The sequence below is a fragment of the Manis javanica genome, chromosome 1, assembly GCF_040802235.1.
Source record: "Manis javanica isolate MJ-LG chromosome 1, MJ_LKY, whole genome shotgun sequence".
NCBI lineage: Eukaryota > Metazoa > Chordata > Mammalia > Pholidota > Manidae > Manis > Manis javanica.
The window spans coordinates 148541853-148613941 of record NC_133156.1 but is presented as its reverse complement, the minus strand read 5'-3'; the positions used below and the strand labels follow the sequence as shown (position 1 = coordinate 148613941).

General features: G+C 45.9%; 1 long non-coding RNA gene across 2 annotated transcripts; it reads right to left on the bottom strand.

Moving 5' to 3' along the window:
• Positions 1 to 43097: 43097 nt before the first annotated feature.
• On the bottom strand, positions 43098 to 51973 carry LOC140849148 (uncharacterized). Of its 2 annotated transcripts, XR_012130782.1 has the most exons (5): positions 51783 to 51973; positions 51077 to 51288; positions 47593 to 47702; positions 43711 to 43779; positions 43098 to 43428 (listed from the first exon to the last, which is right to left on the bottom strand). It is a non-coding gene; the product is annotated as an uncharacterized lncRNA (long non-coding RNA). The 2 variants fall into 2 exon arrangements; XR_012130781.1 differs by lacking the exon at positions 47593 to 47702.
• Between the last annotated feature and the right edge of the window lie 20116 nt (positions 51974 to 72089).

Sequence of the window (72089 nt, the reverse complement as noted above, 5' to 3'; positions counted from 1 at the left end):
TACAACCTGTTTAAATTAGACAGATACACAGTTGACCCATTCTTGGGTCCCAGTGACTCCATTTCTTAGTGACTCATTTCCAGCTCACAGTCTAAGAGCCACAATGAAAGAAGGAATCTAGAGAGTGTCCATTCCTGGATCTTGGATGAGCACTGTGTTTTCCATCAGGGAGATCTCCACCCTGGAGTTCTCCAGCACCTTTAATTTTTAAACCCCTAAAACACAAAATGTGGGATTATACTCTCTTTACCCAGACAATAGGCCCCTGGCCAATCCCAAATGGTAAGTTGCCCTGGGAGATTCCATTAAAACTCTTCTATCTGAAGGAGACCCACACAGCCTGCTGAGCCTGGCTTCTCAAGTGCTCTCCCTTGTATTTCAATGAAGTCAAGAAGAGTTTACAAGCACCACACTTAGGAGAGAAGGTAAAAGTGTACATAACTCTTAAAGTAAGGTGGGAGGATAAAGCCCCACGGATTTATATAGGGAGCTCAAGCACATTGGCAATGACCATAGGTATTGGTTAGAAATGACTGATTGCAGGATTTTGTGCAATGAAACATTCCACATGATGTAAAGAACATTTCCTAGAGCTACCCTTCTCAGGGGCATGGGCAAGGTACTGAGACAAGTAAGTCAATATAGTTACTTTTTCTTTTGCAAGGAAAAAAAAACAAGTGGATCTGGCACCAGCCAACTCTGGAGAGCCTATGTTTGTCTCTTTCCATCTTCCCAACTCTGTTATGGATGAAATGGTAGCTTGAACCTGACCAGGGGTGCAGTATGTACCTGAGAGGAGTCAGCAGATGCTAAAAATCAGGGTCCATTTTCTTCTTCACAGGGAGCAGGTCACAAAATGTTTTCTAGAACCACTGGTGTTTCCCTACACAGCAAAATGGTTCTGAGTTATTGGTCAAATGCATGAGAAAGAAGGGGTAAACACAGAGATTTGAAGAATACATCTCTTCATCAGATGTAAACACTGCAACAGTACTGAAGTTTTTATGATTAAAGGTAAAAGATCCTGTAGCACTATAATAGGATGTAAAGATAACCTAAAGATAATGGAAAATTCTGTAATTAGTTCAGTGTAAAGAAATCATGTCACAATACTATTCCCAAAAGAACACTTTTTTTTAAAGGACAGTTTCAGACACAGCAATTTATTTTTAATGCAAAATTTCTCAGCTATCTGTGAAGTTGTATAAACATTCTAAGCAGAATTTATAAATAGGAAACTGCTTTTGAAAAGTTTGTTAAAATATTTAATTACTTAGTAATGTTTTTGAGTTAATTTGCTCACATATCACTTAGAGTACATTTTAAGAAATTAAGGGTTAAATTATTAAAACCCAACAACAAAAAACACACCTGAAGTCTCCAGATTCATAAATGTATGAATATAAATGGCTAAAATAGCATGTATAATAGAAAAAAACAGGTAATTTTTCTCTGAATGTTGCAGTAATAAAGCATGTAACAGATATTAAACTTGTCTGTATTATCTCACAAACTTCACAAAATCCCCGTGGAGAAATGATGATAGCTCTACAGGTAAAACAGATTGCAAGAGAGTATAGATTTACTAAAAGCACCAGGCACCATAAGTTGGTGTAAAATTTCTCTCTTGAGGTCTCCCTCATGAAAGGAGCAAAATAATAATGGGCTCTTTGTTATGTAATTTGAAGTCAATTTCAGAATCTATTCTATGCTTGAAAGTGAATAAAATAAATCATTACTGTGATTGACAGGGCTCTCTACTTATCCAGATACAACATGATTTTCTTTTTTTTAATTTCTTTTTAAAATGAAATATTACAATACAAATACCACCTGGACTTTTTCTTCGTGGAATATTTGTTTTAGTCCAAATTCAAAGCTTTAATTAAAATTTCCTTTAGATTTAAATTTGCAAATATTACATCAAAAAATACAGTGTAAGTGTTCAACTTTATAAAATTATTTAAAAGGACATCATGCACTGAAGAATGCTATAATGCAAATCCAGTTGTATATTCATCATGCTATGGAAATGTCTTGAAGATTAAGTTATAAATAAAATCAAGAATTTACTGGCAGCACTGGGTTAAAGTGAGAAAAAGAAGACAAAAGTCTTGTTTTGTGGAAAATATCAATTACAGGGTAGCAATTTTGAAGATTCAGATTAATGAATTGATTGCTAGAAAATTTATAAACTATACATGTATAATTTTTAATAAACACAAACTTCAAAAAATTATAAAACTGGCTTACTTAAAAAGTAATATAACTATTAAACAAATTGAAGTGGGGGTTTTAAAATTCTTCCCTAACAGGCAGAAAATCAGTAAGAACATAGTTGAACTCAACAATACCATCAGTCAACTGGATATAATTGACACCTATAGACTACTTCATTCAACAACAGAAGATAACACTCCTTCTCAAGCTCATATGGAAGATTCACAAAGAGACACCACAATCTGGGCCATAAAACTCACCTTAAGTAGTGTAAAAGAATAAAAATCATTCAATGTCTGCCCTGAGAGTACAATGGAATTAAAGTAAAAATCAATAACAGAAAGATAACTGGAAAAATCCAAGATAGGTGGAGATTAAAAAACACACATATAACACATAGGTCAAAGAAGAAATATCAAGAGAAATTTAATATAGTTTGTACTCCCTAAAAATGAAAATACAGCTTATCAAAATTTTGGGGATGCAGAGAAAGCAACCACTGTAGGAAAAATCATAACATTGAATGCATATATTAGAAAGGAAACACCAAGATCAAATTAAATCCAAAGTGAGCTTAAGGAAAGAGATAATAAGAATTAACACATAAGTCAATGAAACTGAAAACAGGAAATCAATTGAGCAAATCAACTAAATTAAAAGCTGTTTCTTTAAAAAGAACTACAAAATCAATAAGTATCTAGTCAGACTAAGTAAAGAGAAAATTTTAAAAATGAGAGAGAAAGGACAGAAATTACTAGTACAAGAAATAAAAGAGAGAGCATCACCACAGATTCTATGGACACTGAAAGGATAATGAAGGGCTACTATGAAGAATCTATGCCCACAAATTTGATAACAGATGAAATGAACCAATTCCTTGAAAGACATAATTTTTCAAAAATCACACAGGAAAAATTAGACAATCTGAACAGGGTGATATTTATTAAAAATATGGAAGCAATAATTAATAACCTTCCAAAACAGAAACTACCAGGTCCAGATGGGTTCATTGATCAATTCTACCAAACATTTAAGGGAGAAATTATCTACAATCTTTTACAATGTCTTCCAGAGGACAGACACAGAAGGAATACTTCCTGATTCATTCTGTGAGGCCAAAATGACCCTTACACCAAAATCAAACACGTTACAAGAAAAGCAAACTACAAAGTAATCTCTGTCATGAATATGCATGCAAAATTCTCAAGAAGACATCAACAAATTGAATTCAAAATGTAGAAAAATAATTGTGCACCATAACCAACTGGGATTTTTCCCAGGTGTGCAAATCTGTTTCAACATTGGAACACCAATCAATGTAATCACATCAACAGGCTGACGAAAAACAATATGATCATATCAATAGGTGTAGAAAAACTTTTAACAAAATGAAAAACTCACTTATGATAAAAACTCTCAATGAACTAGAATTGGAGTGAAATTCCCACAAATTGATAAAGACTATTTTCAAAAAAATGGTAGCCAACATGATACTTAATGGAGAAAAACTCATGGTTGATTGTTTTGGTCCCCATAATCTGCCTTTTCCAGGTCACATAGTTGCATTTGTACAGTATGTAGCTTATTTCACATTGGCTTCTTTCCCTTGGAAATATGTATTTAAGGTTCTCCCATATATTTTCATGGCTTCATAGCTCATTTCATTTTAGAACTGAATAATGTTTAACTGTCTGGTTAGACTACAGTTTATTTGTCCATCACCTACTGAAGGACATCTTGGTTGCTTCCAAGTTTTGACAATTATTAATAAAGCTGATATGAACATCTGCATTCAGGTTGTTATGTGGACACACATTTTCAAGGAGTATGATGACTGGATCATGTGGTAAGAGCATGTTTAGTCACTTAAACTGTGTCCCAAAGCGGCTGTACCAGTCTGCACTTCCACCCAGTGATGATGGGAGTTCCTGTCACTCCACATCCTCACCAGCATTTAGTGTTGCCAGCATTCCAGATCTTGGTCATTCTAATAGGCATGTTAATAAGGGTTTTTAATGTGAACTGGTTCCATGTGCTCTAAATCATTTGGGATGAGAATCAACTGATCAGAGTCCAGAAATAGCTGCCCATAGTTTTAATTTGCATTTCTCTGATACATGTGATACGGAGTATATTAGGCTTATTAGGCACCTGTATATCTTCTTTGGTAAGGTGTCTGTTAACATCTTCGGCCCATTTTTTAATCAGGTTGTCTGTTTTCTTACTGTTGAATGTCAAAGATTCTTTGTCTATTTTGGATAATATTCATTTACCGGTGTATCTTACATAAATATTTTTTCCCAATCTGTGACTTGTCTTCTCATTCTCTTGACATTGTCTTTACATTTTAATGAAGTCCAGCTTACCAAGTATTTCTTAACATGGATTTTACCTTTAGTGTTGATCTAAAAAGTCATTTCCATACCCACAGGCATCTAGGTTTTATCCTATGTTATCATCTAGGAGTTTTATTAGCTTTACATTTTACAGTTAGATCTGTGATTCAATCTGAGTTACTTTTTGTCAAGGGTGTAAGTCTATGTCCAGATTCTTTTTGTTTGTTTGGTTTGGGTATGTGGATGCCAAGCTATGCAACTCATTCCCTACTGTTGAGCAGTGATAGTTTCACGTGGGCAAAATAAAATTGGGTTGGAAGAGGTGTCACCAATGAATGTACAGTGCAGCTGTCAGTGTGGAGGAGACAGGTCCATGCTTTATGTTACTTAATATTAACTTGGTCCTTCTATCCTTTCTTTTCTATAAGTAATACTCTTACTACTCCCAGCTTCTAAAAAAATCCGTTTGCAATGCACATATCTTATTTATATTCTAGTCAAAGAAATCTCTACCACATAGACTACTGGCCACCTATAATTAACACATCTTATTAACTTTTCCTGTTGTTATATTGCCTTGATTCTCTTGTCTCTATAACAGAACTGAATATTTTCAACTAATGAAGCAAGCACATAGATGGAAATTTATCAGTACAATAGAATAAGGAGTCTAGAAACAGAACTGTACATGTATAGAAACTTGGTTTATGACAGCTTGACAGATGAATGGAGGAAGAAAAAAGGGTTATTTAATAAATGGAACTGAAAAGCTGATTTTACATAAAGAAAAAATATAAATTCGGATTCCTACATCACACTACACATAAAAATTCACTTCAGATAGATTAAGAACTTAAATATAAAAAAAGGAAAGTTTAAAACTCCTCATACCAATATGGGTCAATGCTTTTTAGACCTTGATGTTAGAAAATATTCCTTAACTATGAGAGAAAACATTAATAAATTTGACCATATTAACATTGAGAGCATGTGTATATCAAAACACATCTAAACACAGTGAAAAAAATGATACACCTTTCAAGAAGGTTCTTGTAATATGTACAATGAATAAAACTTTGGAACTGAGAGTTTATAAAGTAGTCTTCCAAATTGATAAGAAAAGTACAAACAGCCCAATTAAAAATAGTCAAAATATGTGAATAAGCATTTTACAGAAGAGGAAAGCACATGGCCAGGAACCACAGGAGTTTTAACATTAATGAGAGGAAAATAGAAGCCAAGACTTTGATGAAATCACATTTAAACATTTTATTGTGGAAAATTAAAAACTCCCCAGGAAGTCTTTAAGAAAATGTACATCAAGAGAATCTCTTATATGTGACCAATAATTATGGCAATTGGTGCCCCGTCTCAGAAAAGCATTTGCCTTATCTCCTCAGGTTGGCCACGTAGGTCACCACCGGCCACTCCGGGAATGTCTCAGGGAAACTCTAGCACAGGTGAGGCATGAGCGCTGTTGCACTGACCCTTGTAATGGCACCTTCTAGAGCGGCTGAAACCGGACCCCACCAGGATGCCCACCGTCTGCAGAGCCAGCAAGCAAGTCGGGGTGCACTCATGTAATGCATATCTGAGCATAGTCATAACCAGTTTGCACAATCACACACAAGGCAGGTGAAGTTAAAACCCAACACATTCTTTGATGGTAAATGTTATGGATCAGCTTGGTGAGGATATGGTGCCCAGTTGTTTGGCCAAACACTAATCAAGAGGTTGCTGTGAAATACTTCTTAGCTGAGATGAACATTTCAAACAGCCAACTTTGAGTGATGATTAGCCTCCGCAAGCATGGGAGGGCCTCATCTAACCAGTTAAAGGCCTTAAGAGCAAAGAAAGGTTCTCTTCAAGACTGTAGCACAGAAACCCTCCCTAACTCTCCAGCAGGCTGTCCTGCAGAATTTGCACTCAAGATCGCATCACCAAGTTTCATTTAAATTGCCAGTTTGCCCACCGGCCGTACAGACTTCAGGCTAATCCTAATTCATCAAAATAAATTTTTCCCATCTCTATTTCTCTCTGTCTCATCTGTCTTTCTCTCTCTGCTTCTCTTTCTCTCTGTCTCTCTGATGTCTGGCTAATATTATCATGCAGATTCATGCAGCAAAATATTTTTGATAAGTCAAAAGTTACATATACATATATATGGCTGCGTATGTATCTTTAGGAACACATGTGGCTGTAAGAAAACTTTAAGCAAAGGAAAACCAGAGAAAAATGAACAGAAGATAAAAGCATTGCTGTAGAGGAAGGCAGAGGCTAAGCTGGTGGGAGTCTATGGTTACATGTAAGTTATTGCCAAGGTCACACTTGCTTTCTTGAGGGTGGACTCATGAGAACTACTTAGTATTATTAAAAATAACTAACTAAAGAGCTTAATAAAAGCAAGCCAGGATGGACAGCTGAGTGTGTGCCTTAAACACATATGCATAACATATCCTGTGCATCTGAGAGCCATTAAAATATAAATAAGTAGGTAAATAAGTAAATGAAACAATAAAACCAGTGATTTCCAAAGGATGGACACAGGGAGAGGCAGTGTGAAAGATACTTATGCCGAGAGAGATGCGCTTTGCAACCGTTCAGCCCATGTCACCAACTTACCTGTCAGATAGACTGAAGCAGATCACTTTTCAGAGCCTCGGCTGCACCCTCAGATCACCTGGAAACAGATGACCCTGATGCCTCAGCCCCATACATTCCAGTTTAATTGGTCTCAGATATAGCCGAGGCATCAAAATATTTTAAAAACGTCCACCTGATGGTAAGGTGCAGACAGCTTGAGATTCACTAGGAAAGAAGCTGCCTATTATTTCAGTGGCAGTTGGGCTATTCCTTCAAGTTAGTGTTAAGCAGGTAAGGCACCTGAACGGATTTGCTTTGTAGGAAGTGGACTCCAGGAACAGTCGGGATGGACAGCTAAGAACAGAGAGGGCAGGCTGGAGGTGGCTCTTCTCTGAGGGGGTGCAGAAGGGTGGGCATGAGGGGGTGGAACGGCATCTGTTGACCACGAGGCAGAGGCAGAGGGCAAGGGGAGGGGAGGCTCCCAGCAGTCCAGCAGGAGCCAGAAGCCCAGCTTGATGAGGAGATGGCATGTGGCCAGCTGGGCATGGGTGAGAGAGCCTTGTGATATGATGCCTTGGCAGGCCTAAGAATGGTTCCTCGAAGAATCGTGTTGGCTGCAGAAAAAGACTTGGGTGCCCCGGGAGTGGCTGGAGACTTGCTTCCAGAGGGAGAGGAGTGAGGAAAAAGTGGTTCTGGTATTTGTATTTCCTAAAAGGCTCATGTGCTCTGTTCGGGAAGTTTTGCTTCTTAGTCCCCGAGTTCTCTGTGCCGTGTCGGCTGGTGTGTTCCGGGGGCAGGTCTCATGGCTGCAGTCCTGGGACCCACCAGACCCTGCTGATCCCTGGTCCTTGGGGCCAGGTGGGCCCTTCTCTGCCTCCCATTGTCCACGATGCTTAGTGTGGTACCAGAAACAACATCTGCTCTGCTGTCTTGTTTGTTTTTGTTTTGCTTTGTTTTAATAAAAGTTGATGATCCATTAAGTTTACAGCTAAAATCATTAGCAAATGATCTTGGTTTTTCTATGTCTGTGAGGCCATAGCAATCCAATTTAAAGGTTATTAGTGATTAGATTAATATAATATTAATATATTAATGATTAAAGAGCAAATAAAAATATTTGTTTCATTCATTCATGACTTATTTATTGAAAGCCTAGTCCCAATTATTTCTACAATACGAGTGACTTATGTTTTTGTAGTTTATCACTGTTTTTCTTGAAAGAAATGGAAGAGGGAAATCAACATAAGAAGTTGTTTATATCACTGACCCCACGTCCAGTTCTAGAAGCTCAGGATACTTGAAATGCTTTTCTTTATTCTCCTCTGGTTCCTTATTATGGACAATTTCCATTTAATCATAATCAGGCGATGATTTATGTGGATTGTTAATATAAAGGAGTCAAAAGCCTGTTAGAGATCCAGGCTTATTTTACTAATTACCCAAGCCCCTGGAGCATAAGGTTTGACTGCACAATGGGCCTTCCCCAGGGCCTGCAAGGAGAAAGCTTGGCAAGCACAGCCCTTCCCACCTTGTGGGTCTGACCCTAAGGCATGCAACTGTAGGTGGAAGTGTTTGTCAAACTCACCTAGAAAACCCGTCAGTACTTTTGGAGAGAATTAGGAACAAGCAACAGTGTCTGTAGTTTGTGAAAATATGCAAAGGATGTGAGCAGGCCTGCGGCCTGGCCCTGGCTTCTGTCAGGGCCCCTGAGCCTTGAAGAATGCAAAGCAAAGGTCTCAGAGCAGAGAAGGTCAGAGCCAAGGCCGAGGGTGGCCTGCGTCTGGGCCCTGCAGTCACTGTGCTCCCTTAGCCTGCACCTCCTGGTCCCTTGTCCTGTGCCTTCTGACAGCCCTGAATGGCAACTGCTCCAAGAGCTTGGCCCTCAAGGGGAGCAGGGGATGGGGGCCACAGGGCCTAGAAGGCAGGACCGCTTCAGCAGGCGGTGCCGAGCGCCAGGGCCCAGCAGGCTTCTGGGGCCTCTTGCAGAAAGATTCCAGCAGGAATTGTCTACACAATCTCTCCTATAAGAGGAGCAGCACACAATTGTACTTGGGACCATGAGCATATGATTATCTAATACACAAAAGGAAAAATCCACGCTAATTGCGAAGAAGCCTTCTCCTTCATTTTCGTGGCTGTATTGTGTGAAGTCGGCATTTACCTCCAGGAAGAAGAGACACCATCCTGTGATAGACGCTGACCGTCCACAACTGGAGAAAGGACACCACGTGCTTAGCCTTTCTCTACTGCACAGTAAGAAGTTTGGAGGTTGTTCAGTGCCTCACCCCTGGGCTGGGAAACGTGCGTGACTTAGAAGTCTGCTCTCTTTGATTCTGAACATGAACATAAAATATTCGGATTATGGAGTGGCTGTAACAGTACACGTCTGGAATGCAGAAGGGCATTTATGATAATTAGAAATAATCAAATCCAGACCACGGAAATAGGTGCAAGAGAATATTAAGTAATTTGTAGCCAAATGACTTTAGGACCTTAAGGTAAAATTTCCAGGTGGTGCTTATAGGATCCATAAACACTTGATTTAAAGGGGCAATTTTAACAGAGAGGTTTATGATCAGAGCATTGAAATTAAATTGATTGTGTCTGCTCTGGCTCTAAAAATAAAAATGGAGTAATAATTCAGCGACCTAAGTTACAAGGCTTAAAGCTATGACTTGAACAGCAGAGCATCACCTGACATCAGGGGGGCTCAGGGACAGAGCCCAGAAAAGCCCCGCCTGGGTTTCAGGGCCCAGAGGTCCTGTGCTGTTCCTCTGGCCCCTCCTGGGACACAGCCTACACACAGCCTGTGAGGAGGTGGCAGGGTCAGCGACTGGGGAGAATGTGCCAAGGAGCCTTGCACCTGAGCGTGCAGACAGCAAACTGCTGTGGGAGGTGACAGAAGGACAGAGAGGGCTGGTCCCAGACAAGATACCCTTGGGGAGGCAGGGAGTCCTGCGCACTCCCGGACCCCTCTACCTGAAGCAAGGGTATCACCGAGTCACACTGACTCAGACACCACCCAGGAAGTGGAGGGAATAGCAAAAATTCTTGTCCTACTAGAGACTTGCTGGGAGAGTCACCTGAGGAAGCATACTGAGATGGTTCTGCAGATCACAAACTGTAGTGCAGATGCAAGCCCGTGTCTAACATATGCGAGGGGGCTGATAATTCTTTGTTGAGGAAACAAAGACAATACATGCATGATAGTACGGGAAATGCGAATATCATTCACAGGAATTTGAACACATGGCTTTTTCTCCCTCCTAAGGGATTTCCTGGCCATTTTAGGGTCAGCCCGCACAGCAAATACGAGAATACCAACCCTGGAACCAAGACTTGGCTCCGAATGCAGCTTGCTGCTTTTCTGAGCCTCGGTTCCCTCATTTGCCAGATGAGGTGGTAATAATCCTGCTCAGCTCAAGAGTGGCCATCAGGATTAAAGGGCTTGTCCACGTCAAACACTCCATGAAGTGAAAGGATCAGCGGAAAGATAAGCTGGAAACAGACGCCTAGAGTTACTGGTAAACTGGTATTGCAGGCACGAGACTGGGTAGGGTCCCAGGGAACTGTCCCAGTGGACCCAGTCCACAGGTCCACCGGTCTTCAGAGGTTGGGAAAATAAATTACAGTATCAGAGAAGTTACTTGGCCCTCTGAGAAGGAGCAGCCAGTGAGGTAGAAGAAAACGGGGAGAGTGTAGTGACCCAGGACCCCGGGAGTTGAAAGCGTCTAAGGAGGAGGAGGCGAGCAACTGCAGGAAATGCTGCTCGAGAGTGAGACAGATCAGGGCTGAGGACTGGCTGTTGGAATTCACAGCGTGACGTCACTGCTGACGTTAACCACAGCACTGTCAGTGGCGGGGTGGGGACCAGGCTTCACAGAAGAAGGTTCTAGGTAGGACTGGAAGAGAAAATTCAGAGACCGTGAGAATAGACTTCTATTGAGAGCTGAGCTGTAGTAGCTGGAGGGGTGGGACAGGTCAGAAGTGATCTTGACAGGTCAGATGAGAGAGTGAAGAGCCCATTAGGATGCATGTGAGGCCTCGGCCACCCTGAATCCTCAAGCCAGGCTCACAGAGGCCCTGTGTCCTGTGTCTGCAAATCTCAGCTCAGTCCTCCAGCTTGGGGATGCTCCAGCGCATCTGCTCCAGCTGAGTGGACTAGCGAGACACCAGAGACCAAGTGCCAGTGGAGGACCATGTGATGGGAGAGAGTTGAGGACCTCATGAAGTCCGTGCCATCACAGTGGGACAGGAAAAGGGGCCATGGAGGGAACAGAGCTGAGCCTCACCTTGCAGGCCAGCCAGACAAAGCGGGTATAGCTTGAAGTTTCCACAGTGGGTCTTCTGACACCAGTTCTCTGTGTTTTCATAGTCTGAGCATTTCAACATCACTGCATATTTATTTCTGTCCTTGCACAGAAAGGATTTTACTTTACAGGTGCTCATTAATACACATGATGCACAAAAAGACTTTGCAGTCCAGTGGGAGCTGAACGCTGGGTCTGCTGCTCGCAATGCCTTAGGACACAGGTTCTTTCCCTAGGCATCCCTTATTTGGTCTCCAGAACTGCCCTGAGAAGGGGCTGCCACCACCCCTTTGCTTTGGCTCAATGAGGCACCTGATGGGTGGCCCGGCTGGCACTGGCTCCCAGACCGTCTCCCTCCCTATGCAGGGTTGCTCCCAGTGCCACACATGCTCCTCTGACTCTGTGCCGCGTGGCCACAAGATCAGTGGTGAAATCAGGTGTCTCATCCATACCTTCAAAAAGAAAAGGAGCATGTATGCAAAGGTACATTTTTTAAAAAAATATGTGCATTACAGAAGCCAAAGAAATTTTCATGGGTTAATGAGGATTTATTTACATTAGGCTCTGAGATATGAATAAAGGCCACGTAACTGCATTCCTGCTCAACTGTGAGCTCATTGAAAGAGGAGACTTCATTTGGTTCCCAGTCCCCAGAAAAGTGGTCAGCCCATCACTCACACTGAATGAATTCTGTTGATGAAAACGGGTGAATGAACCCCTGCAAAAAGGAAACAAGTAGCAGTGGAAGGTAAAAGATGTCTAAACAACAGCAGTTTATAGATTTATTTGGGCATTTGGAAAAAAATGCTCTAAATTTGATCTGTGAGATACAGAATCCTCTCTATTGCTGCAAGTTAACAGAGAAGGAACTCACTTAGCTATTGGCATTGTCCAAATGAAGGTTCCCATGTCACTGTGTGTGCCAGTAAGGTTTCTTCAGGCCTTTTTTCCTCAGTTAAGCTGTGATGGCACGGATCTGCCTGTGACTGGTGAGCTTCTAGAAAGGACAAGTTTAGACCCAGTTGTGAACTCAGAGAGAAGTCATGTGGACCTGAAGGCAGAGGCAGGATGATGCTTCTAGAAGCCAAGGAATACCCAAGAGTGCCAGCAAGCCCCCAGAAGGCAGTGGACGGGCCCGGAGCAGCTGCTCCTCCCAGCCTGGAAGGGACAGCCCTGCCCACCCCTTACCTTGGACTTCGGGCCTTGAGACTGTGAGACAGCAGATCCTGTTGTTTAAGCCCCAGGCATGGTACTTTGCTGGGACGGCCCTGGGAATGAACAGGTCCCATGATGGTCACGCATCTGCCCACCCTCAAAAAAGGGGCATTTTACAGAGCCCCCTGGCACTTTGGCATTCTTCCTGGCACATTGTCCCAAATCCGTGCTGTATTTGTGTCTCCCCTCCAGAGGTGCCCTTGAGGCTTTGAAAAGGCCACCTGGGGACCCCCAGTGAACCCACACCATTACAGGTGCTCTACCCAGTATGTAGCACCCTTGGCCCCAGTTTTCTCATCTGTGAATTAGACAGTGGAGGTAAATGATTCCTAAAGTTCTTTATTTTCTGAAATCCCATGGCTGATTCCTGACAGAGTTACGAGCAAGAACTTGCCGCTCTGAGGCCAGTGTTACCCCTCGCGGTTTTGTAGCTGTGCTCAGGGTAATGGCTTGCCAACATTTGGATTATTGGATAAACAAGACATTACCTCATTTGGTTTTATGGGATGGGGTGTATAATTAACCCTTTTAATAAGAATATAGACAGACTAGCTTATCTTATGAGCATCGCTGAATGAACTCCCCCCGTAGATTGGATCTTTGATTCTGACCTGTCTTGGTAGAGAGAAAAACATGTAATTAATTGGAATTTTTTTTAGGGCCAGTGTCACTTCAAGCCCATAATTTTACCACCTCCTTTTAATCCAGTTCATAAAGTATGTCTCACACATTTTCTTATTTTTAGGGATTCTTTTCCATACTAAAAAAAAGGTTCTTACTGTGTCTACAATATAGTTTCAGTGTATTGGGGAAATATTACTGTTTTTGATGGTAAGTAAATTCAAATGGGTGTGCTTTAGAAGAATTAAATCACCTCTTTAAATAGTTAAAAAGCAAAAACAAAAACAATTTCCCCATCCAAGCATTCTATGTACTATCATGTTTCTAGACATACTTGATTACAAATCTTAGAACCCAGTAGATAAATGGGAAAATCCAAATTAGGAACAGAAAAACACATCAATCATTCAATTTTTATTTGTTCAAATGCCTTGTGAATAGAATCCATGTATCACTTTCGAAGAAAAAGGTAACTCTTATGGGGACAGGGTTTAAAACAATACCATCGTTTGAAGGATAAAATGTCACTTTGCATAAAGAGTTATCAGGCGGCAACTAATCTCAGGAAAATGTTTCCTCATCTTTTTTCAATTTTAAAGCACCAATACCAGAATCATTTAAAAACCTCTTCTTAAAGCAAGGCTCCTCTTCTAACAGCTCACTCTGGGGTGTATTCCATTCCAAGTACAGCTTCCAGAAGACTTACTGCAGCATTTTAAATTAATATAAAATCTGATGAAGTTGTGTTAGGCAGAGGGGCATGACATTGCTTCTCCTGCGTAGGAGTATTTTTTTTCTGGGTCACCTGAACTTGGAATTTCTCTTTAAAATGCCCATTAATTCCTATTAGGGACCTACTAGTAAAGAAAATTGCATGTTAGCTTTTATCAATCTGTATGAATAAATGTTAACCCTTCTCAGTTCAAAGCCCTCCTTTTGGCTCCCCTCACGTGAAAGCAGCCAGAGAGCGCGCACACCAGCAAATCGTTCAGAAGATGAATGCCCGCAAGCCGCACAAAGACGCCGAGATGTGTTATTAGCATTATAGATTTTAATTTGAAATGATGTCAGTCTTTTGGGTCTGCATGGTAGAGCGCAAGCTGCCATCTGCTTGTAATAATGAGTCTGACAATCCACGTAAATGTGATTTGCTGCCTCTTTTCCCAACATAATGGCCGGGATATTGATCCTAATGGTGGAGCAGTTGCAGGCATTTCATTCAATAGAAAGAGGATGGGCCTGAGGGCTGAGGTTTTGGGGACTCAGGTGGAATGGCAGTTCAGGACAAAAGGGGGTTTCCCCCTCTGGTGGCAGTGCCGGGCCCTCCACAGTGGTCACCGCCTCCTGCCTTTCTCATGGCCTCCGTGCAGCTCAAAGGGCAATCAACCAAATTAATGGGACAGCAGACCTGGCCTAAAGATGCTAGGTTCCCACCCACCCCTTTCTCTTCCTCCTCGAAACAGCTGAGATGAGCGTTAGTGACTCAGAGCAGCTCCGCGGACAGACTGTCATCCACTGCGGTGACCACTTCTCACATACGGCCCATCACATTTACATTAACGGAAATTAAGTGAAATTTAAAAATTAGTTCCTCAGAACTCAAAAAGATATCTGTACACTCACGTTCATAGAAGCATTTTTCACAACAGCCAAAGCGGGGGAGTGACTCAGTACCCACCCTCCGATGGGTGAATGAACAAAGGGGTGGACACACAGTGGAGTACCATCCAGCCTTGGGAAGCAAGAAGAGTCTTACACAGGCCATAACATGGATGGACCTTGAAGACATGATGCTGAGTGAAGTCAGCCAGCCACAAAGGGTATCATTATATAATAATCCCATTTACAGGATGTACCTAGACTCATTGTTTAATAAGCACAGAGGTTTAGTTTTATAAGATGGACACATTTCTGGACATGGATGGTGGTGATGGTAGCGCAAGAATGATAATGTACTTAATGACATTGAACGGTACACTTAAAAATGGTGTATTTTAGATTATGTATATTTTACCACCGTTAAAAAAAAAATAGTTCTTCATTTCCCAACAGCCACATGTGATTGGTGGCTACTGTACTGCACGGCACAGAGACAGACAATCTGCATCCCTGGGTATGTTCTCACGGACATCATCTTAGAGAAGCTGCCGCAGTGCCGACCGGAAAAGGAGCCCATGGGCCGGGGACGCGGAGCTGTTCCAGAGCGCTGCGCCCAGCGCCCAAGGCGCACAGGAATGTGGTGGGACTGCCGCCGACCGGCGCCCCGCGATAGGGGCGTGACTCACAGAATGGAGCTTTACTGGCTTGGACTCAATTGCCTCTGTGTTTTCTGTGATGCATTTTGCATTTTCAGAACAATTAACCAGGAGCCTGCAAGGCGGTTCTCCATTCAGTCACGTGGCTCCTCCCATCTTCTCAAACGCCTGCTTTTGAAAGGCTCTGAGAGGTGAACCTTGGATATTAGTGTATATGTGAACCAGAGTGGCCCGTGTCATTTCAGTAATAGAAGCTACTCCTGAATGCAAATTCACCAACAGAGGAAGCCAACCAATTAATCGTAGGATGTGAGTAAATAAGTAAGACGTATAAATCAGAGAGGGCATGGGCATCAATTTCTGCTGGTCCACAGGCCATTTGTTCCTATCCTGCTCTGGTCCCGTAACATCCAGCCATCTGCCAGCATGCTTACGGTGTTCTAAACATCTCCAGGGAGGGGATTCTTTCCTAGTTTGCACTAAAGAAAGGTGTGTTCAAATATAAAGCATTATGGAACTGCAACCAATTATTTGCTGAAATGTTGAGTAAACCTGATGGCGCAGACCTCACGTTACACGTCCTGCAGTTACGGTGACCAGGAATCAGCTCTCAAATGTGTCATTTTCCTTTTCTATAGAGGCAGTAGTATCTGCCTCAGGAGCTGGCTGTGGGAATATAAGAATAAAGGCAGGTAAATTAAAAGGAAACTAGTCACTGTTGTTTTGCTGTCATGTATGATTGTGATGATGATGGTTTTATGTCTGTCAACTGTTAATATGTTCTATTGAGCAAACTGGAATTGCTTGACTTCATCACATGAAAAGGCCTGTTCAGGAATATGGGGCGCTGGCACCAAAGCTGGCTCTTCACCTCTGTTTCACATGCAGTTCCCGCTTGTCAGATGTGAGACATGCCTGCCATTTTTATAGATCTGAGAACCAAGGTTCAGAGATGAAAAGTTCTTTCCCAAGGTCATGGATATTGGCCAGGCATGCTCCCTGGAAGCTGGACTCAGGCTGCCTGAATTTGCCCTGATCCCACACTTCCCTTCCTGTGACCTTGGGCTAGACCTACTATGTCTGGCCTGAATTTTGCAGGCCTTACATGGTGGCACAGTTGTTGTCCACAGGTGTTGGAAGAAATGAGTGGAGGGCTTGAAGGTAAGCGCTGGAGGGCCACAGGGACTGCTGTGCGGTGCCAGCTGAATGAAATTTCAAGTCTATCTGACCCCAGAGTTTGACTATTCCATAAGGTAATTCTGAAGGTGTTATCATTTATTTATGATTCCTTCATTTATTTCACCAGGAATGTAAGGGTAGCAATACACTGTGTGGTCCTTCCATCCACAGCACCTAAATTAGGCCTGGCACTGAGGAGCTGTCCCATTAGGGCAGAAGCCATCCCCAGGCCCCACTGGGAGATTTCAGGGCTGCGGCCTCTGCGCGAGCTGGGGTCCTGGGCCTTCTGTCATCAGGCAGGCGAGTGTCTGGTGTCCTTCAAAACGCCTCTCAGAAATAGCTCATAATAAGAAGTAAAGGATGTATTCTCATCCTTCCGTGGTATGACTTTGAGGCTAATTCTGTGCCTTGGGTTACAGGGTAACTTCCTCATTCCTTTTGCCAATTGCATTTTTAAATGTAATAGCCATTTTTCAGTGACAGTAAGTACAGTATATAAAACTGCATAGCTTGTATACATGCCAGGATGTGGTCTGTTCTCTCATTAATGGATCTTCTGAAATGCACACATGCTATCACACCAAGAGATGTGCTGTGCTGTGTGTGTGCCCAGGTTGCCTGATGCCACCAGGGAAGTCAGCTTTGCTTGAGACTCGGCCTGCGAGATGGTGACACATTGAACCCTTTTGGACTCATTAGCCATTTCAAGCTTAATTTGACTTCTGTTTTGACAACTCCAAACAGTCATACCACTTGGCCAATTTCTTTATTTTGAAATAAAGAATGATTTCACTGTACTCACAAATCACTCACCGCCTTGGGGACTGGAGGTGGGGGCACATCTCCAACGCCCGAGTTCAGTGCTTGCGATCTCTTAAACCCAAAGGCCCTGCAGATGGCGTGTTCTGCAATGGAGTGTTTGCGGTTGGTTCCACCGCAGTGAAAACAAAACACAAAATGAAAATTCGAGCCCCTAAGTTCAAAGAGTTAAGTTGCTATTGCATTTAGTTCTGTTAACTCTGAAATTCATCTAAAACAGCCACAAAAACAAGCTGTTAGTGTATGTAGTAAACAAAAGGCTGGGTTTTCAGTGGGTTGATGGGAAACCAGATAACACCAGTCTGACTCTCAGATGCATGAACTCAATGCCAAGGGCCCCGAAATGGGAAAACGCTGCTTTTAGTGTATCTGCTGAGCAGCTCTGGCTGTGAGGACGTCACCAAATACTGATGGAAAAGGAATCGAACACAGTTCTGGATGTTAGATTTTACTCTTCTTTAAGCTCATTCTAAATACAGAGCTCAAAATACTTGCAATATTCTGAACAGTGGAATTAGAAGGAAAAGATGAGCTTGCCATTGTAATTTTAAAAAAAGCATATGATAAAATGTACTTTTATTTTTAAAAATTGGGTACAATAAAATTGACCTAATTGTGTGCTTTTTTCATTGAGAAAAAGAAAAAGAAAACAAGACAACAATTGGGTGTGTGGCATTTGAATCCATCACTGGCTGAACCCGAGAATGAAGAAGTCTGGAGAGAGTGAAGATTTCCAGCTTAAAACGAGAATTTCCTTAGCAGCCTCAGTGTCTGCCTCTGCGGAGTTCTGAATGGGCTGTAGGTGTGTTGATAATCACATTATTCAAAACTCTAAAACAAATTATCCTTCAGGTTGCAGTCAGTGTCACACTTCGGAGACATTATTTCTCCTGTGAAAGTGTCATATTGTGGTATGATCCCAGAACCAACCTTTCTGTAAATCCTTAGAAATCACTGATTGTTCAATGAGAAACCACCATGGGCTGGACATTCACGGAAGGCAGCGGGGACCCTTCTTCCTTGAGCCTGGGGGTGGACAGCAGTGGAGAAACAGACAAAATATCAGAATGCTACAATAATAGGCCAGGTGCTCAGACACGTGCAAGATTGAGGAGGCCCCTCCCAAGAGCTGCCCATGTGTACACTGAGTGACCACATGGCCCAAGACCACATGCTCTCCAGACAGAGCAGTCTGGGAGAAGGAACAGGGAGTGTGCCTTGTCCTTCCCATGATCTCACCCAGCACCTTGCACAGAATACTCTCCCACTGAATGCAGGTCACAGAATCAGTTCTGTGATCTGTGGTGGAAGCCAGGCTAGCTTTGAGTGGGCATGCACATCTTGGGAAAGCTCTCGATGCAGAATCAAGTCACCGCCAGTCATCTCTCTGCTCTCCATCTTGCAGCTGGAGACTGGGTAGTCGGCCCCTCTCTGAGTGTGAGGACAAACTCTGCCCACTTGTAATCTATTGTCCAACAACCATGTGTCCACATAGCCCCCTCCTTTGGGCTGTACACTAGGTATATGGCATGTTGATGGCCTGGAGGTGGCCAAACCCAGGCCCATCTTATTAATGGGAACATCTTGTTGGCAGGTTTTGTTCTCTGGCCAAGGTTTTGTTCCTTGGGGAGCTGCTTGCACCCCTTCTACCAGAGCATGTAGTTTAGTCATGAATCACGTATTCTCTTCAGTCTCTGTCCCCTTGCCACTGGCATGCACGCCATCTCTGTCGCCTTGTCCCATACAAGCATTTCCCTCTGTCCATGATAGTTGCTCACAGCCTCATCCAGCCCACCGCTCCTGGACTCCCTGTATGAAGTACTAATACAGCCTTATGTTTCATGCCCCGTCTCCAGGTCTATTCTTTGTTTCTCTAGCCCTTTCCCATTGTGACCCTCCCAGCTGGACCTGCCATCGGACCTGTCACCACATGCTGGAGCTCCATCTCTTCACAGAGGAAGTGAGATATCTGTACCATAATCACCAAGGTTCCCCCCGGACCCTGCAATTCCCTGGTTGACAGCATGCTAAACACAAGGAGTTTTCGATCCTGTCATCTTTTTGCCTTGAGTGTTTTAGACACACGTTATAAAGGAGAAGTTTGTTTTTTGTTTGTTTACCTCAAGAGACTGTTGTAATTCCCCACCCCCCAAAAAAGACTCTACCCAATAAATGTTAAAGTAGAATGCTTTGTATTTTAAAACTTTGTAATGAGTCTGAATCAAGTTTTACTATCCAATAGTCCCAGCCAGTCGTTTTTTACAAGACCATTCTCATTACCTAAATTTTATTGTCAAGAAATGAAAAAACAAAATGAAAACCCTAAAAACAGGAGTTATTGATATTTAGGAAAAAAAATCTACTTTTAATAGTGTCACATTCTTTTTAGAATTGAGATGTCAGAATTTGTCATCAAATCTTATAATAAGAGGGCCAGATAAAATCTCTACAGACCCAGTTATGGCTGATGCCTATTTTCAACTCTGAATATTCCTGTGGATTATTTTCACCCCCTTGAAAGACTTTTGAGACATTAGCTCACCACAGCATTCAACCACCTGCCAGGCATTTTATTAGTCTCTCTAACTACCCCCAAATACTGCTCGGGGCTCCTTTGGAATAAAATTCCGGGCAATGAATGATAGAAAATAACATTAAGTTGCTAGAAGAAAAATATTCCAGGTACAGCTATGGAAAAACAGACTGGCTGAGCCCTGGAGAAGACAGGAAAAAGCAAGCAGGCTGCTCGCTGGACACAGCCCTGGGGTTTCCCTTCATTGAATTAATGCTCCACACACCCTGGTGGGTAGTGACCACTGAGCACTTGGCCTGTGAAGGCACTAAGATTTGAGGGATTCTAACCCGCGGTACACAGCCTTGAGGCTAGTGCCCAGGATGACCTGGGCTCCACTCTTATTTGTGCTGTTTACTACAGCCTGGCTCTGCTTTAAAAAATCCGAGTCACCTTTTCTAGGAGCAAGCCCGCAGAGGCAAGCGTGCTCAGGGGGCTGAGGGCTGCCGCAGCAAAATCTAAGCACTTTAAAAATCTAAGCATCGACATTCTCACCCTCCCTTCCAGCTTTCTTCAAATACATTGGAAATGGATATACTCTGGTTTCTCCCATTATTCGGAATTAGAAACCCTAAAAATAAGTCTTCCTCTATGGCAAGCAATATACCACGCATTGCTGACCTGTTCAAATAAAGGAACTTAATTCAGTCTTCATGGATCTTGGTATGATTTGTAAAGATGGCAAAAGAATGACCATTCTTGATTTTGGAATCTTTATTTTTCCTCTACATCTAACTGCTCAAAGCCTGAGGAGCTCACAGTCCTACCCAAAAGCGATCTCAGGTCTAGCTTAACAGGAGAGCAGTTCTTTTTTGATTTGGGTTTCATATAAAACCTTGACTCAACAGCCAAAGTGATTACAGTGTAAGCAGCACTGAACAAGTCCTTGCTCCTGATTCGGGAATCATTTCTTACATGGACCTCCCTTCAAGGCCTTTAATTTTACTCTGGTGGTTGGCCGGATGGTCACGAATTCCACTCAGAGCCTAGCAGATGATCCAGCTGTACTGAATTAGTCTGCATTTAGGTAAGATATTAGCCAAAACTTCCTCACAATACATTTTGATACACCACACACAGAGAGCTATCCTAAGAAGTTCAGAAAATATTGAAAACTAAGATGGATAGCCATTTATTTGAGTTTTAAGGTGAAATTCTACTTAAACTAAGTTTGTGTTATTTCCATGTTTTATCAAAATTGTTTTTTTCTCAGTACAGCAAGTATAAATGAAGACAGACAAAAGCCAAATCTTAGCAAATAACATTAATAAGTCACTGCTTATTTGTACCCACCCTGGCTCTAAGCAGGGTGCTTTGATGAACAAACTTAATAATAAGGTCCCAGCCAAGTGCCTGAAACACAATAAGCAAAGAAAACAACCAATAACATCTGCAAAGGAGAGTGAGACGCAGGGGAAGTGAGCAGAGCGCCGCGCACTGAGCAGGTAGGGGCTGGACGAGATTTGAGCCCGGATTGCCTGACTCTAATTTTAAACCTCTGTCTACTTCAAGGAGAATATTCATATTAACATGACTTTGTTGATATTAGCAGAGTTTTGAATAATAATCTTACCTGTGATTATATTAAATCGTAGTCGTATTGGGCTTTTAACACACTGCTCAGTCAGTGTTTGTAAACCTGCTGAACTAAAATATCATGAAACAACATGTATCCTGCCATTCTGATTTTCTTGACCTGAGCCACCCCTGACAGTTCTAAGGCAGTTGCTCCAGTCCAAAGTTACCAGCAGGGTGCCTCTTTCCTTTATTTCTCTTACTCGAAAAGGAGGAGCAGACCTTTTCGGGCTCTTGCTCCAGCGGGGGATGGGCTCTAGCCCTAGGCCTGGAATCCCGTCCAACTAGCCTCCCCTCCCCCGTCGAGGTCATTCCCCTGCCGAGAGGCCCCTAAAGGGCCTGTGCTTCCGTTCAGTTTAGAGCCGCTCCTCTAGGGGTCTGAAACTCAGAAAGGGCCCCTTCTTTGCACCTTACACTGATCTTAATCCTGGTAAACGAACCTCATCTCATGACAAATGAACAGGAATGCCTACCCTCTCTGTCCTACCCCCAGAATCCACTGTAGCATTGAATCCACCACAGAAACCTGAGAACAGGTGCACAGATTAAATGCCAAATTGCAGCCTGAATTTGTTTAAAAACCCAATGATTTCTGAAATTCATTTTACTGCTCTAACACCAGTGACGATCCAGCTATGCTAGTAGTTCTGATTAAAATAACTCGTTTTCTTTTATGCGAGGGATTTTTATTTTTTAGTTAAAAGACCTTTAATCTTATCAGCTTTACCATATTTGCATGTATATACAAACTAGTTAAAAACTGCCTTCGTAATGGACACCTGTGCCCACATCCCAGACACACAGCCCTGCTTCCGGTACTGTCTAGTTGAGGGACATATTTCAGAAAGGTGAGGAATTAAGCAGGACATTACAAACTTCTTCGGCCATTGTTTCCAGTATTTGCTTTAATATTTATCCTGTGTTTGGATTAGTAAGCCTAGTACATAGTCTTTTATTTTAAGGGACTTTTTATTTGTTCAGGCCCTTGAGATAAACTTCTTACGTGGTCCATCTGAAGACTCAACACCTGACACCCCGGGGCTGAGTACCTCTGTCGCGTGGGCTGACTAGCACCGCAGCACCTTTCTCCTCTGGACGCTGGGCGCATCTCTGATCAGCAGGTAAGGAATATAGGCCCTTCCCTTTGTGTCTTTGAATTCAGTATTTGCTGTTGCAATTCAGAGGACAAATGGAGGTCACTGAGAGTCCACTCTAGACGGCCCTGTGCTTACAGTATAGGAAGAGGCTGCAACTTAGGTCTAACTGGTACCCTGTCTTGAACTATTAAATATTATATTGAGTTTTGTTCTTTATTGGGATAGAAAACTATCTGAATGGGGACTCGTGCACTCCGTCTGCTGGGAGGTGACAAATCCTGCAAGGACGAAAAGTGTCCTCCACTCCAGCCCCGCTCCATGCCAATCTCATGCTTCCCTGGTGACTAACAAAATTTTCAGGAAATTATTCTGGCTTCCATTTATGTTTAAAATGTTTTATGGTAGTCATGCTATGGGAAGTGGGGCATGTTTGGAATAGAGAATTCTCCATGTCTTTTTCCTTTGCTTTCTCAGGGGTGCAGATTCACTTTTACGAGTAGAGGAAGTGATGTCACCTGTCTGGTGGTTATGTGTCGAGCAATCCTTAGAGCACCTTGGATTGAACCCCCCCCCCAACTCAGGAGGAGACTGTCTCCCACTGGCAGGGGTGGGACAAAGCCAGTGACAATGTCAGAGGGTGTTCTCTCAGGTCAGGGAAGCCCCCTCTCCACTGGGGGGAGCTGGTGTGGACTGGGGCCTCACTGGCTTCCATTGCCTGCATCCCAAGTCAGTGGCCTGGCTGGCAGGGGCTGCCTTCTCCAGAGGGCTTTTAGGGTTCTCCTCAGAGGAACGTAAGGTGAGGTTGCAGACTGCAGCAGCTTCTCTGGCACTGCTCATGACACATTCATGATACAGGAGTTAAGCCTACTGTGTTGACGTTTCAAACAATATCTTTCTGCTACACATACACACACATACACACACACACACACACTCACATCTACAAAGTTACATCTGCACCCTGGCCTACAGACATATCTGTGATTTTAGGCTCACCTTTGCTGCCCAAATGTCTGCTTCTTCATAGGAACTAGTAGAAAATCAGGTAAATAAACAAGTTCCCCTTTTTTCTGAATTTGCAGGAAGGGCCAGCTATCAGGCAGTGGGGTGCAGGCTCCAAGGAGCTGCGGAGTGGCCCTCTGTCGCTCTGCAGCTGAGTTGGAAGTTACTGGGCAGGTAGTGACGTGTCTCTCCGTTTATCCCCTGTCTCTCCGTTTATCCCCTGTAATGAGGACACAGGCAGCTGGGACAGTTAATAATCATAAAGATAAGGGTCTTGTTTCACATCTACACTCTTTCACTGTGTGTGTGTGTGTGTGTGTGTGTTTCTGAGACAGAGAAAGAAGAAATGTAAGAATGGACTTTTGGTGAAAATGAGACCTACCTGGAACAAATCTGATGTCTGAGCTGGTTAGCATTAATGAAAGCAGATTTGGTTCCATATCTCCTGAAATCACCAGGTGGAAACACACTCCAGAGAACCCCAAGCCGAAGTCTGCAGGCACGTGACTGGGCAGGCCCCTGATCCCTCTCCCCACAACTGACAACCCCCGGGGCCAAGGCACCCACTGGCGGGAGGCTGAGCACCCATGGCTGTGGCTGTAAAGGAACAAACAGCCCAGGGAGGAGAAAGAAGAAACCCCACATCATATTCCCTACATTATTTGTCTGAACTTTGCCTTTTCATACCCACTCTTGTTCAGCACAGGGAAGACCCACCCTTGTGAGCACAGAGGCCTGTCATGCCATAGGGGTTCTTCACCCTGGTTTTCATTGTGTTTTCCACAGTGGAGCTCTTGAAGGAAAACACAAGGCATCTGGCGGCTGACCCAGGCAGCCAGCTTCCTCTGCTGTCAGTCTCAGCCTGAAACTCTGTAATTCACCTCCAGCTTTTGCTCCTTCCTGGTCTTTCTGTCCCCCAGGGGTGAAGCTTCGTCTGCCACCAGGCACCTGCTTTACCTGAGCAGCGCAAGCCAGTCCTGGGAATGCGATTTCTCTGCTCCTGAGGAAATTATCCTCGTCTGGGAATGGTTAGCCGGCAAGCAGTGCCCCCTATACTTTGGAAGGGAGGGGCTAATGGGGTTGGAGGAGGGACAGAAAGGGCAGGAAGGCTTGTTCCGCTTCATTTCTTTGAAACAATGACCTGCGCCCACATTGTCTACTCAGGGTGGAAGATGGGCCGTCAAGGAAAACAAGACAAATGCGATGTCCTGACTGATGATTCCCCACACGCAAAGCCAAGGAGCTCATTATCACCGCAATTACATTACTAATGTCAACAGATGCTATGTGCAGACAACGAGTTAACAATTAAGTGGGCCCTTTCCCCAGAAAGCGGGCCCCTTCCCCAGAAAGCCCTGCGCAAACTCCTCCCTTCAGAAAGCTCAGATGTGTGCCTGGACACTTCGGGGCCTGAGAATGAACAAGGGCGCCCTGGCAGCGGGTGGCTGACTGCCAGCGTCCTCTGCTGACACTTTCGTGGCCTGCTTCTCTCCCATCGAGATCAGTTTACTGACATCTGTAAATGAATGTGGCTTGAGAAATAATGAGAGAGTGCAGCTACACAGGCCTGCTGATTATTCTTCCCTTCTGAAAAAGTTACATTGTAATGACAATTTGCATTTCTGAGTATAGATGGTGTCTCTTCCTTTTTATTTGTTTCCAGAAGTCACCATACAAAGAGAAACTCCCCAGCAACAGAGAATGAGCTTTCCTACTAGTAAGTGTTCTGGATGAAATGGAGTCGTGTGCCTGAACGGCTTTGCCCTTCTCTGTCCCCAGTGGTTCTGACCTTTGCTCGCAGAGCGTCCTGCCCCCAGTTCTCAGGGCCCTGCATGGACTCAGATGCTCCTCCCTTCCAAGCTCCCAGCTCACTGGCCCCACCCTGACAGGCTGTACTTGGTTGTAAAGAATAGAGCACATCCTTCTCCCTTTGAGGGCCACCCCCTCCAAACAAAAAGGGTGCTGCAGGAGGTATGGGAGGGTGGACATCAAGAGGACTGGAGTCTAGGCTTTCAGACACAGACACTTAGTCGTAAGAATTCACTTCAAATATTTTAAAAAGTAAAATGAGAAGACGCTCGCACTGTTGCCCAGAGGCACACCAAGGGACACGACTCTCAGAGGCAGGGTGCTCAAGGCCTCCTAGGTCGCTAATTAGACACCTGCACAGGGAAGACAATGCAGACACAGGATTTCTTTATGAATGTCTGTTAGATTCACTGCAACCACTTTGAAACATGTAAATTATGAGTCCCCAGCAGCCTGACAACTGCTGATGATGGTCCGGGCACAGGAGCCAAAGGAACCAAAAAGATGATGTTGCCGTGCTGACCCGATGAGCACCTCCCCTCGGGCCGCAGCCATGGCACGGACGGTCCAGGGGTGATCCATGATAGTGGTGCCGGTCCCATTCTTCAGGACGGCTTTTACTCCAGAAAACAACAGCTCAACCACACAGATGAGCATTCCAACATTTTTTTCTCTTCCTCTCTAACTATACCAGGGTCAGGGAAAATGATCTCTAATGCATATTTTAAGATATGTATTTTGAGTGATTTTGCTGATGAGTCAGATAAAATGAAGACAATGATAACAATGAGGAATAAGAAAGAAGAACTTATTTTTGTTCTGTAGACACATATATAGATTCATATGGATAGCTGACAGTCACCACTAAAGTTGGTTTAAGGTGTCAGACACCATGTCATGCTGGCTCCAAAGGACAGCAGTCCAGCTAGAGTTAATATTTCCAGATTTCTGTTATGATTCAATTATAAAAACAAGCAAACAGACAAATAAGGCAAAGGACAGGTCCCGTTTCTCCTTTTAATTAAATTTACATCAGACCATCTAATGAAAGTAAATACACCATAGGTCATCAGCTGGGGAGCCCTAAGTCTTCTCACCATGGGGACACACATTATTTCTGAACTCTCATGCCATTTCTGCATAATTTTAATCGGAATTTTTTCTATATTAATACAGAATTTAAAGGACTCCAGCTTATCAATACTTTCTGAACCTTATTTTAGAAATTGTAGACTCTAAAGATCGCTTTAACTGCATGGGCAGTAAGTCTGAAACATCTGAGGTGCAAGTATTTACTCTAATGGGGAAAAAGTGACTCTGAAAAGATGGCTATTAGAGTGTTAGGCATCAGAGGAAGGTGCAGATTAAAACAGACACCAGCCATAAGTGAGAGAGCTTAAGTCCGTGTGAGGTGCCAGCTCAGTGTGGTACAGACTTTGGCATTCGTCTCCGCTTTCGTTGGTTCCACAATTAAATAGTCATTCAAGGAATAGTGACTCATGTGTGCTGTTCTTGGTCACGTTGCTGGCGATGATTCTGCCCACCGGCTGTGGTGGGGTGGTGGCTCTACTGGTATCAGGCCTTTGGCTCTTGGGGGCAGGAGCCGGGCCCCTCCAGGCCCTGGGGTGGGAGGAGGATGTCACTGGTGCCTGCCTATGTCCCCCACCTTCCTGTGAGGGAGGCCAGGGCAGGAACTGGGCCCAAGGAAACAGCACAGCTGTCTGCACTGTGACAGCACAAAACCATGCAGTCCCGTGTCCCCTAGCCTCAAGGCAAGCAGATGGCCAAGGCTTGGGAGTCCCTGTCCTCTGCCCTGGGAGGTCTGGAGGGCTGTGGTGGCTGAGGGAGGCAGTAAGAGGGAAGTAAGCAGTGGCCATGGCCAACGAGTCCTTGCTGCACGGTCACCAGGCAAGGCCAACCTAGACCCCTGTAGGACATGTGCAGGAGGCAAGAAAGATGGCTTCTCTCAAGGTAATACCTGGGCCACAGACTCCGGGGTGCACTGGGCCTGGCCCCTCAGGTGCAGGAGAGCCAGTGACCCCATGGCCAGGGACCTACCAGCCTACTGCTGACCAGGAGCAGCCTGAGTCAGGAAGGGAGTGTTTACACCAGAGAAATCAGTGGGAACAGCAAGTCAGACACCCCACCCCCACCCCCACGCACAGGAGAACTAACTGGTCACAAGCTTCCATGGCCCAGGGGTAAAATAATACTAATGTCTGACTGAGAAGAACACCTACTTGCACATAAAATTATTTGGGTTCGGTTTTCTCTTCGTTCTGGAATTTTCTACCCTCGCCATCCATTCGATGTTTAAAGGCAGCAGACAGAGAAGGAATGGGATGTCAGTGGGGAGATCAGTGGATCGGTGGTGGAGGACCCTGCAGGACTCCTGCTGGGAGTGGAGGACCGTGGGACCTGCTGCTCCGTGAGCAGGAGAACCAGGTGCCTTCCTCTGCAGAAAGCAGTGAAAGTGCAGCCCCATCCTCAGCGGGCCCGGCTGGGTGGCCTCTGCACTGGACATGGAAGCCTGCTGGCACCCCCGTGCCCAGGAAAGGCTCCCTGGAGCTCCCTTCTGTGGGGTTTTCTAAACTCCCCTGATGTTGTCTGAACTGAGGTGTTTCTGAGTTCCTTGTGAAGACAAAGCCCAGCCCAGTCTCAGAGGCGACCAGGCCTTGCAGGGCAGAAGCCTACACAATGTGCCAGGGGTCTAGATGATGTGGGCTAACTTGTTGAATATGCAGCCACTTCTGGCTGCCTCCCTGGGCCTGGGAAGGGGCTATGGAGGGAACTCTGTTGGCTTCCTGTTGAGCCTTCCTAGGTCGGGTCCTCTGGATTTCACCTGTACAGGACGGGGCGCTCTTGGGAGCTGTCAGTGGCCCCCGTCCCCACCCTCTGAGAGCTCTGTCTCGCCAGGGATGTTCGGGCTTGGGAACAAGTGGTGTTGACATCAGAGGGCCGAGAATGAGCTCACTGTGCTCTCTGCTCAGAAAGGGCCTGAGGCCTGAGTTCTACAGGGAGCAACGGCAGAAGCTCACTGCCTGGGCAGGGCCAGGGAGGCAGCCTCTGTGGTCTTAGGAATAGACGATACAGGAGCAAAACCGGCATGAGATGGAGTTTCTTCTGCAGGCTCAGAAGGCTGGGGGACTGCTTGGCACTTCCCAGCCAGCCAGCGGGTAACAACTTGAACCAAGAAAGAAGTGTTTACAGCAGAGAAACCGGTGGATACTGCAAATCAGACACCCCTACCCCACACCAGCACCTGCCTTATCCTTGCTGATGCCAACCTGGAGAATCTCCATCAAGGACGGAGGATTGAATCAGATTCCAGCAAGGCATGCCGTCAAGGCCACAGTGAAGAGAAGTTGGACTGAAGGTGGCAGCAGGTGCCCAGCGTCCCATCTGCCCAGGCCTCCCGCCCTGTCCACCCTGGGAGAGCTGCATGGAGGGGATGCCCTCAGCATGCTGGAGAGGTGCCAGCCTAAGGGAGGCAAGAAGTTCAAGGCCGTATCCCAGAGGCGCTGAAGAAGGGACTCCCCGGGTGCGTCTGCAGGCGGAGGGCAAAGCGCTGGGCACCACGGGTGGCTTTCCGGGTCCTCCTGACTGTGACTTTGCAGTGGCTGTTTGTACTACATTGAGGACACCTTCCTGCCATTGCAAATCCCCTAATTTGGCACTACCTTTCCTTTAAAGCAACGTTTGATTGTTTGTTTGCGGGTCATTGCTCTACGCTAGAAAGAATGAGGTTGGATGTGGAATGCTTGGGAAGGGATTTGGGGGAGGGCAGCAGAAGCACTGTCTTGCTGGCTGTGGGATCATCAGTCCCCCTTTCCTGCTCCATTGATGAACATATTTAGGGAAACTTCTTCCAAATATCATCCCTCAGCTGTTCCCAGCCCTCAGCAAAGGCACTCTTTATCAGAGCATAACAGACCTCAATACAAAGCATCGAGTTATTGAGTTAAGAAATGGGCTAACTACCTGACTGGTAATTAACTATTAAAATACCTGTTAGTAAGAAGATCAACAGTGAAGAGAATTTGATTTGGGTTTTCAACCATAAATTATTCCTAATTTTGAAGTATCCAATTTGTGTTCTCCATCTGTCTTTTAATAACATGGATAGGTTAAGCCAACATTTAAGTTTCTTGTTTTTGTCTTTCTTTAGTAGGTCCATGAAGCCACGCCCGACCACCTGGGGAGTCCTTAATCAGAGCCTTTTGCTCTCGCTATGGCTACCGATTTGTGACAGTGGGACCTCTGAGTTTCCTGCTGTGTGCACGCTCCGTACTCACCTTCAGAGAGCCTGTCTAGATGTGCTCTTCACGGCTCACGTGCTGAAAATGTGCCGGTGTCGGAGTGTTGGCAAGTTTGCCAAGGGAGTCCCAGCCCCCGGTAAGCTGAACAAGCTTGTGCTTGTTGCAGGACAGACACCTGCCCACCAATTGATCTCCACATCACTCATGATGTTCCTTGAGACGGCGGGAGATACGGCCCCTCACTCCTTTGCTCATTTGTTTTACAATGTTCCAAGCAAGACGATACAGACATATTGGCACAGATGATACAGACATATTGGCACAGACCCGAAACCAGAACTCATGAAAAATTCCACCCCCAATCTTGGTTTTAGTTCTCCTGTGGACCTCAAGTCCCCAGATAGAGTCAGGGTGGCCTACACTCCACTCGGCTGCTACCAGGAGTCCTTTGTCTCCGCCCGCAGCAGCGCTGGGGCCATGGGGAGTGCTGTACTCTCAGCCTCAGTGGGAAGGGCCATCCCCAGCTGATCTTGGTCCCATGCTGGCTCAGTGGCTCCAAGAAGCAGTGGGTTTCATGCTTTCCTTTTCAATCCCCTTTCAGAGAGACAGCTGGATAAAAACCCTGTTTAAAGGAACAATTCTGCAGCTGAAACCATAGAATGGAAGTCCCCATCCATCCCTCACCACTGGAGGCACGGTTGTGATTCCGTTTCTTTATATTGAGAACAACTAAATTAATTCCCATCTCAGAAAAAAAAAAAAAAGCAGGGTCCTGTATAGTATGTGCTGGGTACCTCCCTCACAAGTCCCTATCAGGCCAGACAGTCACCATGTTCCTAGGCTAAGAAACACAGCACTTTTTATAACGACAACTCTTTAATGGCATCACTTTTAGCTGCTGCCCTCCATTGAAGCCCAAGGGTTTGCAGCCCATCATGCTTCATGTTCTCATGGGCGAGCATGAAATCACTTAATTATTACACATTTCTGCAAAAGAGTAGGGAGATTGTAAATATTCAGAAATCCTTCAGGGGATTCACACTCCATGCTTTCTGCTGCACTTTCTCTGTTACTGGATTTTCTGAGCTACGCCAAGTGAACCCCAGCTCCCGATGTCTACCAGCTGAAGGCAAGAGCAGCACATTTCAAACAGATTTCATAAACAAATGGTTGTGACTCCGTGTCAGGCAGGACAATGTGAAATTTGGTTTTCTCCACCAAAGTTGGCTCCCAGCTGTGATGTGTCAAGTCAAACAGGAGCAAGTGATTGTGCTCAACCCTAACATCGGGCTCCCAGCTGACATTTTGTATTAACAGTATCAGAAAACAGGTCTGTTAAACGTCTTTTAAAATAGTTACTACTTGGTAGCTTTGAATTCCAGCCTTGCACAAAGGCATTCTACTCTCAGATGCGTGCATATAGGCAACATGAGGAGGGCAGCCCGACTGGCCTCTAAGACCCCATTGGACACTGCGGGCGAGTCACAGCCCAGATTTTCCACCTGGAAAGAAGGTATAGTGGGAGAAGGCAAAGTGGGCTTTAGATCCATTACCCTAAGGAATGATTTTTCATTTCCTTTTCGAAAAATGCTCAAAGTTAAGTGATGATGAATAATCAGTAATAGTCCCCAAATAACTCTCCTGTTTTTAGTCCTGCTGTCTATTTTCTGGGTTTGGCGTAAGAATATCCTTCACAGCTTCGTGAGCAATGGAGCAACAGTCATTAAGTTTGTCCACAAATATTTTGGAGGCTTGGGTGAGCTGGGTTCTGAAATATGAGATGTCCCTCTCTGATTCTCTGAGTCTGTCTTAGAGAGGGATGCGGGTGTCCCAGTGAGTGAGTGGCAGGACAAGGCAGCTCAGAAAAGAACAGGACAGGGACCCAGAGGCTGGCCTGCTTGAGGGTGGCACACACAGCCTGGCCAGTAGGGAGCTCGCCCTGTCTCGAGGCCAGCATGAGTGGCCCGCTGAGAGGAGAAGACGGAGGGCAGGCCGCCTTTCTAAACGGGTGTCCCATGGATAGCAGCATATGGCACCACAGAAGCTGCTGGCTTGCAGGGCACAAAATCGGAGGCCTTTCCTGGCTCGGCTGTTCTGTAAGGGGGCTGGACAGACTGTGGTACCATTCTGGTAAAATCAAACCTGTGCACAATCATACTGCAGTATTTTAACCACAAACATATCCCGACTTGACCAATGTGTTATCTAGTGCCCAATTTGCCCTTCATCACTTTCAACTGTGTCTGTGGACATTAAGCCACATCACATTCTGCTTTCATGGCCATTTTAAAAAAAGAAGAATAGTTGAACACGTAAAATTTAAAAATGTCGACTTGGAAACAACAACATTGGAAGAACATGATTATGCAAAATACACTGTTAACAAAATTTACACATAAATGAGAACATTTTTTCCCATCAGAGTTCTTATTATAATGAAACCCCAAGAAGTAAATTATGTGTAGAAGAGTACAGTCTAAAAATGTATTAAAAGCTGTAAGAACTAAATTGAAATGTCAAGCATAGTTATTTATATTAACACCCAACCCACCTAAACAAAACAGGTGATGTGTCCTTCATAAACCATCTGTTGCAACCGGCAGATTCAGTGTGCTCTGGGCAACTCATACCTCATGGCCTTCACAGTGAGTTCCTTCAGAGTTGCTCCTAATTCTTGAAGCCCAGCAAGTGATTTCCTTTTAGCTAGTGATTTTGGAGGTCTGAATTCCAGGGCCAGCATTTTTAACAACTTCAACCAAGTTTCCAGACGAATTTCATCTTACACATGTTGACTGCTGCCCGAATCCGAAGAAAGCCCATGAAACGGCTCCAGCAGTAGCCAGTGCCCCCTGCCCCCTGCCCCCCTTCCTGTCCTTTCGCTTGTCCACTTTGGGGCTCCAGCCACGCCCCCAGGGCCATGACATCTGCCCCCAAACAATGGAGCCCAGAAGCACAAAGCGTGTCGCTGTGACGGAGGGCCGGCCCACCGGAGCTTTTCAAGTAGACGGGAAGTGGGGACACTTGAGCAGGACATGGCTGGCTTGCTGGGTCTTGACAACGAGCTGCATGCTCCGCTCCATGGTGCGTCCGGCATCACGGAGCCTTTGTGAGTCCCACCATCCTCCCTGGCCCGCCTGGGTAGCCACAGCTGGGCAGCTGCTTTGGGAAAGCTAACTGAGCAGAAAGGGCTCCCGGCCGGCCTCTGATTTCTCACATTTAATTACCTGATTTCCCTTTCCCGCAGTCATGGAGAAAATGGAATTACAGCACGCACCATGTAGCTCTGGAAAAGCATTGAGTGTTTCTAATAGAGCCGCTGGTGACAGGCTCAATGGGCCTGCCCCTTGTTGCACATAGGATATTACCCCTCCAGACAAGAGTGGGCTTTCCTGCTCTGAGGGTCTTCAATAGGAGACAAGGGGAGCAGGTTTCTGTGTGTCACTCCAGCACCTCACAGAAAGAAAAACTTCATTTAGCCTCCCTGGGCTGGCCAGGCCTCCTCCGGGTCTCAGGACATCCGGCAGGACTTTGAGAGCCTCTGCCTTTCAGCTGTAAACACAGATTTTGTTTACATGGGAGATCCCCCTCCCCCAAACTGCCATATGTCACCTTAGTCCCTTTAGATACATCTCATTCCAAAGTTTCCTCACCTGCAAATTTGCTTTTCAGCCCATTCTTGCCACCTTCTGGGACTCCAAGACAAAAATGTCCTCCCAGATGCTCGTGGAGCCCCAAGAACACAGCGCTTCTCCACACTGAGGCAGGGGAGAGGGCACCCTGACTGTGTCTGCAGGTGCCATGCCACCCACCCCCCACCCCCCCCCACCGGGGCTGATTGATGGGCCTTCCCTCACAGTGTGAGTAGTGTGGCAGGGCCTGGGAGCACTCAACTCCAGCCTGGGGTTAAGTCATTTAGAGAGCAAGCACATCAGCTATTAGGACGCTGTTTCAAAATCCCTCTTACTTCAAAGATGAAGACTGTGTTCAATTTCTAAGAATTAGGTGGAGGTTGGGGGGAAGAAGACACACATCAGACACAAAGGGTGGACAGGATCCCTGCTGCCTGGGCCATGACCGCGTGTCTGTGGGCAGAAGGCAGCCCAGAAGGAGACTAGCCCCTGAGCTCTCAGGGTGAGGAGCGGAGGCAGGGGAAGCCGGTCTGGACAAGTTAATCTGGCAAATGGTGTTCAGGATATTTTCAGTCCAGGGTACAGGCTTGTTATCTGGGTTTAGATTTCCAAGCATGTGGTTAAAATTTTAAGACTGGGTTTTGAGAGGAAGCCTGTCACCGTTATAGAGCCTGGAGCTCCCTGGGGAGCCTGTGGACTTAGGAGGGCAGCCATGGGCAGCTAAAGGCCAGGACCTCTGCAGTGGCTCCGTTTAGTTTGAAGAGGTCATAAACAACAGGTCAAAGTAGTGGACCCGGGGCTGGCAGCAGCCAGAACTGTGGGCCGGGCAGAACAGGGGGCCGAGAGGCTTGGGGTGAGGCCATGGGGCTCTGCCATTAGAGAACTGCCAGTGGCCCTGTGAAGACAGTTCCAGAATCGCTCCTGACATTGTTCAGAATTAGAGAGTGGGCGGAAGAGGTGTCAAGGCAGGTGGTGTGGACTGACGGGTCTCCTGACATGCTAGACAGGGCCAGAAAAGAGGAAGATTGCTTAAACACCTTCAGGAATATCAGAGGGAAGAGAATGCTTCATTCCCTGCCTTGTTCACTAAGGGATTAGCTATGAAATGTTAGGAGTGCCTGCCTAACACTGGGAATATGGCTGAAACAAGACAGACAAAGCCTGTGGTTTATCGGAACTTCTATCATCTGAAAAGCAGATAAGGAAGGGGCAGGTGGTGAAGCAGAGTGTGACCGGAGTGCCGGCTGAGGCCGGGCCGCCAAGGAGCACCGGAGGGTGATGAGTGAGCCGGGAACTGCGGTGACCTGATGTCATCCCACAGGGAGGGTGCAGGGGGGTGGGGTGGGGGGTGTGCACTCACCATCGAAGTCAGAGCACAGGAACAAGGATGGACAGGAAAGGTGCCCCAGGCCCACAGGGGATGGGAGAGGGTCTCTGCTGGAACCGAGTTTGGAGACAGGGCCTGACGGGCCTGCATGATTTTCATCTAAGAGTAGGAGGAGCCATTAGAATGTTTCTGGGGAAAAAGGTGCCCTTATTTGCATATGTAACATTTCTCCCAGCTGCTCAGGAAAGGCTCAGTCTTGGGGTTCAAACCTGGAAGCTGGGGGCTGTGCAGTCCGTGCAGCCCTGTGGGAGACCATGTGGCCCAGAGTGTATAATGACTCCGTTTGGGAATAAATACACTTGGGACGGTGAGTAGATACTAGAGAAGAGATGGAACCAGCAGGAGACACCGGGAGCGGGGAGGAGGAGAATCTGGGGAGGGAGGCACCTGAGAAGTCAGGGCGACCAGTGTTCCCTGAGGACAGGAGTGCTGGGCCGCGTCCGTGGCCGGGGAGGGCGAGCGACCCAGGACAGGCATGTTGTCCCCTGACCCGGGCAGCATGACACCGAGCAGGGTGCTGTGGAGGGAGCATGACGGCCATGTGTGGGGAGCTGGTGAAGCCCCGATGGCAGGCTGAGAAGCTAGCCGGCAGCTGGCAGAACACAGCACAGCCTTTCCTGGTAACGCTGAGGCACGTGCGCAAGGGAACGGGGATTGTCCTGCAGGTTTAATGCTGCCGGTGACAAGATGGTACCCGAAAGACAGCTAAGATGATCAGTCTCGGATGTGAGAGCTTTGTCCCTAGGAACATTTTTTTTTTAACATTTAATATATATTTTAAATTTAGAGCACTTCTAGAGTTAGGGAGAGTTGGAAGAGTCCCCTAGAGAGCTCCTGTTTCCCGATGGCTGACATCACCACCACGTGTTCAGCACAGTGAGGAGCCAGCCCCGGTTCACTCTCGGGACCTCACACCTTGCACTCTGACCCACCTCAGCCTTCCTGGGGACCTTGCCCCTCAGCAGCATCCCATCCAGAGTGCGGCACTGCATGCCGCTGGGTCCGGGCTGCCCTGAGCTGTGCTGGCTCCAGGACTTGCCTCGGCTCAGACGGCCTTGGCAGTTTTGAGGACCTCTGTTCAAGTAATTTGTGGCCTGTTCCTCAGCTGGAATTTGTCTGCTTTTCTATTCAGGATCTTGCCCATGCCTGGGGTTAGGAGTTCTCGGATGGAAGACCCAGAGGTAAAGTGCCACTGCCACCACCTTGTACCCAGGGCCCATGCATGGACATGGCTTATCACTGGGAGTGTTGACCTTGGCCACTGGCTGAGGTCATGTGCGTCAGGCTTCTCCGCCATAAAATGACACCCCTTCCCCCTTCCCCTACTACACACTCTGGGAAGAAGTCCCTGTGAAGTCCGCAATCAGGAAGGAAGAGTCTACTCCAAACTAGGGGAGGCGGAAGTGTGCACAGACCTCTCAGAATTCCTCCACAGGAGATGTTCCCTCTCTTGAATGGGAGAATTCAAAGGGGAAAGAAACAAGCTGAGGGCATATCGCCACACAGTCTACCCGTCGGTTTGGGGTGGGCTCGCCAGCAGGCCTGGGCAGCTGTGGAGTGGGGACGGCCTGGACAGCTGGAGACTGGGACCCGGCGATCCGCCACCAGCTCCACATGGGCTGAGTTCTCTGAGTTTTGCCAAGTAATAGCAAGGTTTGACTTACATCCCTGGAACCAGAATCATTTCAGATAAGTGAAAAAGTTGTGCTAGTTTGTAACGAAATGACTGACTCCCCATCATTTTCCCTGTAAGATAGGATAGGAAACATCTCATCTTGGATACCTGTATTACTTCATGAGCTGGAACGTTCCAGGGTAAAACTGGGTGAAAAGAGTTATCTGCTACTGTAACTTTTTCTTAAGATGCATTCTTCCCTGTTGATGTTTCAAAAATCAAAGGGAATTTACTCAAATATCTCAGGTCCTGTGTTTTATAGATAATGTATTTGTATGTTTACCTAGAAAATGTCCATACAGATATTACACTTGGAAAACAGGAAAAAACTCATTCACTTTTTGTTTTGTTTTGTTTTTACAGGTGAGTTTGATCCAGTACTTTTTCATGGGCCTCAAGCAGCTTCTCTTTCTTTCCAAAGCCCACCTGAGTGTTGGCATCAGTGACATTTCTAAGGCTACAGGGACCCCTCGGCCTGCCCTCCCAGGAACTGCGGGCGCTCTCTCCTCCATGGCCATGTGCTTCTTCCTCAAGTCACTAAAGAGTCCGGAGAGGTGGTTTCTCTCATGCCAGTCTCAGTCCCCTTCTATGTCACTCTCTGCATTTAGAGATGACTGCCAGCTGCCCCCACTCCAAGGCCGCCCTCTAATGTGCTGTCAGGACGTTAGGAGCCCAGAGTCTGCCCAAGTCCCCCAGGGCCCCACTTCTCATTGCAGCTTTAGGAAACTGGAGTGGGGACAGCAGGGCCTTGACCCCTGGAAGAGCTCTGTGCTTGGAGGCAGTGAATGCTCCCCTTCAGGAACGATCCTCTGAAACGCCAGGTGGGGTAACAGCAATGAAAAAGCAGCCACAGGCAGATATGATCTGGAAAAGCTGAGAGACACTTGTCTCAAGTGAGTGAAAAATGGCCCTAATGCTCTGATAGAATGAATGTCTATCAGCAGCCACCAGGTAATAGAAGAAGATCCATCCATGCAGCGCCCACGTCCTCTGCTCGTGGCCATGAGCACGGCCCCATCGTGGGCACCCGGCTGCCTCTGGAGGTGCCACACCTTCACTGTGGCCAGGATGCACTGCTTTAAGGACAGCCCCTCTTTGCTTGGAGACACCTGGTGAGTACAGGTTCCTGCTGGGGAGGAGTGGGAGGTGCCAGCAGGTGCGTGCTCCCCAAGCCCATCTCCCACTGGACATTCTGGGAGGGCTTGACCTTATGGAGCTCACCTTTTACAGCAGATTCACACTGGCCACACGTATTCCAACAACTTCATGGGGGATCATAAGGATTTTAAAAGCCACAGCGGCATGGTAGACTTCCTCCCCAGGATGGCCTGCACCTTGGGTTCCATCCCCACTGATGCCATGTGAACTGCCCCCTCTGAAGACACACAGCAGGGAGATGGGCAACCTGGAGGGCCGTCCAGGATTTACATTTAGAATCCTGAGGTCCTCAGCCAAGGAGTTCTCTGTTACTTTTCAGTCTGCATTCTTCATGTCTGGCTTTTTATAACCCTCACAGAGGGGGTTTATTTGGGGAAGGGTAAAGGAAACAATTATAAAATCTTTAAAAACAGAACTGAACTATCAGAGACGTACAAATGAAGACAGTGGGAAGAGACCTGAGCCCCCGGAGCTAGGAAGAGGTTTGTGTACTCATGCCCCCTGTAAGCCTGAGGTTTCAAAGAGAAGATTGAAATAGAAGTCACTCCACATTTCCTGCTGAATGGGTTTATTTTGGTTTTCCTTTCCCAGTATTTTATCTCCAGAATCATGACGTCCAAGGGGCACTCTTCTCTTGGAATCCGCACTTAAGCACTTGGAGCCAGTGGAGAGCGGCCGGCCCGGTGGGCTCTCATCCCACTTGCTGGCGGTCTGCTCATCAGGCGATCAAGTCATCAAAGGGATCTGCACCTTGAAAAGCTGCTGCTCAGCCCTTCTGAGAAGGATCTGACTGCACTCCAGCTTGCTTCTACCAGTCCCCCTTTATACTGGAAAGGGGATTCATCCAGTTAACTCAGCCAAGGCTTTTTGTTTCTGATTTTTTAAGAAAAGGAGAAACAAAGCCAGGATGCAGTTTGGGAACAGTCTTTGAAGGAGGCAGAATAGCCAGGGCCCTTCTGGGGCACACCTCATGGGCTAAAGGCCGAAAGGACTTCCCTAAGTGGCCTAGGGCAGGAACACACGGGGACTTGGACTTAGGGATTTGCCTGTCAGATCACTGGCCTGATCAGTGACCCACTACCTCTTGATGTGGGCTTCTTAAGTGCACCTGTTGTCTTTGCTAAAGGATGAGGTGGCATCTTGTGCTGTGTTCTCTCCCAGGTGACCCCTCTGCCACACCAGAGACATGGTGCAAAGCCCTGGCCCAGAGATGCTTCCTGCTTCATCTCCCTGACACAGCAAATCCAGTTTCTCACTTCATCTTTGGAAAGGAGCCTCTGTCAGAAGAAGGGAGAGAGGAGGAAACGGTGGGATTTTTAAAGAAGTAAGTTATTTTATGAGAATGAAAAATGGACCATGTCAATGAATCATGCTGTTTGAAAGGTCATCAGTCTGAATGAGCTCACAATGACCAGCATTTAAATATTTATGACTGCACTAATGTCCTTGGACATGAGGTGACATGTCACACAGTATGCAAGCAATGCCTGAAAATATGCCTCACACTGCTCAATGCCCTTTAGGGCTCAGACCCCCTAGCCCAGCCCCTCAAAACCCTCCTTCTCGAGTGGACACTCATCTGCCACACAAGCAGGTGCTAAGATGAAAAAGTGCCAGTCAGAGCTTTTCTTGAGTCTGACCTGCATTCTGATGAGTGCACTGTCCTTCAGATGTGCCTGCTCTCATAAGGGCAGACAGGAGCCAAGGACAGGGCAGAGCAGCCAGTCCAGCAGGCACCAGCCTGGAGCTCCTGGGTGAAACACCCCTGCAGACCACAGATGTGAATTCAGAAAAGAAAGCGATCATCTCTCCTGCAGAACATTTGACTCCATTCACAGCTCTTCCTTTTAACATGGGTTCCGTGTTTACACACAACTGCCAGCCCCTCTCCTGGGCTGAATTCATCATATGAATCACATGCTCGATATTGACATATGGTGCTTAAGTAGCTTTGTTGTAAGTGTGACAGGTGGTATGGGGTGGTCTGCCCAACGTGAACCCCAAGCCCTTCAAAGCGTCATGTGTACATGTGCACGCAGTGCGCGACCCTGGGGTGAAGAGTCCACGGCCACGAGGTCCTTTCAGCCCTGTCGGGTTAAGTTCCCCACCCTTGGGGACAATGTAAATGCCCGCACTGCCTCCAAGGAGCCAGCACTGGCAGGCGCTGCCCAGAGGCCGCTGCAGCTCACAGTGCCCTCGCGCCACTTCATTTAAGTAGATCTTTCAGTTTTGCCTCTGGAAACAGGAGACACAGAAGTTCCCAGAGGCAGAAATCATCTCTACGTGCATCAGGAAGGAAATGACAGGAGAAAGTCTCCCCAAGAAGCAGGCATTCTGGAGAAAAGCTCCCCAAGAAGCAGGCGTGGACTCCACTTGTGTGAGATGCTCCACAGATGCCCCCCCGACAAGAAGCCATTCCGCGGGGGTGCCCGTACACCCCTCCTGAAAGGTGGCTGCTCAGCATGGCTATCAACTGCTGTCCCACCCTTCCCTTACATTTTCCTATTTCTGCTCTCCCTCTTTCCCTTCCTCCCTTCCTCCCTCTTTGCTTTATTAATTAATTTTATCTTACTAATTTATTATTTTCTCCACTTGTCTTTTTGTCTGTGTCGTGCAAGTTGCTGTTTAACTAAATTCGACGAGTCAAAGCTCGGCCAGGTAGAAGCACACACTTGGTCTTGAAGGTGCTCATGTGGTGGGCGACATGCACCCCCACACCTAAGGGGATCAGCCGTTTGCACTTTCTCCATGCGGTGTCTCCCACCTCTCCCGTGGGAACCCCTCCCATGACCTCCTTCACTTGGTGCCTGGTGCTATCATTTGATAGCATTAGTGATTTCAAAAGCTAGATGTAATTAACTCCCACAGTTAATTAGTTAATTCTGCGGAAGATTTATCCAGCAACATGTGTCATTTCATCGAGGCTCTGTTTTGTGGTGACTATGGAATGAGGAGCTCATGTTGAAGCTGTTGTTACAATCCAGCAATAAAAGATCATGGAGCAGCTCAAGCTTGCCTTTCAGCCAAGCATGTTACCAGGAGGCCTTCATCCTGGAGACTGGATGCCAGGAAGCCACATTGACTTATTATTCTAACAGAGTCCTGAGTTGGGAGTTTGGAACTTTTAGTCTTTCTCTCTCTCTTTTTATTTCATTCTATTAAACTGACCTGCGGCCTGTTTTGTAAATAAAGTTTTATTGGGACACAGTCAGGCCCATTTGCTTGTGAATTTCCTGAGGCTGCTTTTGTGCTAAAGAGATGGCAGAACTGAGTAGCTGTGACAGAGGACACACACTCTGATGAAGCCAAAAATAATTATACCCTAGCCCTCCACAAAAAAGTTTGCAGACTCCTGTTTTATTTTGTAAATTATGCAGTTTAGTTCTAAAGTTGTCAAATACCTATTTCTAACCTTATCTTATTTTAGAGCTTTATATAAATAAAGTACGTGGTATGGATTCTTTTCATCTGACTGTGCTCACTCAATTTCTATTTTGAGATTCCTGCATGCCGATGCACACAGCTGCACTTGGTCTGTTTTTACTACTGTAAGGAATTGCACAAATGGTTGCCCCCAGCCCATTTAGTCATTCTACTGTTTATGAATATCGGTGCCATTTACAGTTTGGGACACTATAAATGATGCTGCCTTGAACATTCCTTCACAGGACTTACAGTGGCCATAGGTACACGTTTCTGTGGGTACCGTATTGATTAGCTATATAACCAGGTATTCCCAAACCTGGCAACTCAAAACAACAAGCATGTTTTATTAAAGTTTTTGAGGGTCCGGAGGCTGGGGGGATAGATTTAGCTGGATAATTCTCGCTCAGGGTCTCTCATGAGGTTGTGGTGAAGGTCGAATGCTCTCTGAGGCTGCTGCTCAGTCACACAGCTGTTCACAGGCTTCAGATCGTCTTGGGCTCGGGTTGGATACCTGAGCTCCAGACCACAGGGATCCCTTTGTAGGCTTCCTGAGTACCCTTGACATGGCAGCTGGCTTCTGCTAGAGCAAGTGACTGGGAAGAAACAGACAGGGTGAACCAGTGATAGAAAAAGAGGCAGAGAGACAGAGAGAGACACGGAGAGAGAGTCAGGATAACAGAAACAGCCAAAATGTATGCAGCCCCAGTCTTTTTAACCCTGGGAGTGGCCCCCCTGACTAATGGTGCATCCCATTCATTAGAAGTGAGTGTTAGTCCAGTCCATGCTTGAGAGGGTAGAGATTAAGCTCTGCCTCCAAAAAAGTGTGTCAAAAATCTGTGGACATGTCTTAGACCAGTACACATACATCCATTTGAGTGGGACTCACTGCTTCCAGCAAATTCATAGGTTCTATTTGATTTATCAGGGGCTACACGTGAGGTTTCCAAGGTGGCCGCTGTGACGCCTGCCTCTACCAGCTCCATGAGAGTTCAGGAAGTGCTACACTGACCTTATTTGCTAAGACCAGTCTTTTCACTTCAGCCATGCTGGTGCCTGGTGGAGTTTTTAAAAACCTGACAATGAGAAGGAAGAGATAACTAACATGTATGAACTTCTGTTAAATGTCAAGCTGGCAGCCAGATGACACACACCCGTAATTACTCCAGGCGGTGGCTATGCTGGGATGTGTCCTGTCCCTGACTTGTGGGTGAGCCATGCATCACGTGGCCATCCAGGGCCTCAAGGCTAAGCAGAGCTGGACCTAGCCCAAGCCCTGAAAGGTTCATGCTCAGACCTCTGTCCTACACCGGCCAGCATAGCTCTGAACTTGCATGCCACATGCAGAAGCTGGCCACTGGCCTCAGCCCCATGAGCCTGGGGTGACACCACCCCGTGTGGGCCATCTTCTCATGGGAAAGCCCCTCTAAACAGCCACATTTTAGAAACAGGTCCCTGCTTCCTCACCTGTCCCAGTTTTGAGTGGAAAGACTTTGAGGAAAAGCCTTAGTAGGCTCACAATTAGTTGCTGGCTACACCATTTGGAATCGGGGAACCACCTGACTTTTGTCTGCAGGACTTCTGGGAGAAGGAGGACTACCCAGCTGCTTTAAGCCAAGGGGCCCTCGGTGGGAGGGCCATCCCCCACCTGAAGTGGCAGGTGTGCACACAGGACAGAGGCAAGGTTGCTGTGGGAAGAAAACCCAGAGGACAGGAGTGGTCCTAGCCTGGGCATCAGCAAGAAGTCACTCTGGGGACCAAAGGGTGGGCATGGCAGGCAACAAGGCACTGTGGGAGAGGGGATAGCATTTTGTTAACACTTTTGCAACCCCAGCAGTTAAGCTGGACACAACTACAATAGCAGTAAAGGCTTTGGGCATTAAATACAAACCCACATTTATACTTAGCTGCACAGAACATTTCCGGCTCCAGTGTTTATCTGACAATTATACTCACAAGGGGATGCTTTGGGGGCGACATTCCTAAGTCCTCAAGAACGTGAAGCACTAAGTTGAATTCCAGTGACTGTCATGAATGCAACTAGTATTGATTTGAAACATGACATAAACGTGGTACAGAAATACATGTACACTTACTGATCGTTCACAATTAGCCAGCCATCACCTCCTCCAAGCCCATATATATATACTAGCCTCATTCCCACGTTGGTAGGAAGCACAGCAGAAGCATTGGCGTGTCCAGAGGATCAGTGAGATAGCTGTAGGATTGCTCCTTAAATCCATTCCTCAGCTGCAGATAATTCCTTCAAGACAATACAAGATTTCCATGGGGAATATTCTTCTTCTGTTAAGTGAAATTAAGGCAATTCAAACTGTTAGAAAATTTGGCACAGTAGTCTTTTTTGTATCCTGATTAGGTCATCTATCTTCAAACATTGAAAATATACTATTGGCATTTGCTTTGCATTACTGTTTGTTGTATTGCAACAGATAAATCATGTATTTTATATTCTGATAAACTATGACATACATGTCTAATGAGTATTCTGGTATAAGGCTGTGATTACAATGACTATAGTACATGTATTTATGTATACATATTTTGTGTGCTTAATTAGATACTTACATGGATGAGCTTTTGTTTTCTTTGCACTGAGCTCTTTGACAGAATTTCACATCTCTCACATTTTTTTCACTGTTGAGGGAACAGAACATGTTCTTTGGTAATTAATTAGAGGAGGAGCATATAGGTCGGTGCTGTTTACCTTAAAGGTTCTCATTAAGCCTGCATTAGTATTGATTAAGTGGAACTTGCATTTCCCTGCTGCCATGTGCTCTGCCCCATGCCTGTGTGCACTGGCTGGCCTGGTGCACACCATTCTCTTTCTGTGGGCTCTGCCCTTGTGCACATGTTCAGCTGTCCAGTTAATTCAGCTCCAACGTCTCTGATGCCCAGGTCTTCCCCCAGAATTTATTATCCTCTTTTCTTTATCTTTTCCAGAGAATCCTGGCAGTTTTAACGGTGGATCATTTTTCATGAAAGCAGAGAGCTTTATTTGAATGAGCTTCCATTTTATTAGTCTGTCTAGGAGGGTTTTTAAGGGTACTCGTTTACACTGCTGGAAATTTACCATAAATTTTCATGAGAGGAGACTTTGGGTTGCAAAGCAGAAGCTGCCAACCGCTGGCAGTCAGCCTCAGCCCTCACCTCCACAGCGCTGCTGCGGCTCACGGGACCTCCCCTGCCTCCAGAAGTTGGGATTTTGTTTTATTTTGAAAGGAAACTGCTTCACTGCGACCTTGCTGACAATATAATCGCCTGCAAGGAGATCAGCAACCCAGACGTGATCCACACAAAGTAAATCTACGAGAGTGACTGCAGTTGGGGAGAATTCCCGTGAACAAAGTGGCCGCAGGGAGAAAGGGAGCTGGCGCTGCGGAGAAGCCGAGTCAACAGTGGGGTGCTGCTGGGTGCCGCCCTCCCCACCTGGCTCTGGGATCTTGGTGACCAGTTTGGGCAAAGCTTGGAACACTCAGGGGTTGGAGAGCTGCCACTTTGGTCCAGCTGCTCAGAGCTGGGCCCTGGGGACACAGCTGAAGCTGATATATCAGGTTGGCCTGCCAGTCATTCCAAGCTGCCCACATGCAGGATTTAGTCCCACGCACCCACTCGAAGGAGCTGAGTTGATTTGCATAATAAGAATGGATTAATTACAGTAATGCTGCTCTGAAACGACGCCTCTCAGGAGAAGGCACAGGTGATGGATAAGCCCTGAGACGAGGTTTATGGGAAGCTGCGAGACAGCGAGAGGCTCAGACAGGTGAGAGCGCAAGGTGAAGGGACCTTCAGGCCCACGTACACCAGGGAGCCACTCCATCCTCACGGCCCCAGCGCAGGCTGGCTGTGAGAAGACACACGGAGTGGAAATATTTTTTAAGCCCATTTTACAGGAGGGCTGGGCAGCAGGTATTTTTGCAGACATCAAATAGCTCAGCCTAATGTGGAAAAACCTATAACTTTTCACCCCATGGGGCATCACATCTGGCCCTACGCTCCCCTCCAGGCTCAAGACAGGGCAAAGGGTCAGGACAATGTCATTCTGGGGACTGCACAGCGATTTCCCTGAAGGGTGCAATTTCAGAGGTTGCCCAACTCCCGTGATGAGCTCCTCAAACTCCCAACTAATCCTCAGCGGCACAGGCTGCCCTTGGGGACCAAGGCCCGGGGCTTCGACCACCACTCAGCTAAGTGACTCCTCCCCTTCTGACATTATGGGTCTTGTGCTCCTTTCCTGCCAGCAAACACACACCTTCTTTCATCAAAGCCAAGGAGAGAGGCAAAGCCGGGCCACCTTCTGCCCTTGGACTTCCCCACCATGCTAAACCAAAGTGATTTAATTCCCCCCAACCTCAAAACCAAGCACACAGGATACTGTTTTTCTGAATGTAAAAAATAATTCATGCTTGTTATAGATATTTTGCAAATCAAAAAATTTGAATAAATAAAAAGTAAAAATATATTTACGTATCGAAATCTTGCTTTGGCCACTGAAAACTGTTTGCTCTTCTACCATTTAAAACATTAGTTATCAAACTCTCTGAGAGGCAATTCTAGACTCACCTCAGAGGTCAAACGTTTGTTTACGTGGAGAGGGGCATCTCACACCAAGGAGAAAGGACATAGCAGGCCTTTTGGAATAAGCTCTAGCTACTAAAACTCACCCCAACAGCGTCTAAGGAAAAAGGGAGCTGCCTCCGGCCCCACCTGGTGTGTCCCGCAGCATGTCTGTGACTTCACGAGGCGCTTAGAAGCCGCTGGCCAGTGGAGAACCTGCCGGAGGCTTTGCAAAGCCACCAAAAACAACCCAGAGAGCCCATGGTAGATGGGAAAATCTGTAATTTTCCACTTACCTCAAATAGTGTATTAGGGAACAGTTCCTCCACAGAGGATTTGAATTCACCTTGTGGAAGGATGCTTAAAAATGGAGACATTTAGTAAATGGTATATTTATGTATTTATTTTTGTTGTTACAAGCTTTGTGCTCTTTTCAGGAGTCTCAATCTAGGATCCACATGGGAAATTAATAGTTGCATGCAAAGAGGCTGTCCTCCCCACATACCAATGGTCACCAGGACTGAGGGAAGCTGCTCACTCTGTAACACCTTTTCTGGCCTCAGTGATTTCGCAGCCAAGAGCTGCTCTGCTTTTCAGAGACTCAGAGCCCTTCACTTCCAACTCACACTTACATGGTTTGCTAATTGCCTCCACATAAGGAAAGGTGAACGTGTAATTTCCTGTCACTGTAACTTGAAATCCACAATTACGGGCTCTCTTCATCCATGGGGAGCTGCAAGCTTTGGCAAGCTCCTCGTGGAGGTGTGTAACGCTGGCACAATGTTCCACTCTGTACTCAAAACAATTTTTGCTGTCTTTGGCATTTTGAGTTAATGAAAGACTAATAATTCCAGAAATTCAAATTTAAGCACTGTTCTTTTATTTTTAACCACCGGGAGTAACAACAATCACTAGCTCCCCTTTAAAAAAAACGTAGAATTCGACTAAATTGAGTTCACAGACTTTTTCTTGGACTTATTTTAATTTGGCTTTAATGTTATAAGTCTAAATCTTAAAACATTTATACCTTTGGTTTCAGTTAAACTAATAAAGTATTACTATATTAATAATTGCTACCCATTTTATTAAGGAGTATAGACATCAAATCCTTTTATTCAAGAAGAGTAACCCTTGGGCTCTAAATACTTGGCAAGTAAGTCCCTAAGATATAATTGAGTATAACTTAAGTTCTGATTTAAAACATGAATTAAAATTTAGGACACCACTTCTATTTGTGAATCATTGAAGGGCTATCTTAGAAGATAATTCCTGTGATGACATTAAAGAGGGACTCATAGGAAAGGGCTCCTGTTTGAGGAGAGCTTCAAGATTTTTTGTGCAGATGGCCAGGACCTTCACTATTGCTGAGCCGTTTAATGTAAACCTCCAAGATCCACAAATCTAGAAGCATGAAGGAAATGACACACTCAATTAAAACAATTCATGAGCCACCTTGAGAGAAAGAATAATTCAGGGGAAAACGCCCCATATGAGATGCTTTGGGATCCCGGGTGAGCAGCTGCCTTCTCATCCAGCAGTGCCCAAACTGCGATCAGTCCCTCCGTGGGAACCTACCAAGGGCAGGGGCAACACAGACTTGGAAGGCTCGGGGCCTGGGTCCCTTCTGAGCCCCACCCACGAGCTGGCAGGACTCAGAAGAGCCTGGCTGAGCTGAACAGTGACCGCTCCTGCTACATGCTAGGTGACATATGTGCAATGGAGGTGCAGCTGCTGTCTTCCAGGAAAGAAAGTTAGACCCAAGCTTCAATAGCTGTAACGCAAGGCAGACTGTGGCAGCTGACCAAAGTAACCTGTAAGCAAAAGGCTGTGCTTGTGAATCCTCTGCTTAGGGAAGAAGCATTTAAAACATGCAAATACCAATAGTGTACTTACCCATGCATACAGCACTTTCATCTCATGCTTTCTCAGCCCATATTACATTTAGATAGGTGATTAAAAACATTTCTTCTTTTTAATCTCATAGTCTCTTTTGCCATTTTCCACTGTGAAAGTTGATTTTAACAAAATTATAGACTAGGAAACAAATCTTGATGCACTCCAGCCCTCCAAGACAGCATATCATCTTGGAGACGCTGGACAGACTGCGCAGGGCTTTTCAGCCTTCAAAGTAAACACACACAGAAGTGCTGGGTCATATCTGGGCACAGAAGCTAAGTCAGGACTGGATCTCTAACCTCACTTCCTCTCCTCTTCCCATTTATTTCTCTATGTCTCTCCTATGGGTATCCATCTCATCATTTTCCACCACAAAAGCTTGTTGAGTGTAGCCAGAAAGGAAGATTGTCCTCTTGTCCATCCTGGTGGATGGAGAGGCCATTTCTCTGAGCCTCCCCCGACTAGTCCTAATGGTGATGGCCTCAGACAGACCAGGCTGGATGCCATGAAATGTCCTTGGCACAAGCGTGATTGCCATAGTGATTGGGTATTGCTGTGTCCAAGGCTTTCACAGGGGTGACAACGGGTGGAGCTTTGCACTGAGGCTCATGCAGCCATGGGGGACAGGGAAGGGCAGGATCCCCAAGAAGGGCATGTGGTATGGACAAACATCCCCATGCCCACCCCCAAGGTGCTTAGGTAGAGGCTGAGATGACAGTAACTGCTTCTAAACCCGCTGCTCTGTCTAGCCACTTTGAGACATGAGCAGCTCAGGCAGGCAGTGGATGCCCTGCTAATGAAAGCAAACCAGTCAGAACCCTACAGCCAAGAAGAACCTGAGACCATCAGCATCCCCATGGAACTAGACTGCTTCTAGCATTCCATGCCATATTATTGCATCAAATGTCAGATATGCAATGAAAAGTCATTTGCTCAGGAGAACACTGAGCGATGGCTAAGCCTTGTCTTGCCCTCCGCCTGTGTCTGTCATTGTCTGAGACCTGCTGTCCAATCGTCCATCTCTGAATCCTTCCTTTCTCTCACCCCAGCCAGAGGTAGAAAAGTGGTGACAGGGCTTTCCCCCCAAAATTTTAGGGTTTAAAAACCAGACACTTTTAAAACTTGAGCAGAAAATGCATGTTATTGTTTTTCCTGGCAGGCAGACAGCCACCATGGGTCTCGGCTCTATGGATTTGTACATGCAGAAGGGGCCTCTGAGCTTAGGTAGGAATCTAATGCAACACGTGGACAATTTTAAGAATACACTGTCTGTGATTCTTACAGGCATCTATGCCTACTTGTCTTTGTTGTTCCCATTTCATGTGCCCAAACATTCAGAAGGCTGGGAGGGGTAGCCAGTGTGCCCACTGTGAACAAGGGAAGTGTGCATGCCCAGCAGCTGTGCCCTGCACGCGGCTCCTCTCCAGGTAGTTGGGATCAGCAGGCCAGCTGGGATTTTACTGCATGTGCATATGGGGACGGCTGTGGAGGGGGCCGGGGAAGGACGGAAGCCCACAGGTGTGGCATGTTAAGGAACCCTGAGCCCTCCAGCCTACAGTGTCATGTGGCTGGCCTGGGCGTTTCCCTTGCGAGGAGCAGCACCTGACTTTTTCCAGATCTGACTCAGTCAGGAGCAGGCTGCAGTTCAGAGGGATCACCTCTTCCAGGCCTGTTCCTGGGGTTTGCTCCGTTCTTCCCTCTCTATCAGTGAGCGGTGCTGCTGACATGCTGGTTCCACATTACCCATGTGGGTGGGGAAATGCAATGGGGTAAGTCAATCCTGAAGATCACATGGCTTAAAGGACTTTCTAGTTCAGAATGCTGAGTTACCCCGGCCTCTGAGCCTTGAGAAGACACCTCCACACTCAACCAGACTGTGCATTCCCAAAGGCAAGATATGTGACTACAAGGTCTCATACTAACGATGCTGGCTCAGAGCACAGTGCACTACAAGGAGAAAAACAGATACATGAATGACCGAGTGAGAAACACCCAGGGACTTGGTCAGGGTGGGCTCGTCGGGACTTCCCCAGCATCCAGGCTCTGCCTTCCCTTGCTCTCTGTCCAATCTTCTCAGAGCGGGACCTGGGACAGCTTGGGATCCTGGGCCTGTCATGGTGCAGGCGTGCTGGCTGTAAACGCCCTCATGACCTCTAGCCCGCTGAGACCCACTGAGGGTGTGATCTTGGGAAAGGATGGAGCACAGGACCCAATCTTCCCAGGAGCCACATGAACAGTCACCTATACCCTGCTCTGTAGCCAAGAGGGGACATAGAATGCCCAGTACACCCAGGCTGACTTTCTGTGAGTCCACCTTCAGGACTCTCCCAATCCCCCGAGTAAAGGCGGGATGTGCTCATTGTGCTTTGGGAAAGATGAGCTCATGGTGGCAGGCACTTAGCAGAGTGTCTGGCTCATGGTGGGAGTTCAATAAATGCCAGATGTTATTTCCCACCATAAATCAGACCACGGTTATAGGTGCATGCTGAGTACTCTGTCTCCACACTCAGCGTTCAAGGAAACTTCATGGAAAGGACACTCACCTGGAGGTAGTATCGAGACCTAGGATACTGAGATGATATCCGTATCACACTCAAACCACTGGGACACATTTATTTCCGAGTAACTTCCCATAACCACTTGTAAATGTGCCACTGTCATTAGCAGCCTAATGCCTGTCTCACACACACACCAGTAGATGGATGAACAGGCCTTGGAACAGAGCCTCAATGAGCCCACTGTGGTCAAATAGCCCAGAACAAAGGCTGGCACCAAGCACATCTGCAGAGAGCTGGGTTATAATCCTGCTCTCATATTGTCTAAGCCTGTGAGCCCTCGACACAGGCCACCTGCAGGGAGAGTGACTAGGTGTCGGTTCCTTTCAGAGATGGCAGGCAAGGCAGAGGGCCAGGAGAGCTCCTGGACCCAGGGGACACGTCCCTCCCAGAGCCGGGGTTGCTCTGGCGAAGGAAGCTGTGAGCCCCGTGTTCATGGAGACCTGCTGTTCTCACACAGAGGCCCGCGATCTGCATCAGTGCCAGGCAGTGAGGACCCCCACCAGGCCTTCCATGTCAGAGAGCGGCTTCCTGCACTTTTCACAAGGTATGAGCCCCGGAGCTCACCTGGGCACTGCATTTGGAAGCAAGAAACAGCAGTTGTGGCTGAGAGGGGTGCACAGAGGTGCATGGGGGCACAGGGAGGACCAGAAGCAAGCAGCTACCCCTCCAGCTGGCAGTTCCTGGTGCAGGGTGAGGGCTGAGGAGTGAGGCAGGGGCTGGGCTGGCTCTGCACAGTCCTCTGGCCTGTCCCTGGGGACATGGTGGTCCTCTGTGCAGACACGGGGATATCCCTGGAAGGCACACCGCTGGCCGTGGTTCGGAACTGCACCCGCGTACCTGGGTCACCTGCCCTCCCAGCCCCCGGTGCTTCCCTGCTCCCACTCTCCTGCACTCTGTCCTTCCAGAGCCGGCGACTCAGATACCTGTGCCAGTCAGCTCTCCTCTGCGGTGTCACCTGCTCCGAGTTCCTCCCATGGCCCTCCTCGGTCCCATGCAGAGCTGACAGGATGCTCCCCTCTTTGCACAGTTAGGTCCCGAGAATAATGAACTCAGGTAACTGCAGTCCCCAGTGACTTAAAGCAAAAGGTTAATGCTTTCTGACCTTCCATGGCACTGGCTGCGTTCACAGGAACAGCTGAAAAGTGTGGAAAGAAACAGCTTGATAGAGCAATTAGAAAAATGCTCCTCGACTTCCGGCTCCCAGACCCTTCCCCACGCCAGGGCAGCTGCCACCTCCCTACAGAGGAGGAGCCTGGGGTCCTGGCAGGCCTGGCTGCCTGCCCAGCAGCGAGGAGCGGGCCAGGCAGGGCAGCAGACCCAAGGCTCCCGGTGTCCAGGGCTGTTGGACCACCGGGCCACGCCGTGCCCTCTGTACACACCCCTTGGTCCGCACTCTGAATTCTGCCTCGAGAAACCTAACCCAACTGGCAGGAGGGTTACAAGGTTGACCCTCATTTTCATTTTTTAAAATGGCCCTTTGGAAGCGCCCCGCTCCCTGGACAGGAGCCTGCAATCACCCTGGGTATTTGCACACTCGGCCGCATATCTTGGGACCCTCAGGGCCGCAGGGATCGCCCCGCACCCAGCACCCACGGAGGCAGAGGCAGCTTGCAGGTTCTGTTCACAGACCATTAATGAAGTGACTGCCTCCTTTCACCGGCCCCCACTTTGAACTGCGCAGAGTGACACAATCCTAAATGCAGACAACAAGAGCAGAGGGAAGCCACAACAGCCTTATTATGGAGGCCACACAAACACGGGGCGGCGGGCACATGAAGCCGGTCCACGGCGGAGGCCCGGGGGCCGCCGGCGGGCCCGGGAGGCGCGGCCCAGTTGCTAGGCGCGCCCGGCTGCCTTGGAAATGTCCCCGCGCTGCACCGGAGCTTTCTTGCCGCACAATGAGAGGCCCTTTCAGAGCCCGGGGTGGGGAACGGCGCAAGACGTGGAAGTCACTGCACTCTCTGAATGAAATAAATGTCTCTTTTTAATTCCTATAAAGTTTGTGTAAATTCTCCCCAGAGCAGCGCCATTAGGATTCCGCAGGAAAGACGCATACATTAGGCGACACTGCGTCCTTTCTGTGCTCTGAACATCAACTCCCTCCCTCCCCTGGTAGAGTTTAAAAGCCTGAACAAAGTGGGGGGCCCCTGCTGGGGGAACAAGCCGCCCCGGCCCACTGAAGCCACCTTTGTGTCCCGGCTCCTCATTTGAATAAGCAGCATGCTGTCACCGGTGAGGGCAGATGGCTGAGCTTCCATTCCAGCAGAAAGAGAGAGAGAAACAGAGAATTTCATTCATGTTGTTCTTTCGTTACACTACAACATTTCTTGGACTACCGGATTTCCCAACTGCGCACAAATACAGCCTGGGGGAGATGCCGAGATGTCTGTGCTGCTCAGACGTGCCACGGCTCCGCATGACATTACTGCGCTTCATCCCGAGATGGGTCCTCCCTTCCCGCACTCGCTGTCTCAGCTCCGAGGGGACTGTGCAGGGAGCCGCATCTAACCGCGTCTTCACAAACTCCAGAGGAAATCGCCGAGGGACACGGGGGGGCCTTGAATTGGATTCCGGCTGTTTTCTGTTGTATTTTCAGCTGCGACAAGACTTAAACACCACGTCATGGGTTGAACAAGTGGTCAGGGAGATTTAGCACTGTACATAAATTGTCCAGCTTAAAAGCTTTATTTCAGGTCGTATTATTTCTGTCTCTCAGGTCAACAGAAATTATTTCTCCTGATGTTAGGAAGGTTTGCATCTTCTCCCTGGAGTCACAAAGAAATTTCAAGTATAAGTGGGGCTCCTTTGATTCGGGGAGACAGGAGAGAGAGGGCGCCCTACCTCTGAACATTCATGTAATTCTTGATTTACAGGAAGTTGTCCAGGCCGCTGTGGGGATGGATGGAGTGCAGGTCTCTTTGCTTGGGCCTCCCGCTGCCCTGCTCCTGCTTGGGTGAAACTGCTCCCACAACATCTCAGAAGCTGGAAAGAGAAAACTCATGAATTAACCGATATTCTCTTCCTCGGGGTGTAGTCAAGTAAGTTAGCATGTAAAACATATAAGGGCTTCTGGCAATCAAAAATGTTAGGCAGAACATGGTTAAATGAATGCATTGTACACGAGAAAAAGTTTCCCTGGCAAATTCTTAGAGCCAAATTTGCATTCCTTTTTAATATAGGAGAAGTATTTCTTTTGAGCTACAAATTTTAAAGACTTTACTTTCAGGGTTTGGATGAGGAATTGGAGCTCATTTTAGAAAATGCATTCTCAGAATGCTCCTTGCCAAAGAAGATTGAAGACAGTTCTTGGGAAAAAAAGATTAAACTGTACTGAACCCACTTCATGATCATGCAGATGGTGCATTAACTGTATACATGAGAAGACAACATTCTGTCCCTACAAATGCACATTTGTTTTGCAAATAAGTGTAAAAATAACTTTAACATAAAATATGTAAGTCTAGGTAATCAGGAAAAACACACCAGAAAGCCAGCATTCTGCACTCTATTAAAAGTGTTTACACATACAGCTTATACATGTAGATCAAGACATAAGCAATTAAATGCCACATCTGTGGAATTCCTTTTCCAAATACATTGATTCTGGTCCATATGCATATTTATTTATCTTTATTTAGTGTTATCATACCTGTGCGGTCCTGATGGGATTCTGTATTCTTTTCTACTTCATTAAGTGCAGTACTAGGTGAAACTTTATGATACAGAGAAAAGATGCTACTTTGACACGCATTTTAAGAAAGGGTGTAAATCCCTTGTAATGTATTACTTGAATCAAACACTTGACATAACTTAATATGGGCCACATTCTCCCAGCCTGTAAGTTAATACCTGGGTGTAAGGTCATGGCTGTGCACGCTCTGTAAAACAGATCACAGAACAGCAAATGCAGTCCACACCGTTCCCTGCTGTCAGTCTTCACAATTAATATAGATGGCTTGGCCATGTCTGTCAGTTGCCGGGCCTCATCAGTCAAGGCAGTTGAGCAGAGCCCATGCCAGTGTCTGTGCTGGGCCATTTTCTGTCATTACAGGGATGGGGAAACTTTCCAGGGATCGGCAAAAGGGAGCAGCTCCATTTGGCTTATGACTGTCTTGGGCCAGATAATAAAGCTCAGAGGAATGGATACATTTCGCAAAATTTCCCAAAAGGCTTTTTCTAATGAGAGGACAGTCACCCTCAACAAACTGCTCATGGACTAAACAAAAAATGCAGTTTCCATTACGTCATATAGGAGAGGCTATTGAAGGAGGATTTAAACTTAATAACCACAACAGGCAATTGTTTTTTTCTTTTATCCTTTGTTTAACAAATAGTTTTGACCTCAGATATAGATGAACTAATGCACCATATACTCTGAGGAGGTGGAAGTGAATGGATGGATTCGCTGGGCAGATTGAACACAAGGTTTTTCTTTCACTCTCTCCCCTTTCACAGTAATATAATAAGGTGAAAGCTCAGGAAGATGGAGACAAAGTCAACAAGTATTGGAGAAGGGGAAGGGAACAGGTGTGTACCAGCTACGATGGCTGCCTCATTACCATCCTGTGCTGCTGTGAAACCACAGCCATCTTATTTTGCTCTGGGAATCTGGGAAGGGACAGCTTGCCTCTGCTCCACAATGCCCAGGCCTGAGCTGGGACGGTCTGAAAGTTCAGGGTGACAAACGCTGGGGGCCAAATGACCACCCATTCGTTACACTGTGTTGCTTGATGTTGGATGTCAGCTGGCACCTTAGCTACACCCATCATTTGGACCACATCGACATGGCCTCTGCCTATTTTCCTCGTTTCCACCCCACATGGCAGCCTCTAGATAATCAGACTTCTTATCTGTACCTCTGGGCTGCAGAGGTCACTCTTTTGCTAATAAGGCTAAAGATGCATCAACTCTTTTGACCTAGGCTTGAAATTCATGCAGCATCTCATCTGCTACATTTTCTTAGTTAGAAACGTGCATAGGTCAGATTCAAGGGGAAGAGAATTACAGCCCACCTAGTCCTGGGGGGTTGGCCAAAGATGAGCATTGTCATGAGGGATATGGTTGTGGCTCTCTTTGAAAATTACCGTCTGTCACAAATGGGAAGTAACAGCACTCACGAGGGTGAGCCAGGACTCCCTGGCTGTGAGCAGGAGGGACAGCTGTCCGATGGTCTTCATTTCTTGCTTTGAAGCCTGGTGGGGTCAGGCAGCATGCAGAGGGTCCTGGAAAGTGTACCCATCTTTTAAAGGAGCATCTTCACCCCCAGGATTCTGCATACATATGACATCAGGAGCCAGCATTCCCCACCCAGGCAACACGGAGGGGGCTCTCTGGGACCACTGGGTGGGCTGCCACTGGGCATCGCTGTCTAGGCACCAGGACGCAAGAACTGACCCCAAACAGACAAGTCAGTGGAAGTTTGCATCCCAAACCATGCAGCCTGCGGTCACTTCTCCACCAGCAACCCAAGTTCCATGTCCTTTCCCAGAAGACACTGATGGTCCCTTTCTGTTAAAATAGGAGAAAAGACACACAGATGCTGACATCTGGACGTTCCTGGTAAGGCAGACTCATCTATTCTCCAATACCTCAAAATCAAACCACCAGTCAGCCAACTGCACCCCCACCCAGAGCCTGGCAAGACTTGTTCATGCCGTCCTCCCGAATATGAATGCAGAGCCAAGGGGCACCAAACCTTCAAAGGAAGCAGAGACCAGAACAAATAGAGATAAAAGGAACACAGTGTAAACAGCGACAGTGCAGGAGGGACGTGACTCAAAGGAGAGTTTCCTTCTAAAACTAAGATCCAGATGCTGTAAAAATAAACATTTCAGAAACAAGAAAATGCTTTTCGAAATTAATATATGTAATGTATAAATATGTGTACATGTGAGGTATATGTAATCTGCAGATATGTTTATGTTTATATATAACATAAATTATACATATGTATGTGGAAATATAAAAAAACAAAGCAATGGGAAACAAAATTGAGAGAATCTTTGATATGTTAGAACAAAACACAAAGAGATGGAAAATGGGAGAAAAAAGGATGAGAACATTAGGCAATCAATCCATGAGTTTCATTGTCTGACTAACCAAAGGCACACCAGAGAAATGGGGGATAGGACATTTTAAAAATTAAAGAAACTACAGGATTATTTCAGATTCCACATGAAGATGTCATTGATCACCAAGCAGAATGAATGATTAAAACAAATAATCCTTGGACACAGACATCGTACAAAATTTCAGAATTCTGATACTAAAGAGAAGTTTCTAGAAGCTTCTGAAATATTCCAGGAGTGGGAGAGATGATAGAGAATGATCTCCTGGTGGATTAAGAATGAGCATGAGAAGGGGCTGAGGGATCTTCTTACCTAGAATTCTGTATCCCGTTCTACCAGTAATCAAGTGTGAAGGGAAGTAAAAGAGACTTTCAGACATTTGAGATTGTAACAGATTTCCTCACATGCCCTCCTGCAGAGCTGCGCGGAGCACCTGGTCAACCAAAACAAGTACGCAGATCAAGGGAATGAAAACCCAAGCCTGGGAAATGGGAACCGAAGTAGGAGGGGAGCAAGGCTCTCTGCCGACGCCCCAGGAGGGTGCACGGACAGCTTCAGAGAGCAACTGTTCAGGGCTGCGGCAAGGGTATGGGGAGTTCCAGGGTCACGGAGGAGGACAAATGGCACTGATTTCATCTATTTTGAGAGGAGTCTGTGGAAACAAGTGCAGAGAAAGGACAAGTAAGGTGTCAGTTCTGGTAATTTCTCAGGAGGGTCCAGTCCAAGCATCCCCAACTATGGCTACACCAACTATGCAACATGCCCTGCGTTCTCCACCCGCCTCTTCCGTAGCAAGTTTTCCTGGAATTTTGCTTCCAGGGGCTTTGAGTAACACTTACTGAGCACATCCTAGACTCCAGGTACTTTTACGGCAACTATAAGCCTACATAGTGGCTTAGCTGTCTTACATATAAATAACCTGAGCCCAAAGAATTCAAGGATGGTGTGCACAAGTGCAGGGAATTCTCAAGCAGAAAGGCGGAGATGTGACAGAATGTGCATAAAAAGTCTGGGTTCACCGTCTCCTGCAGGATGGACACGCTGAGAGGAGGTAAGAGAGGAACCCCGAAATGGGAGCGGCAGTGCTCGCCAATCAACCTAAATGGTGAAACTTCCTTATTTTTAAGACAAATGATGATATTGACCTGTAGAGCTATCTCATTTTTAAACTGTTACTCATGGAGAGGAAAGGAAAGGAGATAGTTAATCAGCTTTAAAGTGAAGAAAAATGCATATGTATGAGCGAGAGATACAGAGAAAGAAAGACGCTGATTTACAAGCTAATTCTTTTTCATTGTCACTCTGTTCAAGATTTGTTTTTCCCCTTTGAGTGTCATTTAAATCTAACTTTGAATTTAGAGAAAAGCAATAATCTAATTGTTAGTCAAAATCATTAGATGAAGAGCTATCATGCTTAAAAGCAAATCGAACAATACGATCTAATTTATTGGATGCAAGCTCTTCATAAAATCCCCTTTCCTGCCGTTGCGGCTCCCAGGCCAGGAGCCCCCATAAGTCACTCAGGACACCCTGCATCTTGGCAGTTTTTGTGGTGGTGGTTGCTCGTTTCTAGGAATTGTGAGCTTTCCTGCTAAGGATACTTAGTTATTTCAAAACATCTCAGTTTCTAAGCATCTCAGTTTACTCTCAAAACCCTCCACGTTCTGCTTCTCCATCAGAGACAGTGGGACCTGGAGGAGCTTCTCCATCAGGGACAATGGGATCTGGAGGCACTCCGAACCATCTGCATGTGGGCTCTGCTTTCCCACTTGCTTCGTGGTCACTGCCACTCTCGGGACTCAGGTTTGTCACGCGCAGTGGTTTCCTCTCTCCTGAAAGCCCCCCCTCCCCCATGCCCCTGGGGCCTGATGCTTTCACTGTGAGCCCTGTAGGACAGGAGGGTCTGTGGGTGGGGTCCCACCTGTGACTCTGGGCTTCTCTTGCCACCAATCCCCATGGTGTGCAGGCCAGGTCCCGGGAGACGCAAACAGCCTGCACTGGGGTCTGAAAGACAGTGAAGCCACCAGGAGGAAGGCTGGGGCTGCAGAGGGAACCCCCCTGGTCAGCTGGGGGTGGGATGGGGCCACCATCCAGGGGGCAGAGCTGAAGATCCAAGCCTGGGCGATTCCAGCCTGTGTGACAGACACCAGGTGAGGCCGCCATGCAGCTCAGGAGCTGGAAATTTCTTCCCCATTCCCCTCCTCAGCCAGGTGGAATTGGAGTTTTATTTGCAACTGAAAGACTAGTAGACGCCACGGACACATGCCGCCTCTATTCCCATGGGCATCTATGTCCTTGATGCCCTCATCCCAGACGGAAGGACATCTGTGCTCAGCAAACAGGCAAAGAATGTGCCTCTATGGTAAAATCAGAAGCAGTGGGCTTTGTATGTAGAGCTGTGGCCCATTACATCTTCAGAGGGCAGCAGAGGCCAAAACCTTTCTAAGAACCTTCAAGATAACAGATGAGTGCAGCCTCGCCCTGGGGAGCTGAGTCTTCCATCATTGACCAAAAGGAACCGGGCCCTCACCCCTCCCTTGTTCTGATGCAACACAGAGTCTCTGAAAGCTTCCTTGTTTCTGGCACAGAAGGTAACCCAGCCTCATCCTGCGACTGAGTTACCTGGAACCAGCCATTGTTCCGAGGATCCTTGGTGGCTGTACTGGGGACACAGCTGTGCACTGCATCTGCTCACCACTGCCCAGATGGCATAACATCTGTGTCTTTTCCATAAAAGGAGTTGTAAATGTGTATTTCTTGAAGTAAAAAAAAAAAGTGACTTAATATTTCCAATTCAAATTATATATGCCAAGATTTAACCTTTAATCTTATGCATCTATTCCTTTTCTCTTTATTAAAGGTTTTGTTTCTACACCAGTAGCATTATTATTTATTTTCTTTATTACACAAACACACACATACATACTCACACACACATCACTATGTGGTTATGCAGCCAGCTGGTCTGTACAGTGAGGGTCATTAATTTCTTTTGTATCTAATTACAAAATATTTGGAATTTTACATTTTATGAGGTGGTTATTGTCTAATTCTTGGTAGGATGCATTTGATTTCCTTTAATTTAATAATATGTACTACTGTTTCCTTTCAAGGCTATAAATTTGAAAACTCTACAAATTAATTTATTAGACCTTCTAAGTTTATGTATTTATTAAAGCATGTTGTTCACAGTGAAGAAACATTTAAAGGGTCTTTCCAGAAGAAATACTTGACCTCAGTGTTTTCGGTGAAATAAAATGACAATTATTGAAAACAAAAGGTAGAAATAAATGGTGTGGTATGAACTTTTTTCACAACAAAATGTAATGAGTCCTTGCCATACACTTCTGATGAAAGAAGAGGGCCAGGATACAGCTGTAATTCTTGGAAGACTCACTTTGATTTTCAATCTCCACCATAAGTGTATCCAATTGCCCATTTGTCATTTTTGAGTGGTGTGTGTGTGTGTGTGTGTGTGTGTGTTCATTAACTTGACCAAATTGTAATTAATCAGTCTTCAAACCAGGTATGTCATTCCACTGAGTTGCCCAATCTGGGGTCACCAGCCATTCATGAGGTATCAAACCATTTCCTGATCATTTGCATACACTAAGAACTCATACTGTGACTATAGGAAGTCTTACTCTTTAAGGACAAAAGGTTTTGCTCTGATTCTTTCTTATGTGAACGGAAAATACTCATTCAAATGTTGAGAGATTTCAGAATCAATGGTTCTCTTCAAAGAAGTTATTGGGATGTGTCCATTTCAGTAATGTACAATATCTGATTCTTGTTTTACTTCTACCAATATTTTTAATAAGCTTTATTTCATGTGAATACTCCAGCTTTTCAACATTTGAGGGTTGACAATTCTATATCATGCATTTGGCCTGTAGCCTCCTAAACTGAAAATAAGGTGCAATTCTTCAATACAATGTCCTCTTTCTGATGTGTTTGGTCTGGTTAAAATGAAGGAGCCTGCATTCTCTCCTTTCCTTCTTTATTACCCGGAACTGTCTCAGCTGTTACTGACTGTCCCAGGACTACTTCTAACAAAGATTACACCGATATTTCTGTCCAGCTACATGTCCTGCAGGGCTGTTCTGTGGTCTTCCGATCAGTAAAAATGTAATAACATTTTCACATAGTCAATATTTAATTCTGTAAATGCAACTGGTAGCTGTAATCTAGGTTATTAACCACACAGTGATTTATGATGGAGGGCAGACAGTGGCGGGGGTAGAGTAGGGGGAAGGTCCTCTGGTGACAATAAAAAGGTTATAAATTTCATAGCTCTGCCGGAGAAATGTATTTATATCCTATATTAAGAATAGCTTTTTATAAATTTTAATGATCCGTGTTATTAATGGGGCTGTCATCATCACTGCCTATATGAGACTACAGTCCTTGTGTTTTTTTACTTTTCCATCAGCTGAAGGTCTTGTGAAAAAAAAAAAGAGCTCTTATTAGCAATTTGCCAAAAAAATCTTTAAGAGTTATAAGCCTATCATTGTTTCCGTGGACTGCAAAGCCTGTGAGCAATAGTTTGCATAAAGTTTTATGACCAGGGCAAAGGTTGGGCTAATTGGATGGAGCACAATTGGAGCTCTATCATGTTTACAAAGGCCAAGTCAATATGCTGCAGGAATAAAACCAGGGCCATATCAGAAAGAGAAATGCATACTTGGAAATTGTCCTTCACATTGGCTGCCTGTTTCCTTGCTGAGAGCCGGCTCAGTTTCCAGCTGAGTGTGTCAGTGTTCACACACTCGCGAGTGCCGCACTGGAGCTCAACTGTAGCCCGGGCAAGTGCACTACCCCCACCAGTCCCCTTCCCCACTTGTCATGATGCAGGCAGAATAAGAGAAAGCCATAATCCTGGAGGTCGGACACTGTCCCGGAGCCTTCTGGGGTCCAAGATGCTCTCAGCTGGGGGGCTTGGCTATGCTTCCTACACTCAGACACCATTTTTAAAAACCAGATGTTTACAAAGCAATCCTAAATAGTCAGAACAGGCTTTGGAAATTGGTCCAAAGTCTTTCCTTACAGACAACGTAATGCAGTTGAGAATGGGCTGTTCCCAGGTACACATTTTTAGTGTCATTTCACTCCACAGTTTTTCCACCAAAGATCATTATTCAAGCAAAAGCAAGAGCTCTCAAGGCAGGCTCTTTGAAACAAAGCAGAACAAAACAAGCAGACAAGCAAAACGCAGTTCTATGTGGAATTTCGGTCATTGCTCTTTATATAGGATACTAATTTATTGCAGTATAAATTTATTCCAGTCGAATTTTCAGGGGGCAAATTTTTAAATAATTGATCTTTAACCTTCTTCATATTGAAATCACAGAAAGTTTTTAAAATCCTTATTCTGTGAGTATCCTACCTTTTAAACTGAAAAGTACTATCAATATATTTTTAGTAAGAAAGTATAGATTAGGAATATGAGGCAAGACCGTGTTTGCTTTTTTTAAAATATTTTATTTTTTTGGAGTGATTTCAGGTTTAGACAGTGTTTGTTTTTTTTTTCCTGCCTAACATTTCTTGTCACCTAAAACCAGATCATCATATTGTGAACCATGAAAGTGATTTATTAGATTTGTACCTGCATTTTCAGCTGTTCTCTTTTCCTCGTGGCTAAGGTCGAGTCAGAGAGAAGGCATGTGAGATCTGGCTCATTAAAAACACTGAGTTCCGCTTCTTCTCTTGTCCCCTTTTGCCTTCTCCTTCTTTCCTTGGTCCCACCTCCTTCCATGATGACTTTATGGGGTTTGAGAGGACCGAGCACAGTCACCCCCTGCATAACGATGGAGCACCAGGCTCACCCCAGACTCTCCGGTCTGCTCAGCCAGGTCTTCGGGGGGCTGTGTTGGCTGACTTTACCTCCAGGTGGGATTCAAGTAGACTTGCCGCCGTGATTCTTCGCCCCACACCACAGCGAACCCCGCAGCACCCCATTCTGCAAAACACCTTTCCCTTTCACTTAAATCTGAATTCCCCGGGGAGCCAACCGTGAATGGTGAACTTCTTGCCCCAGTTGGTTTTTCAAGCTATCACCAAAAAGACAAATCCCTGTCTCCTAAGCATACCCTGTCACATCCCAAGAGAATGGGACCTCATGCCTGCTGCTCCTCGTGACCTGTGTGCAGGGCAACCTTCACAGGAAGCCTCCTGCCTAACTGGCCACAAGCACATTATTATGCTTTCTGTTACCGCACCCCGTGCCCTGCCCCACCCACCATGTGCCCCACATGAATCAGCTGCAGATGACAGCCTCCATATGTCGCGTTGTCTCTTCAGCTGAGCTGGCATGCCTGTGTGATAATGCAGCACAGTTACTCACTTGAACCTGGAGTCAACACAGTGGATAGGGAAAGCGGGTGGGGAAAGTGTGAGGGTGGGAGTTAGCTTAGAAAGGCTGGTAGCGTGGGCCACGGAACCTGCTTCACGATCCACGTGAGGACGACATTCCCTGCTCAGCCCGCTTGGCTGGGGAACTAGGCGAAGCCCTCCTTTCCCTGAACACAAGGGGTAAGGAAGCTGCCTAATCAGTGATGGGATTTGCAGGTCACATTCTCCGCTCCCTCAAAAGTGATGAGTAAACTAAGTAAACATTATAAGATTTAATTAGGATAGTCTAAAATACAGAAAGCTAAAGAATACTATATTCACCCTGGCAGCACTACACACTAACTATATTTAGTTACTAAAGCAAATATGGGAAAATGTTAACCATGTCTGTATATACAAACATAACCTGAGTAAAAGACAACTATCATGGTTATTGTTATATGTCTTTCATTAGCTCTTTTATTTGTTATATCAATGTAAATTTTTATACTTCAATCAGTTAACAATAATTCCTTATTATGTACTCTTAGTCCATGACCAGATTCCTCTAGTCATAACTCAATTCTCTGACTGCATATTTTTTCAATAAAAATGCAATCAAGATTCATGCCTCATTGCCCACTTTAACCTCACTTGATCTAAAACTATCGCTGCTTCCTCTGTCAACACTGACTTTCCAGTGACACAAACCAGGTGTGGAACCTCCTGTGTCTTGTGTGTTCGTGTTTGCACACGGTGTCATGTAACTTGTGCCTCTATTGTCTGCTTTTCCCATAATAAGCTGGAAGCTATGGCCAAGGGTTCAATTAGATTCAGGTTAGACACTTTTGTCAGGAGCTCTTCACCAGCTGTGGGCTTCATACTGCATCACATTGGGCACACAATGCCGGGTGCTTTCATTTTTAGTGATACCAATCTTGAAGGTCATACAGATTGACCTCTGCATTGTAGGTGGATTTTTTGCATTAGCCACTCCCAAGTAATGATTTAGGTATCCATTGGCAAGGTTTGCCTGCATCAGTTGCTTTTGGGGCATCTATGGCATGATGATCTACCATTCTTCTCCAAGTGCATCAGGTACCATGCTTCTATAAAGAATTTTCCTTTATCAACTGGGGTAGAAGGAAACAAACATGTTAAGACCTGTGCTTGGTTCCTTACCTTTGATGATCACTTTTCACAGAAAGCTCTGGGCATCCCAGTGAACCCCACTGCAGCCAGATGCATCCCGTTCCCTCCACTATCTCTCACTTACCCCATATACTAAGGTTTCAACTTATTTTTTAATAATCACTTGCAGTAATTACACATTTTGGTGACAAAATCATTCTGATTTGGCTGTTGGTCACTCCGTCCATCTTGCTTCAGTGTCTTTTGATATGATGGCATCTGCATACTAAGACATCTAAGCACATTTTGTAAATTGTCTGCTTCAGACCTAGAATCATCCATTTCTGCAAGGATCCCTTGTTTCATGTACTGAGGAATGGTATTTAGAAACCAAGCTCTGGGTGAAAGGTCTGATCATTGCTACTGGATGTCATAGCCTCTAAACCTTTCAGTGTATGGAAAGTAGTATTTTTCAACATGCATTTAAATTCGCAGTACTTTTAATGCCTTGGATTTTATATTTATATTAGTTTCCCCTTAAACCAAATGTTTTCTAATATCAGTGTATTTATTTGTCAGTTTTATCCAAAATAAATGAAATAATTTTTAAAAATCAGGTACAATTATTAATATTTGATAAAACCAGTGAGGTTGAAAATAATTTGATTCCTTTGTTGTCCTTTAAATCATTCTACCAAAGATGAAAGGCTGGTGTCCAAATGGCATTTGGAACTCTTCTCTTCTCTGAGTGGTTACGGTATAAATAAGACACGTTATTGGGTTTATACTTTTCTAGATATTTTTATACTTTTCATTTCTAGATATTAGCTTTTTTTCCTCTCTATTTTTTTTGCTTTAATTTGTCAAATGTCATACATTTGCATGATTTAAATAATATATGTCTATACAGCAATATATAAAATGATATGTAATATACATGATTCAATATATGTACATAATATATAAATAATATAACTGTATAAAGACAGATACTCAAACAGTCCTCACAGATATACCAATCCCTCCAGACAAGATCTCAGCTTCTGGCTTATCTCCACTGCTCCTCTCTGCAAATCTGTGTATTACTATACTTTCCTATTTGCTATAAATGTTAGCAATCTCTAGACTATACTCAGTTTCATATTCTGATTTTTCAGTTTGCAAATGTCAGGGTGGAAAATTTAGTTGGTGATCAGATAGCCTTTGCTCAAAGCCTCCCCATTTGGCTTCACCATTTACAAGCTCTGATTTCCAATCTCTCCGTGCCTCGGTTCCCTTCCCTGTAAATTGGGGATGACAATAGTACCACCTCGCTGGGTTGTTTTGTTTAAGTGAGATAATTCTCAAAGTGTTTAAAACAGTGTCTGGCATATACTGAATACCCAGTATTATGATCCAGTTTTAACCTAACATAGTGGTTCTCTGCTGGGGTGGGATGGGGGACAATTTTGCCTTACATTGCAATACCTGTAGACAACTTTGGTTGTCATAGCTGAAGTGAGGGTGCTCCTGGCTCCTGGGAGACAGAAGAGAGAAAGACCATTGAATACCCTATAACCCAGGACAGACTCGCTAGCCCCCAAAGGATTGTATGGCCCAAGATATCAATAGTGCTGATAATAGAATAACAAAGTGAATCATTTTTATAAATCAGAAAATAAATGAAAAATAATGATTCTGATAGATAAAAACTTGTGTTTCTGTTTTTATATTTCAATTCACTAAAAATAATTACCCAATAAAAGTCTAATGATTCCCCTTTCTTGGCTCATGTGTTTATCTATATTAAAGAAGCTAATTTTACCCCCTCTACCTGGAAATAGTCACTAATAATGCCCTCCTGTGTCTCTCAGACTGGACTTATATGAGCATATTATTATGGATATGTCTTACATTAGAGGGAGGGGAATTTTTTGTGGATTAAAGAGCAGGGAATGTGAATTTTTCTTTTGTTCCTAAAGCTTGGGCCATATTTTCATGCAACCAATTACTTGGCAAAGAGGCCAACAATTAATGAATGAGTTTATGTTCTTTTTCATGGAAGTAGGCAGGAAATCAGTAACTTCTCATACAATACACTGTATTAATTTTAAATATTAATTTCAACACTGAGCACTTTCATAAATAATGTATTTCTACATATTCACAGGATTAGAAAATGCTAGATCTTTTAACAGAAAAAGATTGACAGGTCTATAAAAGACTTATTTCTTTAAAGTGTTCAGGATTAATATAGCGGAAGGGACAATCTTAGTATTGGTGTAAAAATACTATAATTCAAATTTCATAGATAATAAGGATTCTTCCGAACATACTGAACTGCAGCAAAACATATTTTTACACTAGTTGGAAGATAATTATCATTTTGATGTACCCTGTGTATTTCAGTTTAAATGACTATGATTTTGGAACCAGGTCTGGGCTTAAGGGCCAGACTTTCTAGATTTCTGTGGTGAAGCCTTGAATGAGTTGTGTAAACTGCTTTGATCTTGGATTTCTTTGTGTGCAATATGAAGAATACTAATTACTTTACCACATGAGTCTGTAGTTTGAGGAAAGCATCTAGCACAGAACATGCATATAGTAGGTGCTCAACTAAATGTTGGTTTCTTTCCTATAGCAAACCATAAGCATGACATAATTATGGCTTATAATACAGAGATTCAGATATGTTTCACCCCATCCCAGGCACCCCCAGATCAGCAGAGGGATGGCCATGCAGTGAACAGGATATGGCTCCATCTGTAAGAAGCAGGGTGTGCAGACTTCCAGGAGCATTTCACCCTTCAGCGGTTCATGAAAACCTGGGTTAAGTGTCCTGCCCAAGTGGGCAGGAATAGTAAGTATAGGGCTGGAAGTGCAATTTCCTAAATTCCTGTTGTAATTTTATAAACACATATGGAATGATCTCGTGTCCTTAAGAAATCTAATGCTATATGGGAATACAACAAACTCTAACCATATCAAGAAGCAGAGATGATACATTCCTAATATCTTCATCCCATACTCTGTCTGGAATTCCAGTCTTTACAAGACAGGCCTCTGCACATTAATGAACAAGACATGATAGATGAACACGCAGAGCTGTGTGTGATGGTGGAGGGCCATGTGGAAGAGTGGGCTGCCGTGTGGAATGATGGACTATGTGTGGAATTGTGAAGTGCTGTGTGAAATGGTGGACCATGTATGGAATCGTTGACTTCTGTGTGGAATGGTGTACAGAAGTGTGCAGTGGTGGACTGCCACAGGGAATGGTGGGTGGCTATGTGGGATGGTGGAACACTGTGTAGAATTGTGAAGTGGTTGGTGTACAAAACCTGGGGTACCCTATGTCTGTCAGGTAGACCTGACAGTCTACCCTTGTGAAGGGATCACATAGCAGTGGGAGGGAGAGATATGGTACAGAGAGGTCAGGAAAACTCTGGAACCTGATGTCGAATCTGATTCACACAGGCCTAGAGACTGAATGAGAAGGCAGGGACAAACATATAGGAAATGAGATTTCTCTCATGATCTAAATGGCTTTCTTGTGTCAAATTGGACACACAGTGTATTGTGCTTAGGAAAGTTGTAAGAACAGTAGAAAGTGAAGTTTTCTGTCTTTGAAAAGAGAAGTTATAAAACAGATTGTAGAAAAATTAAAATCTCAGAATGGAAAATCAATTGAAGGAGACCTTATAGAGCTGTCATGTATTTTCTTGAAAGTGAAGGTGTTTTTGTTTGTAAATTCTTGCATTTGTTGACTTTGTAGGCTCTTATTTTCTTTACTTTGAAACATGAATTTAAATACTCAGTGGAATATATCCTTACACCCTCAGATATCTCAGTATGATTTGCACTCCCTGTGGAAGCTGACCACCATTCATTAGGATACTGTTCATTCTCTCAGTGGCCTGGGATAGCCCATCAGGAGCCTCTGGGCTAGTGGTATTTTGTTGGCTGGGAGTACATCACAACAGAACCACAGGGGGAGATGCGATCATGACTCAAAGGAAAGCATTGCAAAACTCCTTCACAGAGGAGTAAAAATGATGTCTCCAACTCCCTTCTGTTTCCACGTGCATGCCTTCCCATCTCCATTCCTAAGGAAAGAGAATGGCCTGTTCCCAGCTGTGGTTCAATGATACCACATGCCTATATCTAGGCTGCATCAGCAGTACACACACCAGGGTGTTTGTATTATTTTTCTCTTTGACTTTTGTTTTGCAGATTGCTTTGCATTAGGGTATTATCTATCTGTTCTGATTTCCACAGCGGTCTGAGTCCTTGGTGGGCAGTCAAAAGTCTCTGCTTCCTCTGTGCTCCCCACCCCCCAGGAGGTACCCTTTCAACAGTTTCCAAGTGCTACATGCTTAGTAAAACATTTTACCTTATTAATTCAAAACAAATCCTTATTTACAGTCATTAATTCCACTTCACAGTTAAGGGAAACATCATTGTTTTAGGCAGGTCTGTTGATAGGAATATCATTCAAGCCACATCTGTCTGGTCCCCTTTAGGACCAGATTACAGGATGGTAACCTGTACTCCGGAACCACATGGACAAGCTGCCCTGTGCCTACTAGGTACTCTATCAATATTTGCTGATACCATGTAATCCCCTGGTAATACATAGTCAAGCCTAGAATAATTTACATGTACTAATGGGGACATAGGCTTCATTTTGGAACCCAAATGCAGAGAAAAATGAAAATAAACATGAAGTAGACAGATGTTAACCAGAGATTTTAAAGTGCATAGTAAGTTGTAATCTGTCATCATCATCTTTTTATGACATTTCTCTGGAGGTCAGGAGGGACTCACATAAAGGAATAATATTAGCTTCCCCTCCACTGCAAGGTTTTAGACAAAATAGTCAAGACCTGAACTCAGGCACTGTGCCAACATTGATATAAAAACTGGACACAGAGAAAGAAAGCAAATAACTCAGTCCAGCTGTGATTCATGGCTCATCTGTGCTCACCTACAGGGAGGAACCACCTGTCATCTCGATGACATGCCTACAAGCCTGGGCAAGGTGAGTTGGGGGCAAATGTGTGTTTGTCCCTTCAAGCTGCACCTAGGGGGGTAGTTCTCCAATCCTGAATCTCACACAATGGGGCGTTTGCTAACCTGGACTGTAACAGAATGACTACAGCCCAGACACCACAATGTCTGGGAAGGAGCATTTACTTCATTCAGCAAGACCAAATATTTTGCCACTTCAAGAACTAAATGTCAGGAGTGGCTTCTCCTTTGGTGAGATTAGGGTCATGTTAATCAGCCTAATTAAGGCTGGTAATGAGCTCTCTTTACAACTGTTTCTGTTGAAAACCCCCCAGTAACCATGTCTCATGTGCATGCATGTGAGTGCACGTGTATGCATGCATGTCCCCGTGCCAAAATCCCCTGCCTTCAGTGGCATCTCTCTTGCACGAATGAGTGAGAATTCTGTAGCTTGCACCCTTAGAGAGCGCCCCTCAAGAATCTATGAGGTCAGCTATTAGGCCAAAGAATTTTGTATTGTTTTGTGCCAACTCTGAAAATAACTGAGAATTGTTTCCAGAACATAGTTACATCAATCTGAGGTTGACTATGGATAAACCTTCATGCAAGGTGTTGTCAGAGAACTGTAAAAACTGAAGGGCTGGGACTTGATTGTGCTCACAGAGCACCCCGGGAGAACCATCCAGTCCCTCTGCTCTTCCTAACTGGGTGGTGAAGTTTACAGGATCACCAGTATCAAACTCTCTGGAAGACATCCAGGTGAGAAATATTCATGAGAACCCAAGACTTCGCAGAACAAGTTGGCTAAGGTGAGTTCATTGCTCCCCTGGGGGCTGGCAGGGGGGAAATTTCACAGAGATAACACACCTCAGGGTAGACCTTGAGGGATGACTAGGACTCATGGGAAATGGTTGGCGGAGTCGTTCTAGATGAATGGAATGGAGCATGAGCAGAGCGACTGGCACTCCCCTAGGGACTGAATGTGCCCCTCCCCGGGGTCCCAGGCTGAAACCCTAACCTGCAGTGTGATGGCGTTAGGAGGTGGGACCTTTGGGGGGTGCTTAGGTCTCTAGGGTGCAGCCTCGTGACTGGGATCCGTGTCCTTGCAGAAGAGGATCCAGGGAGCACCTCCACCCCTTCCCCCAGATGAGGGCACAGCTCAGAGCCAGGAAGAAAGTTCTCACTGGAACACACCCCAGCCAACTTCCCAGTTTTCAGAACTGGGAGAAATAAATCTCTCCTTTTCATAAGCCCCCAACCTATAGTACCTGTCCCCACAGCCTGAGCAGGCTGGAGCAGGATTTGGGGGATGGCAGGGCCTTGTAGGAAGACAGGGCTGTAGATGTCACTGTGGGTGGGTAATGGGACCTGAGATCGGCAGAGGAAAGACCGGCCAATGCAGGAGCACAGAAGGACATGGAGCCTGGGCAGAACGTGAGTGTGACACATAAACGCTGTGATACATTTAAGTCTGGGAAGTGGATGGAAAATGAGAAAATCTAGAGAGGAGATAGATTTGGTGAGAGAAAGCATGAAATGAGAGTTTAGGGCTAGACCATTTCACCCCACGAGATGATTAATGAAAATGTCTAGCTGACGTTGCCCTGCTGATATCCACCTGGGAGCCCACCCACCTGGGAGCCCACCCACCTGAAGCCCCACCTGGAGCCCCACCACCCAGGGGCCCACCTACCCAGGAATGGCCCCACTCGGGGTCCCACCTGCCCAGGAGACCCCTACCCAGGGCCCACCCATCTAGAAGCTTAGCTGGGTGGTTTCTCTGTCCAGATGCAGAGTATATTTGAGAATCTCTCTGCTGTGGATGGTGGCTGATGTCTCTGAAGATTCTGCTGCCTAAAGGAGATGGAGCTGTGTACAAAGGAAAATAAGGTGGAGGGTCTGGGTATCATACTGGGGAGCAGGGACAGGTGGGGGGTGCCAAGAAAATCAGAGGCAGGAGATGTAGGAGCCTGTCCTGTGGTCCATGGCAGCCAGACATTGGCAGATGGGAGTCAGAACTAATGTCACTGCACTCTTCTGATGGAAGGGGTGTGCATATGTGTGCATGTGTATGCACATGTGTGCATTTGTATGCATGTGCATGCATGTGAGTGTGTGTGCATGCATGCATGCCTAGTAATTCCCAGTGAGACCTCACCAACACACTCTTTACCATGAACATAAGCATTTAAGCCTTCTTTATATGATGCTAAACTACACTCTCTTCATTTCTCTGTCTCGATTTTTAAAACAACAACAATGACACCCCATGAACTGAATGAGGCTTCACCACTGTCTGCAGGGTCGGATACACACGTGGGTTCTCTGCCGTCTGCTCCCCACTAAGATGAGGAAGGAATTCCCGGTGATGGTACTGGGTGGATGTGGGCCCAGTCTGGCTGAGTGGGAGGCCTGCTGACAGGGGGCTTCCGGTTAGTTCTCCCAGCCCGGGCACCCTATGGAGTGTGTGGAGGGCCTGAGTTCTAGAGTTCTAGGGAGTGCTGGGTGGATGTCAGAGGAAAAGAGCACCAACCGGGCCGGGCCCAAATCTCAGAGGAACTTGGGCGGTTCTGCTGTGGCTGAGCTGTGACAGCCACAGGTGGTGCGAGGGTAGTTTTAGGAGCACCATTGGATAGCAGTTGTTTGGTATCATCGAGCCAGAGCATTTGGCTGGATTGTGTGGAGAGACGTGATGTGCGTGAGTTCACGGGATCAGGCTGCAGGCTGCTTGGGACATATACCCACCCTACAGACAGGAGGGGCTCTCTCTCATCTCTCATCCTAGAGATGGACCCCCAGAGACTGCAGCCCCTTGGATATGGAAGGCCTGCTCTTATCCAACACGTCTCTTTCTAAAGCACAAGTGGCCATATAGGAAGGATACTGCAGGAGAGTTCCGGCAGGTGCCGCTGCCTGGGATAAAGTCCTGGTAGATGTGCACCTCTGCCAGCCCCTCCCACCCAGCCGGCCTGCCTGCCCTCCGACCAGCTGTTCTGTGGAGTGCAGCAACCCCACCAGGGCTCCCACCTCCATGCCCACCCTCCACGCCACCCCTCCTGGATGGGCTCTACTCTCCCCCTGCACAGCAGGCGTTGCAACCACCCAGTGCTTCCCTGGGATACCTTGCTGTCCACGCCAGGCTCACCACCTAAATGAGCACAGCTGCCATGGGCCTGGCTCACGTGCCCTTCGCAGCCCTCCAGAACTGCCCCTGCCCAGGTTTGTGGAGCTGTTTCTGGACTGAACCATTTGGTTGTTGGGACATTCTGTGTGTGGACTGGACCGAGGTTCCATTAGAGTCACGTTAACAGCCTGTCCTGCCTGGAGCCTTCAGTGTAAGGGATGCTCTTCCATAGTCACCAGCCATACACTCTGTAGAGGGGAAAGGTCACCCAGTGAACCTGTGCTTTGGGGGCCTAGT